The 60,948-nt window shown below is 45.6% G+C and overlaps 1 protein-coding gene across 1 annotated transcript; it reads right to left on the bottom strand.

The window, feature by feature from the left end:
• Positions 1-673: 673 nt before the first annotated feature.
• Positions 674-29,873, bottom strand: LOC134806938 (putative uncharacterized protein encoded by LINC00299). Its single transcript, XM_063789325.1, has 5 exons — positions 29,739-29,873; positions 28,120-28,258; positions 16,324-16,447; positions 3,284-3,401; positions 674-841 (listed from the first exon to the last, which is right to left on the bottom strand). The coding sequence occupies exons 2-5, from the start codon at positions 28,208-28,210 to the stop codon at positions 755-757; spliced, it is 420 nt and encodes a 139-aa protein (XP_063645395.1). The 5' UTR covers positions 28,211-28,258; positions 29,739-29,873; the 3' UTR covers positions 674-754.
• Between the last annotated feature and the right edge of the window lie 31,075 nt (positions 29,874-60,948).

Below are 60,948 nucleotides of genomic sequence, written 5' to 3'. Positions count from 1 at the left end.
AGTTTAGCTGTGTCCCCACCCAAATCTTATCTTGAATTGTAGCTGGCATAATCCCCACACATCATAGGAGGATCTTAATGGGAGGTAACTGAATCATGGGGGCGGCTCTTCTTCATGCTGTTCTCATGACAGTGAATACATCTCAAGAGATCTGATGATTGTAGAGATCTGATGATTGTATGAAGGGGAATTCCCTGCACACCCTCTCTTCCCTGCCACCATGTAAGTAAGATGTGACTTTGCTCCTCATTCGCCTTCTGCCATGATGGTGAGGCCTCCCCAGCCATGTGGAACTGTGAGTCCATTAAACCTCTTTCCTTTATAAATTACCCAGCCTAGGGCATGTCTTTATTAGCAGCATGACAACAGATTAATACAAGAAGTGTTGTCAAAGAAACCTCTTTAAGGAAGGAAGGCAGAGTTGGGCAGAGAGAGAAGACAACTCACCATAAGGTTGCAGGGGAGACCTCAGCCTTCTCCAAGCATCTCTGAAGCTGTGATGGGCCTTCAGATTTATTCCAAGCTGAGACGAGGGCCAGGCCTTCATATTCCTGTGTCAACCAGTAATTGAACATGGGCCTCCTCAAGGAGATGCCTTAACCCTGAATGAGTTCCCTACTGCTGAGGGCAATTCCCAGTGAGAGAGGTGAGCCACCCCTGACTCCTGTCTATCACAGCTGAGCAATGGATGTGTTGGCCCTGAAGAAAGATCTGGGGAAAGCATCACAGATTTGGTCGTGAACTCGCCTACAGTTCACTCCGCTTTAAATTCACTTGCTTCTTCTAGGAAGTGTGCCGCATCAGGGAACAGCTGTCCCAGGATTTTGGTTGAACTGGTTACCTGGGAAATTTACAAGGGAAGATTAGTAGAATAAATTTCAACCCCCATTGCTGCAGTTGATCTCAAGGCTATAACCAATATTCATCATTGTCCTCCTCCACCCTTGGTTGGAGATTCCCCCCATCCTCAATTCGCACCTCTGCTGGTCTACGTAGCTTGCCTGGTGAGGCAGTCCAGACCATCATCTCTGAAGGGTCTGCACCTCTAGTTATCATTCCCTTTGCAAGCTATGACATCTGCACTTGGCCACTTGTAGTTAAAACTGAGCATGGGAGCACCAAGAGACACCCCGGTGCATCCTCCGAGCAACAATCAATTCTGCCCTGGCCCTGTGCATCCTCAGCCCCACTTCCCTTGGCCAGCTGTGCCCACCAGGATGATATCTCCCTTCCTTTATGGCTGATCCTTGTCATGAAGACTCTAAGTGACAAAATGGCTGGTGTAAATTAAAGTTCGTTGGGACTTTTGCTGTGTCCTCCTGCAGAGGCATCCTTGCTCTGCAAGCCAGGATCTCTACACCCACAGAACCTCATATGTCAGAGAAAGAAAGCACACATTCCCTAAGTAGGTCACTGGGGGTGATGCTAAGTAAGGCTGCTCCTACTACTATTCTTTTCTTTGGTTCCAACCTATTTGGGACACAGCAGCATCGACATAGTATGTGCACTGTCCTGGAGGACAGTGGCCCATCCTCATAGGATATCATCTCTAATCTGGGCCCTTAACTATTTACACAAGGCTCATCCACCTCTCTGTCAAGCTGGTAGCTTCTGGGTGACGTCATATGTGATGGGGAAACTGGAACCCATGGTTATGTGCCTACTGCTGAATTTCCATTGTGATAAAATGGGTTTCTTGACCTAAAGCACTGTTAGGTGGAACCCTGTGTTGGTGGATGGTGATGCTGGCGTAGGCCCTGCAGGCAGGAAAGGTAAACTTATGCCAAGACTATCTGATGACCCAGGTCTAGAGGAGTCTCTATCCCCTGCATGGGAGAAAAGGTCCACAGAGCCAACTTGCTACCTAATAGTTGATTAGTGTCTTTAAAAGACTAATATGGGGGCTTGGTGTTGCTAGTCTCTGCTGCCAACAGATTAGACATTCAGCAGCAGCAGCATGTAGAAGAGCCACGGAGAGTGGGAGCCTGTGCTGAGGGGCTCTTGCACAGCCTCATTTCTGCAACTAGGGCATCCAATGTTCCTGCACTGGGTGAGACAATGACAGGCTCACTAATGTCCACCAGCCAAGTCGCCTATGTGGTTGTTTCTGCCCCTTCCACAGTGAGTGCTCTTTGCTGGTGATCACCATGTGATACCCAGATCTTCACACTCTGCACTCACCCTGATAGGTCCATCCACAGGCCCCTTCCCCAGACTTCCTTGTCTCTTGTGTTCCAATCTTTCTCTTTTTCTAACATCCTACTGCCCGTGAGCCTTGCCATAAATGTCACAGGGCACATATGCTTACCTCAGGCCACCTCACTTTCCCTACAAAGTGGATGACCAGAGGACCTCCCCAGATGGAAGTGCATCAGAAGATTTCCCCTCACTGCTGTCTCCCAGGGCCATCCCTGAGTGTTGCTGCCTGCAATCCATGTTAAATGCACATGCGCCAATGAATCAAGCCATCCTGGCCTGAGAGAAGGCGATCAGTGTAAGCAGATGGAGAAAGAGCAGAACAAGAGTGGTGGATGACCTGAGGGCCAAGCAAACCATTTGTGCAACTTCCTTGTTCTCTCTGGCCCTGCTCATGTTCAGTCCTAGATATCCTACTTCCCCTTCTGTTGGGCCCACCCAAGTGTATAAGCAATTGAGTCTGATAGAAACCAGCCCAGCCATGTGGTTACTCAACCTCGCATGATGAAATGCTTCATCTCTATCAGGGCTGAGAAGCACACCAGGAGCCACTTCTCAAATGATGTATTCTTTGGTGCTGATGGCATGGCCTTTCTCCAGAACGCCAGGAGTGCAGTGATTCTCCCAGGGCTTGCCATGAGCTCCACATGATGTCCCTTCCATACCTCTGTGATGTATCACACGTGCATGCAGTGCCGTCAAGTTCTGCCACACCACACCATAAATGCCACAGAGTACCATACAGTTGTCCAGGTCGTATGGCACAAATGACAAGGTTACTTTCACCATCATCACCTGGACCTACTGAGAATGCTTTTCTTTCTGGGTCCCAATCAAAGATGACAGCCTTCCACACCACCCAGAAAATGGGTTCAAAATGTGTTCACGAGGGCCAACTATGCTTCCTCCAAAAGCTAAAGAGGCACCTCAGCACTGTGCTACCTCTTTAATGGGAGGAGGTATGAAATGCAATCTCTCTTTACTTTGGAGGGACTCTCCTGTTAAGTCCCTAAAAACTCCACCAATGTGGAAGGCCTCTAAGTCTTCACAGGGCTGACCTCCCAGCCTCGCTATGCATGTGGCTTACCAAGACCTCCAATCCACTTGCCACTGCTTGCTTATCTGGTCCAATGAGCATGCCACATCGAAGTCGTGGGTAAAAGTGGTAGTCTATGGAATGTCCAGACAGGGCAGGTGACTTCAGACTAAAAAACAACAAAAGTTAGCATGCTTAAAAAATAACTGGATAATTCTAAGCTCCTCAGAGACAACTGAAATTTGCCTCATTTAAAAACTAAAGATGCACTTAAAAATATAAAATCAACAAACTGTATGATTTAGTCTCTACCATTATCAAAATATTATGATTTTATTTATTATATGAGTCTGTTTTAGAAACAAATATGCAAAATAAACCATAAATAAGAATTTTTTTAAGCAACAAAGTGAGAGAGTTCACATGGACCAGGAATGGGACCATAAAAGTATTCTTTGTTTGTTCCAGGTCAATGTGAACTGCTTCTGATCCTCCTTTGTTCAAGGATGAAAAACCACAGTTCACCAAGTCAATAGCTTCCTTAGAGAGGCCAAAGACTCCGTTTAATCTTGTCTAGCAAAAGTTCCACGCTTGGCACAGCCACTGCAGGTGGAGATATGACTTGACTCACTGTATGGATATTTACTGTCCCCCATCATGGCCCACCAGGTCTGTGTGAGGGGCAGCCTGGTGAATTAAATGAGGCTATGGCAAGGGCCACAGCCCCTGCATCCTTTAAGTCTTTGAGGGTAACACTCATGTCTGACATTCCTGCCATCAACGCAAGATGTGGTCATATCTGTGGTTTACGATCTCGTAGGGGAAGAGGCCTACCCCACTACAACATCTTTTATTCTAGGCCAAGGAGCCAACGTGCAGGTTCTGCCAACGAACCTGCCATTCACTCCTATTATACTAGAGAACCAGGGAAATGAAGAATGTGAGCTAGGCTTGAACAAAGATTCCATTTATTACCTGCCTTCCTGGTCTCCAGTCTAATAGGAGGGCTATGGTAGCATCTTCGGTCTCCAAATATCAATGTTAGCTTAATAGTCCCTAAGGCATTCGTCTTTCCCCAGTGTGCATTTGCCTAAATAAATGTCCTAGATACCTTTAGGAGAGAAGTGGGGGAATTATTGCTGAATGCACCTGCTGTAATATGGTACCATCCTTCCTGGGAAGAGCTCTGCTCCTCCTTCAGTCAACAGATTCTGGGGCTGAGAATTAGCTCCATTCAAGAAACTAGGCAAAAGATCCTGACTATTGTACCTCCTGGTAATCCACACGTGCTTTCTTGTAGAAATTAAGCATTGCCCTTGTTGGGTGCCCATCTATCTCCTTCCTAAAACAATGAGCCTATTGAGAGCTCTCTGCAGGGCAGGAACCCCCTGGGTGCCCCACTGATCTTGCCTCTCATTGTGATCATGGCCTCTGCCTTGCATCCAATGGTGAGCACACCACCTGGCCTTTGTAATCCCAGGATCCTGTCATCCCCGTTGCTACCAGGAGCCAGTTCTGTGATTTCATCATCTGTCATCAGCTCTGGCACATAGAGCACAGCCATTCCTGAGCTCAGTGACTTTGGGGCCACTCTCACCAGTGCATTCCTTTGTACATGGGAAGTCCTCCAGGCCATCTCATGAAGATAGTCAGCACCATGGATGCTAGCATGTCCACTCCAGCATGGCCACTTCTCTGAGCCATTTGGTCCCTCCTTCCACCATCTGCCTGAGTGTGGGTCACTGCTTTCTCTAGGCTTTTAAGCAACATCTGGGTTGAGTCTTAGCATTCTCTCCAGGGATCTTGACCAAGATGCTTAATCCTGTACCACCTAGAGTGCTCCCTCTCAATAAACTCAACCTTATTCGATTTTATATCTACACTCTTTGATCCAATCCCATGAATATATTCCCAGGTCCTCTGCAACATATTAGCTCGACCCCACAGCTCCTTCACCTGATATCCCCTTTTGGCCAAGCCAGCCCAGCTCATCCCCAGTCGGGCTGTGCTGAGATTTGGTTCTTGTTATTCTTCTGGTTTTGCCAACAGGAATGATGAGGGTAGATCCTGATGGGTCAAGCATTGTCTTATATGATACCTACCTCATTTGAGACCTCTGTATGATCTTCAGAAAAGGAAAGTCTTGCTTTTTTTTTTTTTTTTTTTTTTGACCGAGTCTCGCTCTGTTGCCCGGGCTGGAGTGCAATGGTGCAATCTCGGCTCACTGCAAGCTCCGCCTCCCAGGTTCAAGCAGTCTACAATCTTCTACATGACATGAGAAATAGGCCATTTCTGCAGGCCCAGGGGACTCAGGGGCATGTAAGTGTTCAGGGTTCCCAACTGTCCAGGGCTCCCACGCTAAGTGTAAGGGTCTCACCTCTTTCCCATTAGAGCCCTGTGTCTGAAGGACTGAGAACTTAACCTACTCAGGGTTCAGACTGGTCCTCCAGCCAACCTGCCTTCCAGCTGCAGATCATCGGGGTTTTCTTAAATGCTGCCAAGGAAGTGCTCTGGCTTTCACAGTTTGCCTGAAACCAGTGATGAGTCATCCTGCGCCTCTGCCTCTCTCTCTTCAACACTCAGTAGCCTCAGCCTCAGCCACCCAAGCCCACAGGCCTTCTGGTTATCATTTCATCAGCCGGCCACCTGCTTCCTCTCCAATTTTTCATTAGGGTCTGCAACTCACAACCACGTCCAGTGTCAGCTGCCTGAAAGTCTTCCTAGAAACAGAGTCTGAGATGGAAATTGCATGCAGAGTGCTGATCAGAGGGTGTTCTTGGGAGATTCTCCTGTAAAGAAGTGAGAAAGGCAGGATGCTGCAGAAGCTGAAGCTGGCTGCAACGAGACTACACTTGGAGCCACCCCCAGCCAATCCTAAGTGGCGCTCTCGAGCTGGGACGGCCCATCAGAGTTGTCCCAAGTTGAGGCAAGAGGGCCGAGCCTTTGCGTTCCTTCCTCGGTCAGTTTCAGAACCTGGGGGATATGACCTGAAACGAGGCCATTCCCTGCAGCAGGAGGGGGCATCCAGTGCGGGCTCTGCCACGGCCATCATCAACTGTCACTGCAGCTAGCGGGGAGACCTGGCCAGAGCACCCCAGTGGTCACTGCAGCCAAAAGAGGACTGCTTGTCTTTCTGCTCTCACACCCCTTACCTAGGGAAGAGCAGAGAAAGGGTTGCTTGAATGGGAGGAATAGCAAAGAGAACAAAGAAATCCCAATGAGGGGAAACCTCTCAGCGCACCAGCCTCACTGTGTGCTGAGAGGCACCCACTCCCTTCCCTGCACTCCTTAGATCTTGTTCATGGGTGGTTGTTGTTGTTGTTGTTGTTGTTGTTGTTGCTGTTTTTAATGTAAGAAACAGAATCTTGCTGTATTGACCAGGCTGGTCTCAAACTCCTGGCCTCAAGCGATCCTCCCCCCTCAGCCTCCCAAAGCACTGTGATTACAGGCGTGAGCAACTGCATCCAGTCTCATTCATCTTTTTGTACCATATTCTCTGTCCCACCACTCAAAAATATCTCAGGTGCTGTACTAGTGCCTTACACATCCTGGACCCTCAGTGCTGTCTCAAACTCCTGGCCTCAAGCAATACTCCCCACTCAGCCTCCCAAAGCACTGTGATTACAGGCATGAGCCACTGCATCCAGCCTCATTCATCTTTTTGTACCACATTCTCTGCCCCACCACTCAAAAATATCTCAGGTGCTGTGCTAGTGCCTTACACATCCTGGACCCTCAATGCATAGCATGGTAGCACCAAAAGGTGTGAAATACAGAAATGAAATCATTAAGTGAGTCATTCATACCCATCATGGTTATTTATACGGTAATTTATATGGTCAAGCTTGACCGTCTTGGAGGGCTGCTGTCATCACAAAGCAGAACAAGGCCCACCAGGACACCCTGACTTCGTGCAGTGAGCCGGCCCTCAGGCTTGCACAACAACAACCCCCAAACACTGGCATGTTCCCAGCTGAGCCAACATGCACCAGACCCACCCAAACGTGGCCACATCGGAGCCATCTAGAAACCGATTTGAACACTGCTTCTTGTGGTGAGGGACAGGAAACCAAGAGGACACAGGGGGCCGTGTCGAGGTTAACAGGGAGGGCTGCAAGCCCAGATCTCTGGTTTCTGTTCCTCTCCAGCGTTCATCCTCTCCTACTGTTGTTAAAAATCAAATGTAAGATGTAGAGAGCCAGTCCAGGCTGTCCAGAGGACAGGGCTGAGCCTCGCTCCCCACTCCATTCCCAGGGCCTAGCACAGGGCCTGGCACAGAGGCCATATCACAAGTCAAGAAGGAAATCTTTCCTTTCTGCCAACCCTGGATCTTCCCAGAGAGGAGCCCTGTGTCCTCTTGAGGGCAGGATGGGTGGTCAAGGCAGGGATGCAGTAAAAACTAAGGTCGTACACCAGCAAGCTATCGACAAGCATTTAGAAAGCTGTGTCTCAACCAAGATAGTTATTGCAGCTTTATTTGTGTTATCAATAGTCAAAAGAAAGGGGGGGGAAGACAACTTACTCTGAGCCCTAGGGTGCCTTGTCATAGGAGGTTCTGGGGGTAGGTACACAGTTACTATTTATCCCATGAATAAAAGGGTGGATGGAAATAGGCCAGGAGTTGGGGAACTTCACACAACAAAATCCAAACTGAATGATGATGAGCCAAAACACAAAAATAACACAAAAGACCCCAAATTGTTACTGTATTTAGAAATAAGATGCAAATTATTATAAAAAATTGTCAGATTGCTACAAGGCAATTTTTTGGGTGCTATAAAAGGCCTCTGGCCCAGGGACCTAACAGCCTCCTAAAACAGGATATCAGGAAAAGCAAGTGGCTAAATAGAAGAAAATAAAGGAAAAGGAACTCGTCAGTCAAACTGCATCCTGCCTAGCAGGGAATCCACACACTCAGGGAATCTCAGATCCCAGGACTTCAGACTGAGATGGACTCGGTGTCTCTGGCCAATGAGAACCAAAGTCCTTCACACATCATGCTCCCTGAGACAAGAAAACGTAGGTATGCTGTAGGGGAAGAACAAAAACAGACAAGGGCAGTGGGAGTTTTGATTAGCATAATCTTTACAAATCCTTGCTTTGGAATTCCAGCTTGGCCACCTACTACATCATTTGGGCAAGTTTCTTAACCTCCCAGAACCTCAGTGTCCTCATCTGTAAAATGACAATTATGAGAATGCTACCTGCTTCATCACAGTGGTGTAAAGACTTACTAAGATAATTCCCGTTAAGTGCTTAGCACGTTGCCCTCCAAGCAGTCTGTTACTTTTGTGATGTGTCAATGTCACCATCCACCTGCTGTGCAGTTTTGAGCAGATGATGAATGCATGTGTCCTCCAGGAGCTCCTTCTGCGACATCCCCTAGGCAGCCCGACGTGACTCAGCAACACGGTGCTAGGGCCAGATCCCTGGCTAGACACCGAGGTGTGGGGCCCTCGTCTCTGACCTGCCATTGAGCCACAGTGTGAAGCCTAAGCAAAGCCATTTCTCTAGGGACCTTGGCTTAGTTTTCTGGGAAAATACAAGTTTCATTCTAGGTGTTCTCTCAGCTATCTTCCAGGCTGTTTTGGAGCCTGTGCTTTCATACAAACACAGGCTCATGCTGGAGCAGGGATGGCCATGGACATCCTTAACTCTCCTGAGAGCCACCCACGGCCTCCCAAGTCACCTCATCGGTTGTCCTCACAGGGAGCCACCCTCTGGGAGTATTTATATCCCTCTACTTTGATTACAGCTGATTAGTAAATTTACAATGTGTTTGAATTTCACTAGACTTACATTTCACAACAGAGAGCAAGGTTTAGTCAACACTTTCATTTGCTAAGGGCAACCATCCAGGCTTAATAAGGCTTTCCCTAAACAGACACCTTCTTTACAAACTTCTAGGAAGCCAAGCGTTAAACAAAAGTCTAACTTCAGACTTTTCTCTTGATTCCTATTATGGGCATTTGCAGTTTGCTTTGCAATTGCATTACCAAGTGCACACTTGCGCACATGCCTGGAAACGTGCACACACGCACAATGGAGCAACGTCCCAGTGTGACGGTTCCTGCTGGCCAAGAACAGCACTGGGTATTTGCATGGGCAAAGACTTTAACAGCGTGAACAGGATTTTCTGAACAAGTCTGGAAATAAAATACCTACCGGCTTTCAGAGTAAATTACCAAAAAAGCAAAGGAGAAAAACAGTTCTTCCAAAAGACAGTCATCTAACCTCCTTACTCCCTGTGCACAAATTACCAGGCTTCCCAGAATCCAATCTTAGGTGAGATGAGGAACAATGGAAGGTATTTACAAGTTTAAAAAATATCAAATTTTTGCTTCTGGACTCCCATGCTATGATGTCACTACCTTGTTGCACTGGTCTGAGAAAAAGAATTATATCTCTATGGGCCTCAGTTTCCCTGTATGTGAAATGAGAGTTTCAATTAAGCACTATCTCAGATCCTTTCTGCCTTCAAAATCATGGGAAATCTCTGTAACAGATTTTTTAACCCATGAGAGGCCTTAGGGTCACTATGAGTATCTGATAAACAGGTGGGCCTTCTCTCCAGAAATATAGACAAAGGCTCATAAACACAGAGAAGTTTACACAGAATGTGAAAGAGGATTCAGAGAACCCCTGAAGCCTGTCCCGGAGGATGGGTTTAAAACTCTCAACTCTGGAGGAGATGTTGAAAGATAATTTCTCCAAAAGAGAGGGAGAAGATACAGTAGCTAGGGAAGTCTGGAAATCTGAATTTTTAATTTAGAAATAGATATTGTGGTTTTGTTGTGAGCTTTGAAAAATTGAGCCATGAGTCTGTATAATGCCTCTAAGAAAAAGATAAGATGTCAAAGCAGGTTCGTGACCATGGTCAGCTATGGAAGCGGTACACAAGGCCAGTTAGCAGTGTGGAGTCAGGTTCTGAGAGATGAGGTGGTATGGGAATGTCTGGGGCTGTGGGTAATAAGTTGAGCTTTTTCCCAGATGTTCTCTCCATGTTCCAGAGAAGGTAGAAAGCTGGCTACCGACCAAATCTGATTTTGACATTCCTGTAAGATAGTGCCAAGCACTCAGATCTCATCAGCCCCGTGTCAGAGGCAGCAAGGCACCACACCATGGTTGGATAACCCCCCATTCAATCCATTTTACTGAAAGCAGCACAAATAAACTAAGAATCAGAGCACTCAATGACTCATATCAGAGGTATGAATTGAAAGTCAACACTTGTATATAATCTAACTGAAGGAGAGTTTATAGCGCAGAATTCTCTCTGTTGGAAAGAAAAACTCCAAATGCGTGTGTGTGTATATGTGTGCACACTCACCATCTTACACAGCACTGCTCATTCTAAGAAAATGAGAAAGAAGAAAAAGCAACTCAAAACTTTTGTTTGATTTAGAAACAAAATTAAAGAATAATTGTCAAAGGTATCGCTGGAATAATGATATTAAAAGAGTGATTCATTCTGGTATATTTCCAGAAACAATGTTTACCAGGAACTCCCTACTCCCTCTGTACCCATCACTCAGCATGATATGTTTGCCCTGGCTTCAATTCTCTTTTTCAAAGGAACATTTTGGAGTGTGCAGCTACCTGTACCTCTCTGTTTAGTGATGATGCCACTCAGCGCTGTGTGTCAATTTAATACATGGGAACCTTCATCCCCTACTAGACTGTAGTAATATGTTTACAGGCCAAGGCCCTACACTCCTTGTTGGTGTAGCCCCGCAACACCTAGTGCGATGATTGGCATGTAAGTGTAGCCCCACAACACCTAGTGCGATGATTGGCACAGAGGTGATCGTAAGTGTTGGTAAATTACATTAAAAGTTCGCTCTGGGTCAGGCGCGGTGGCTCACGCCTGTAATTCCAGCACTTTGGGAGGCGAATCACCTGGGGTCAGGAGTTCGAGACCAGCCTGGCCAACATGGCAAAACCCTGTCTCTACTGAAAGTACAAAAATTAGCTGGGTGTGGTGGCAGGCACCTGTAATCTCAGCTACTCAGGAGGCTGAGGCAGGAGAATTGCTTGAACCCAGGAGGCAGCGGTTGTAGTGAGCCGAGAACTGAACGTAAGGTAGTGGCGAAAACCCTGGCTGCGAGGCAAGGCACTGAGTCCTCATTTTGCCACTCACTAGTTGCTTTAACTTCGAAACTTCTTTTAACTTCCACCAGCCTCAGCTTCCTTAATAAAATCAAGAGTTTGGATCAAGTGTGAAATCCAAGTCCAATTTGGTTTTATCTTCTATGTGGGATTGTTACCCAAGGACTCAGCTTCAGAAGTGACTCACCTGAGCTCCTGCCCATCCAAGTATTCGGAGTTTAAAGACACAGGCAACCCTTCAGTCTTACGTGCTGGCTCTGGGCCTTGGCGGTGCGTGGGTGGATGTATGGAGGCTGGCTTCCCTGTTTCCGAGTGCCTTCTGATTTACATGGAGCCTGAAACCTATTCTGGAGGCTATCTGCATTTTAAAGGCCTTTTTAAATGGTCTTGTCTGAGGATTGCATTTGAAACTTGCACTAAAGGCCCACGTTGCCTTAGAAGAACCTGCGCTTATCAAAGCTCACAGGTAGTGAAATGGCCTTTATTTGGGGAAGCCTTTAGAATCCATTACAGTCATTGGAACATAGGCTCTGGTGGGGGGCTCTGGGTGGAGAAGCAGCTCCACTTTCCTGAGACCACTTGAATGTTGCCAACAAGTGAAAAGAAAGGTAGAAAGAAGGGAGAGAAAGGAAGGGACGCAGGTGGTCAACCTCCGGAGGTCTGTTCCTCCCTCTCGACCGAGTGATCCCAAAGGATCTCCCAGAAGCCAAAGCAAGAAGCTTTGGTGGGAAATCAGGCAGCACGGTCATGGAAAGGCGGCCTGCAGACTCAGGGTGCATCTCCTGCCGACCTCAGGGCCCTGCTGTCTGGCTCTTCTGCCTCAGGGCGACTTCTCAGTTCTCTCTCCTCCTGGGCGGGGTCTTCCCTGACCCCTCCTCTACCCCCCACATACCATGCCCTTCCCTGCCACCAGGCCTGGCTCTCCTGAATGCCTGTCTTGTCTCCATTGCTGCGTTCACCTCATTGCAAGATGATGATCTATGTACATTTGCATCTCCCCTATTGGAATGAAGTTTCTTTGAGGCTAAAAGTTGGTGTCTGTATTTTCTGTACTTAGCACACAGTTGGCACACAATACGAGTTCAACAAAAGACTAACTGAATGAGTGAACAAATGAATGAGCAAAACTGGGAAGGTGGGGATGACCCAGGAATACATTTATCCAAGAAACTCTTACTGAGGGCCAACTCTGTTGCTAGACTGAGGGGACAGTGGGACTCACAGGGTGGCGGGAAGACAGGGATGTTCTCAAGCTTTGCCTCCTCTCAAGAGGCAGGCACCCTTCTAGTACTTACTGGAGTGCATTGCAATTCTGAGTTCTGTGTCTATGTCTTTGGTCCCCCAGCTAAATGACCCAGCATGGAAACAAGGCAGCAAGTGCTGATGAGGGTCACTTCTGGTCACTTCTGGTCCACCAGGACATGCTTTGGAAGGTCCTGTCCTGTAAATGATCAGCTTCCCCTGGGAAAGGGCTGAGAAGCTGACAAGACTGGTGACCCGGGAGAAGGCAGCAGTGTTCTAAAAAGGAAAGCTGTGATCTGTGTCAGGCCAGACCCTCTAGGACAGCCAACAAGATCCAGCATGCTCAGTGTGCAGAGGGAACAGGACATTGACACAGCTGCAGAGACGGCCAGAGTGTGAAGGAAGAAGCTGCAGCAGGAACCCAGGAGGTGAGGAGGCCCGGCAGGGGACTGAAGCCCCGGCCAGGGCCAGGGCAGGATGTCTGTGCCTGATCTGCTCTGTCTTGTTCCAGCCTCCTGGGACAACTTACCACGTCTGAGGTCAGGCCTATGACAGTACAGTGGGATAGAGTCTGAAGTTAGCACATCAGAGCCCTGACAATCCTTTCTTTCACCCTAACACCCAGAACACAAGTGGTCTTGAGTATTTCACGCTGTAAAGCATATGTGTCCACATATACGTAGATTTTGAAACTGGACTGCTTGTGTTCAAATTCTGGCTCTGTCGATTACTAGCTATGAGACCTTGGGCAGATTACTTAACCTCTCTGTATCTCAGTTTCCTCACATGAAAATGGGATAATCATAGTATCTACCTAACAGAATTGTCAGGATTACAAGAGGTAATATATGCAAGTCACTTTGAATAAGCCCTGGCACATAGTCAGTGCTATATATGTTGTTGCTATCACAATTGTTAATATTATTTATATATTAACATATAGTTATAGAAAGGGGGGCATATGCATTCTGGTTTTATAGTGCTGTATATTAAATGATGACAGGGAGAGGACAGTCACCTGGTTAACATGGCTATGTTAAAAGAGGGGGACTTTTACTCCATCTGAAACCAAGTGGCAGAGGGCGTGTGGTGGCAATGGGGTGGGGGTGGCTGGGTATGTCTGCATTCCCTGGATAGAAATTTATAGCGAAATGGGTGGCAATCATTTCTGGTTGTTAGATTACTTACCTGACACAGGGCTAACAACTAAGAGTTGCTGAGAAAGGCAGATGTAGTTTAGAGCAGAAGGGCACGGGATCCCACTCCTGAGTCCTGCAGTAAAGTGGCTGTGTGGCCTGGTCAAGCTGCCCACCGTGGCTGGGACTAGGGTTCCTCCTTTAAAATACAAGGGGACTTAAACTAGAAGCTGCGTGGAGAATGACTAGCACCCCAGCTCAGCACCCTGGTGGCTTCCCATGATTTACTCCTCCAACTTCTCAGCAGCTCCGAGACACAGGCAAGTGGACTGAGCAGCTTAACTTTACAGATGGCGGCAAAGGCGTGGCTCTCATGGGAGGGGGTGACCTGTCCTTGAGCTCAGATCTCTTGACCTCTGGGGTCTAAAAAATTACCAAGGCAAGCCTGGGGGAGTGGGCCCCAGAGAAGGAGGGTGCCCCACAAGTAAACTGGAGAAGTGGGGTGTCTTTCTAACCCTCTTATCAACGTTCCGAGTATTTGCCCTCAAATGGTTAACCAAAGTGACACCCAAGGCAGAAATGGGCCTGGAAAGGTCCCTGATGCACAGAGCCTGGTGTGGCGGGAGGGTGTGTGGGAGGAGGGGAGGAAGTGGCACTCTGGTGGCTTTGTGCAATTATTTTCCAAGACTAACAGGATGCTGTTTTCTTCAAACAAATCTGATGTCCTTGTGCCCTATTGCCCTTGATTTAGATCAGTTTCAAAGACAACTTCCCCCAAGGTGATCCGGGCACGTGATGCTCCTTTTAAATTGTCCTTCAGAATGCCTTTGAAGTATTGGTCCTTGCTAGTGGGTACATTTTCCTTGGCCCAGCTAACTATCAGGTCGTTTTCAAAGTAGTTTCTTTCAAAAGTAGCCCCTTTGAAGTAGTTTCTCAGTAGACATTTCGGCATCAAACTGTACAGACATTTATGTAAAACATCACATCAGCCACCAGGCTGCTTCAGAGGCCAAAAGCAGCTCAGGGTTTATCATGATCTAAGTGTCCTAGCCAGTAAGTGAGAGAGGGCTCCCAAAAAGGCAGAACAGAGACAAAGGTCGAAAAGCAAAGCCATCTCACTCCCTCGGTCACTTGCCCACTCATTTCAAAGAGGCATAAGGAGCCCCAAATCCGCACTACCTCTATTCTAGAGATGAATAAGGCACAGTTCCTGCCATCAAGAACTCTGCAGAAGGAAAGGAAAGGCTGACACCAGCCACAGTGATGAGAGGGAAGTGCAGGACAGGTTAGGAGGCTCTGGAGGGCAGAGAGGCTATTGGCTGAGGCTAGAGGAGGCTTCTGGGATGGATCCTGGAAGGATAAATGGGGTTCCTCCATGTGCTCTATCTCTAGAATGCAGTGGCTTATCCAGAGGTGTGCTCAGTTGAAAAAAATAAAACTTGATTTTCAATGTTTGCCAATTTCCTTGTTGTAAACACTTCCACCTAAGAATAGCAAATTTTAAGTTACCAATGGAGACCAATGTGACTTCACTGAATGCAGAGTTGGGAAGAGACAGGCAGTGGCCACCGTGATATAGTATGTCACCCTACAGACGGGAGGGGCATAGAATACCTTCAGGAAAATAGATCATAGCAAAATCATTAGGAAGTGATGAATTTGAGTATTTATCACCTTTGTTTTTGCTACCATTTGTTTTGTTGTAAATTTTTAAAATTTAATGTTTAATAATGGCTGTGTTTAATAACCAGCTTCCCAGATTCCTCAAAGTGTAATAATCAGCTCTCACAAACTGACACGAGCCAGCTCTCACACTCCGGGCTATTTCTTCACTCACCTCTACAGCTGTGGTTTGAGCTACCATCGCATCTGCAGGAATGCGACTCTATCCTTCTGCTCGGTCTCCCTGCCTCAAAAGCAGTGGCTACTCCTCCCATTGTACCCTGCTTCCAACCCATTCTCCACAGGGTAGCTGTGGGAATCTTTCTAAAAGGCAAATGTGACCCCGCCATTCCCCTGATTGAACCCTGTGATGGTTCTCTGTGATTTTTCATTCTCCCCGTGGTGTGGACCCCTGCCCATGCCCTGAGTCCTCCCAGCCCCACCTCCTGCTCTCTACATTCACAGGACCCCAGGACTCCCCTGCCCCAGATGTCTGGAAGCCCCTTCTCTCATTCTTTATGAGAGGCAAGCTCCTGCCTGTCCTTTCAGATCTTCACTTAGATTTGACTTCCCCTGGGAGATATTCGTTGGCCCCTGAGATCAGAGGTGGTGCCTCCTCTGTGTGCTGGTGGGGTCCTGGGCTCTAGCCACAGAAGCACCTGTCAGCTACATGTTGGTGAGATGGTTTTATGGCACCTGGCTCAGTGCGGGTCCTGATGCAGACAGTCCAAGTGTGACCCCTGGCTCTGCCATTCACTGGCTTTGTGTCCTCTGAAAAGCCACGTCACACCCCTAAGCCTCTTTCTTTCCCTGTAGAATGAGGACAGCAGCAGCCTCTCCCTCCTCCCTCGGAGGGTTATTTTGAGCCTTGAATGATTTCATGTGGATTGAGCGCCTTGAACATGGGTGTATTGTCAGTGTTAAATACGAGTTAACTAATACCTGTTTTGTCTCCTGTGTTTGCCCCATGCCTGATCCCCATGCCGGTGGAGGCTCTTTCCATCTTTTGTCTGTGGTCTCCATAAATGCAGCCAGTGTTGAACACCCAGTAGAGGCTCAGGCACTGCTGAAATGGAAAATTCAGAGAATGAGTGGCCCATGGAAGGCAGAAGACGTGGGCCCGCCTGCTGAGGGAGAGCAGGTGAGGAGGCCAGAAACCTATTCATCACAGTTTTGGAGGTTGGAAGTCCAAAGTCAAAGTCCAGCAGGTTTGGTTTCTGGTGACGGCCACCGGCTAGCTATGTCTCCACATGGCCAGAAATGTGCACCTAAACTGAGAGGCAGGGAGCTCTCTGCTATCTCTTCTTGTAAAGACACAAATCTGATTAAGTCAAGGCCCCACCCTTATGACTCATTTAACCTTAATTACTTCCTTAGAGGCCCCATCTCCAAATACAGCCACACAGGCGGTTAGGGCTTTAGCATAGGAATTGCAGAGACACAGACAGTCAGTCCATAGCAATCCTCTTGCCCTAGACCCCCTGGCTCTGTATACAGAGAGAACAACACTGTCCTCCCCACATTCTCTGGTGTGAAGAGGTGAAAGGGAAAATCATTTCATCAGCACTCCACCTAAGCCAGCTGCTCTAGCCACGGCTGCTAATGACCAGCTAAGCGTGTCCATTGCTTCTGGAGCCTGAGAATTTGGTTTTTTTTTTTTTTTTAACAGGGGACCTTATTAGCTGCTAACTGCTGAGATGAGAAATTGTGGTCAGACCATTCAGGTGCTCAGCCTTTCAGCTGAAGTCCCCTCCCAGGGGCCTGCCTCTGCCTCTGCATACTCAGAATTTTCCAGCCAGTTTAGTTTCTGTCAAGTAATTATTTACAAATTAGATTCCCAGGGAATACATGATAAGAGAATGTAAGCATGGCACCCTTAAATCACAACAAACTATTGCTCAATAAAAGACAAACCATTAACCCAATAGCCAATGTTAGAAAACTCAGGGACCTGCCACAGTACCAGCCCACAACTGAGGCATTTATCACCACTTAGTCTTCCTGAGTACAGCTGAGAATTTATACAGGGACAGTGACAGATAGATGCTCTCTAGTCTAGGGCATCAGTACACAATACTTTTTTTCAAATCATTTTCTCAATTCAAAATACCTGAGCACTCTATAAAATATGGGAATTATTTATCTGTGGTTTCATTAAAGCTATCATAATTGCTTGTTTTAAAGCATGTACTATTGCTAGGAATAGGTTATGTATTATGACATATCCTGCAAAATATCTTCAAATAGCCAGTCCCTCTGCCTCCCTAGAACATGGCATATGTTATTCAATGTTACGGATGTTCAACTGGAAAGACTACATTTACCACCCTCTCTCCGGCTGGATGTGGCCATCTGAGCTCTGGCAAAGGCTGTGCAAGATAAATGTATATGTGGGGGTGAAATGGCAAGGCGGGGGGGCTTTCAGAAAGGCTGCCTCATGAAAGCAGAAGGGAAGGGAGTGGCACTCTTTTCCCTCTTCCTCTTTTCTGCTCTCTGAAATATGGATGTGATATCTAGAACACCCACAAATATCTTGACCATGAGATAACCTTGAGATATAAGCAAGCCATGAGCTAAGATAGTTGAAGAATAAGACAGGAGGGGCCTGAGTGGGGGTGACCATGCCACGGTCACCCAGCCATCCACAGCTTGCACAGAGAGAGTGAACTAGCCTTTGTGTCATCAGAGCCTCTGCTCGTGAGGTGTTCTGTGATGTGCACCCGCACCTGATCCTCAGTGCTGCCATGCCCATGTCACTCTAGGGTCCATAGCGGCACATTCATCTGAAACCCGGAGCTCATTCACAGACAGTGCATTTGTGATTCTTTCACTGATTCACTCACAAATTATTTGCTGAAGCTCTGTTTGCTAAGCTTCCAAAAGCCAATTCTGTCCCCTAACGTTTCCAATCTAGTTCAGACATAAAATCAGCCATTATGTGGTTAAGAGATAAGGCAAGACGCCTCAAGCAGGACGACTCTCCTGTGCTGGAATTGTACCAGGGTCAAAATATTGGAATTGGATACGGCTAGTCTTTTTCTTTTTGAAGGTCTTCAGGATAGAAATTTGGGAGAGAGGTGGCCAACAGGGCAATGCGTGTGCGTGTGTGTGTGTGCATACATGTGCTCTTGTGCATGTGAGGATGTTGGAAGATGGAGAAGGAAAGATAGAGAAACAGAAGAAAAGCATGTGACGCTGCAGATAAATGCAACCAAATTAACATTTCCTCCCAAAGTACCATGATTCTTAACATTTACATCTAAGCACTAACTTATCTGCACTTAAGGGTTGTGAAAACTCTAGCCACCATAGCAAAAAATTTAGTATAATAGCTCAACTCCATATAATTTTATTATTTCCAATAAAAACAAAATGTTAAGTATATAACTAAATAGAATTGAGTTTTTATGTTTATGTAAGACTCTTCACATCATTAGACTCACCCATCTATAAACTGCATTTTCTACCATGGCCCCAAGTATAAAAAGGATGATATGATTACCGTAATCTCAAGACATCTACACAATCCTGGGAAAAACCCAAACAACTATGAATCTCCCAGTGGGGGAAAGGTCATTTTGATATTTCTCTGATGTTACTTATTACTAAACTCACAAATTTCAAATTATAGTCATATTATTTGAAATTATAAATATGATATGCCTAGAATAAGCCCCACTAACATGTGAGCACAGCTCGGAGGTAGAATCAGCCACATCATGTACTTTACACTGAAATTCCACTCTTTTTCAAGAGTGTGTTAATGGCCTCTGCCTGCAAGTGTGGGCCCATGTGCTTTTTTCCAAAAACCAAAATGACAATAATTAAACCAGGCAGCTGCTGCCCCTAGCAATATGACAACCTCTCCCTGCTCCCTGGAATTTGCTGGAATCACCCTACTTGAGCTCATCCCATTCGAATTAGCTGCTCCCTCCCTGTGCCCTGGCAATCTGGGTGAGTTTCCCATCTATTAGCTGAATTATTCAGATGTTTTCCCACAATGGCCCTAGCAGTCCTCATATAACTAGTTTCTAAATCAACAGTGAATTACATTATTGACAATCTGAGCAGATTAATTAAGAAATCTGTCAGGAATGACGCGATGAGAGCTGGCTCCTGTTCAAGGCAGATCCGCAGTCTTCAAGACAGAAGCACGCTTGATGTGGCTTCAGAAGTGAGGGGTGAGGAACAGCAGCAGACCCAGGCACAGGCCACACCCACTGGGCTTAGCAGGACAGCCAGCATGGGAAGGCTGGGCTGGAGGTAGTAAGTCTCACACTCACACAGCTTCACAGGGCTGCTGGCTGGCTTGCATCAACTAAAGTGTAGGGCTGAAAAAAACATTCTGTGAACCCTCAAGCACTTTTTCAATGTGAGCTATGTATTGTTATTCCCATGCACAGATCCTGGGTGACAGAAACCATCATAGCTATGTCAGAAGAGGCTACTTTGCTTTTAAGCTTTTAAATGCCTGTTTTGGGGGGCTCTCAGGCCCCCCCAAAAGCCAAACATCCTAGAAAATCCATTTTGGTGCCCAGCAACAAGAAAGCAACTTCTGTTCTATATACATCTATTCCTTCATGCATTAGTCCATTTTCACACTGCTATAAAGAAATGCCTGAGAGTGGGTAATTTATAAACAAAAGAGGTTTCATTAATTCACAGTTCCACTTGGCTGGGGAGACCTCAGGAAACTTACCATCATGGCAGAAGGGGGAGCAAGGCAAGTCTTACATGGCAGCAGGCAAGAGAGGGAATGAGCAGGGGAAACTGCCACTTTAAAACCATCAGATCTTGTGAGAACTCCCTCACTACAAGAACAGCACAGAGGAAACTGCCCACATGATTCAATCACCTCCCACCAGGCCCCTCCCTTGACATGTGGGGATTACAATTCCGGATGAGATTTGGGTGGGGACACAGAGCCAAACCATATCACTTCATAATAAAATCATAGTTGCTTTCTCCAGAGAATCTTGCAATCGAAACCCAACATAAATGCAAATAAATAAATAAGAATTAAAAATCAGAATATCACAGAGTTCTGTTTGATCTAATTGATTTAATTTGAGGATTTTTTTTGAGACCCTACTAGATCCATCAGCAATAATTTTGCAAATTTTCAGTGGGTAACACAAAAGTTGTAAATTCCGAAGTCCTAGGTTCAAGTTTGAATGAAGCCCTCAGGAACTGGGTAGCCTTGGACCTGCCACTCCCAAAGCTGAGTGTTTCCACCTGCAAAGAAAAGATTCCTGCCTCCCACGCGGCTGTGAGGATCAGGTAGAAAAATGTGTTTGAAAGAGGGAATGGCTGATGTGTTATCCAACACACAACTTAAATATCTCATTTCATTTAATATTTACAACAACCTGCAATAAATGCATTATCTCTGTTTTAAGAATAAGAACATGGAGGCTTAGGGAAGGTGAGTACATTTTTCAATATCAGAGGGTTGCTAGTAGCAGAAGCTGGCCCTGCGCCCCAGGCATCAGGCTCCCACATGAGGTTAGGGGTGTCCTGGGGAACTTGGGTTGTAGCTGAGCTCCAGAGGGTGAGTCAAGGTTTTCAGAAGAGAGGGAACATGGTGACGGCAGGAATGCTGGGAAGGAGGGTGCCCTGGGCATCCTGTAAAGGAGCCACTGTAGGACCGGGGTGCTGTGTGGGTGCATGGTGTGTCTGAGAACCAGCAAGTGGTATAATGAAGCCAAGTGGTGCCAAAGGAGCCAGGCAGAAGGTGAAAGAGAGGCCGTGACAATTATCCTAATAGCAACAACCACAGCAGCAACCTGACTGACACTAACGAGAATGAGCTGGGGGTCTGATGGCATTCAGGGTGTTACACACATGCTAATTAACCCAGTGCTCCTTTCACCACGTGATCAATGAAGACAGTGAGGCCAAGAGGGGTGACGTCACTGGACATTGGCTATGAAGAGGACTTTGAGAGCCCGAAGGACAAGAGGAAATGTGTGGCCCGAACAACAAGAGACCATCATGAGAAGGGCAGATGGCTGCATGAGCAGTGAGCTTCCCATCACTGAAGCTTTCACGCAGGAGTTAGAACATTTTCCTGGAATGTTGTAAAGCAGTTCTGACATCTTATCTCTTCTACCTCCAGATTCTGTAAGGCTCAGAATTGGGATCAGTCTCCTGACCTGGTGTTCTTAAGAGTTCTCATTGTGCACACCCAGTCACCTAACAGAACCTAGGGCAAAGAAGAGTGGAGTTTACTGATACCAAAAATGGGAATAAATTAAAAGGAATATCTTCCTAGATCAGAGATGAGACTGTTCAATCCATGATGATATGCAGTTGGGACACAGTCAGGAATGAAAAGAAGCTACAGAAATGCAAGTCAGGAAGAGAGACCTTGACCAGAAGGAATGAATGCAGATAAGACTGTCTCCAAAGACTCAGAGCAGGCCAGGCACGGTAGCTCAAGCCTGTAATCCCAGCACTTTGAGAGGCTGAAGTGGGTGGATCACTTGAGCCCAGGAGTTCGAGACCAGCCTGGGCAACATGGTGAAACCCTTTTTCTACCAAAAATATAATAATTAGCCAGGCACGGCAGTGCATACCTGTAGTCCCAGCTAGTCAGGAGACTGAGGAGGGAGGATCACTTGAGCCCAAGAGGTAGAGGTTATCGTGAGCCATGATCTGCCACTGCAATCCAGCCCAGGCAACAGAGCAAGACTCTGTCTCAAAAAAAAAAAGACTCAGGGCTGCCTGCTGGACCTGCTTGGACCTGCAGGGTGGGTGCTGATTTAGGACAAGAATAGTATCAATTCAAGGTGCATTCTAGAAGCTACTAGTCTACAACAGCCTCACATATCATCACTCACTGCTGTTTGCTTGGAAATCTGCAGTCTTCAGTTCCACTACTCAACTGAAGCACGCAGAGCTCTGGGGGTTTCTCTCAGGGACAGGCTTGGGGCATCAAGCATCCTTTTCAAGCATTCCCCTTCCCCTCAACCTCAGCCAGAGCAAAAGTCTCTGATTAATTTATCATATTTGGTTTATCTTTGAGACTGTGTTGAATAAAAGGGTTTGGCTGCTTCTGTAGACTAAAAACGCTCTCCAAAAACATTAAAGACTGTTTTTAACCTACTCTGTAAAACACCTAATTCTATGCACTATGCTGAAATATTTTTGGGGGTGGCAATGAAGATTTTCACAAAAGAGTGTCCTGATTTTCCCAGAATTCTTAGATTCTAAAATTCTGCATTTTCTGACATTCTGATTTCCTACTGCCAATCAAAGACTGACAGTCCACACCTGCCTCTTCGCCCCAGGTTTTCTGTGGTAGAAACTTCCTTTCCTTAATGAGCTGGAAGAGTTTTTGAAAACATTAGAAAGGAGGAGACAATATTAAAATGACAAAGCCTGTGAGTAGAAAAAATTCAAGACCAGAGAATAGAAGAAAGGCTGCTTTAGTTACTGAGAGATTCTCCATGAGGTAGCCAGCCAGAGGGACATAGAGTGGTGGAGATAGCCACGTTCATCACATGAAAAGCCAAACCCCTCCATGAACCTGCCCAAGCATATACCTGTCTCCAGGCTTACATAGTGGAGACTGAATCATTCCTTAAGTTGCTAAAATCTACCTTTAAAGGTTCCTGAAAGATGTTGCAATCATTCTGGAAAATAGATCTATGTGTCATTCAAAATGAGCTCATCAACATGATGCATAAATTGGGCACCAATACAAAGTTTAATATTTCAGAGTAAATGGTGAATCTTTAGGAATTCATCTATTTAGAAACTAACAACTGACTAGGAGGATACATTATTTCTTTTGATGGGCTTTTCACCTCTATTACCTCATCTAATCCTTCAACAATTCTCAGTGTAGCTGCTATTATCCCCATTTTATAGATACAAGAACTAGGGCTCTGCAACCTCACATGAGCTACTTGCCCAAGCTACTGGTACTTGAGCCCAGGTCCTCTGATTAAGCATCTTGCATTCTTGCTCCTACACTGAAGGCTTTCAAACAGTGGCCCACAGAGACCCCAAACTAACAACAGCAGTAATAATAATGATCCTAACAGCCATGATAGTAGTTCACATGTATTGAGTACTTAATATGGACCAGCCAGTCTGTTGAGTGTTTTAGACACCTTATCTTTTTAACTTTCTCTGGAATCCCATGAATAATTCCATCACTTGACCAAGGTCACACAGATAACATGGGGCGAAGCTGAGCTAAAACCCAGGAGGCATCAGGTTGACCCACCAGCACCTCTCCTTCCATGGGATACATCAGGGACCATTTCTGTGGGTGGGAAAATGAGAGGTGGGCACAGTGGCAGATCTTGGGGCTCCCAATTATTCCTCAAACGGACCAGCTCTTCTTTCTGTCTTGGGATTCCATGAAGGCAGTGATAGAGCAGAGGGTCACAGTAGGGCTTCAAGGTGACCTTTAGCCCTACCTTCTCTGGACTTACACAATCTCCTACCCAATCACCACAAATGAACACATCCACAAATTAGAAACAAGATTCTTGCTATGCAAACACAGGTGCAAGGCAAGTCCCCAACCAAAGGACTCATCTTCACACCCAGGTACCACTTGAGATTTCATTTAATGAAAGAGTTCTGTGGCAAGCATAAATAATTTACTTAAAGTTTCCAAATGGCTGCAGTGGCAGCCAAGCAATGGTATTTCTACTATTCCAAGAGGGGGTGATTCAGACTCTTGCTTCTCAAAGAAATAGCCCACAGACTGGCAGTGTCAACCCCACCGGCCAGTTAGTTAGAAACTCACAACCCAGTAGGTTCCACCCAAACCGATGAGTCAGAACCTGTATTTTAATAAGATCTCCATGAGATTTGCATGGAGATGAAAATTCGCAAGATAGGGCTCTAAAAGACCACCAAGTAAGGTGATTTGAAAAATGGGACAAGATTCTAAAATTTCCAAGTGATTTCCAGCACTGACTTGGGATCTCTCTTCTCCATTATCCATTTGATGAAGGCTGTGCCTTCAGAAATCCCTCAGCATTGGTCTATTTGTCCTCATTAACACTGCATAGTTCATCACAGACTTATCCTGGTACAGCGCTTGCCCCTGGGAGTGGAGCAGAGGCCAATTATGGTAGCCTCACACAGAAGCATATGACTTTCTTTTAATCCTCGAGTGGGGAAGTGAAGTCATCTTTGGAGGTCTGAAGCTGCCAAAGATGAGAAACTTCTTTTATAATAAAACCCAGAGGGAATTACACCTTGTTTACTTTAAAAGTTTTAAACAGAACACATGTGCACTTACATTCGGAGTCCATGGAAAGGCTTAATCATATTTTACATGAAGAAAGACCTACTCACAGTACCCTGGGCAAGTTACATAGACTTTCTGAGCCTCAAGTCTTTTCATCCATAAAATAGAAATAATAATAGTATCGACTTCACAGCATTGATTGAATATGTGCAAAGTGCCCAGAACACACGATAAGTATGTATATGGGGCACATGCACACACACACACACACACACACACAGAGAAAAGAGTTAAAAGTTAGTGTGTTATTTCTGCACAGTTAAATTCCAGAAGTAGGGCGGTTATTATTTTCTTCCTTACACTATTCTATATTTTCAAATTTTCTACAATGACTACTTGTTATTTTAATAATCAGAAAAGATAATCATTTTTAATGAGGATGATATGTCACTAGAAATGGCTAACGGAAAGCCATGACTTCTGGAAGGCTGGTGGTGGAGAAGCTGTGGAGCATAATGAGAAAAGCACAGAATTACCACATCATGACCTTGCCACTTCGGGGCCATTATACCTTGACCAAGTCGCTTTGCCTCTCCAGACCTCATTTCATCATTGGCAAAATGGAATCACAACATCTTCTCTGTAACTCCACTGCATTTCTAAAAAGGTCAAATCTGATCATGTATATAATGTGCTTTCTGTAATATAAAAGGCCTCCCTGTTATTATTTCTGTATTATTATTATTATTATTATCATTTATGGACAGAAAACATTAACACTCAAGAAAAAATGTATTCACATTTTTTACTTTATATGAAAATGTTGACATAGATTATATCCATTCTTTTAGGAATATTACATTGGAGATGAAAATAACATGGGCCCCTCCTTGGAGATGAAAATAACATGGGCCCCTTCTAATACGGTTGAGTTTTACTGATATTCATTTATCTATTAAGACAGGTTGAACTGCTTTAAAATACAATTGATTAAACAAAAAACTTAACCAGTGATGTGGAGAGTAAGAAAACACCCTCCTCATATCATTCTTCCCAGTTTTAAGATGAAAAACTACAGACTGTTGAGTCCAGACTGGATGGGGGCTCCTTCACTAGGAATACAACATACTGTTGAGAATTATTTTCCCCTGGGCAGTTTTCCTTGGTCCTGACACTTTCTTCTTCAATCCTTGGTCCTGACACTTTCTTCTTCAATCTGTCCATCTAAAATATATTTACCCTTAGCAAGTTCAATCCTTTTCAGAAAAAACTACAAATGGTCATGTCAAATAATCACAAATTTATTTATTCTAAATATTATTACCACATAAACCTGCAATGTAAAATACTTTCTAACCTCGCACTCCACATTAAATCAAAACATATTGTGCAGACCCTTCTTAATTTATGACCAAGAAAATGCAGCTAGAAAGATGGAATCTTCTCATTTCAGATGATTCTGTAAATGAAAACGAGAGGTTTGTCATTAAGTGGTATTGATGATACCCACAGTGTTCATATGTTTGTCAATTTCATTAACCTCTCAAATTAGGTATTCATAATGTGTTAATGACAGTGTAACACATCATTACATTATTCAATGTAATTTCATGGATATTATGTATAGTTTGTAATGTTAGAATCTCTTGTCTTTACAGCTGTTAGAAAACATTATACTTTCCAAGATGATTAGGGACATGTGAATACCAAATGGCAGAATCCACAGCTCAAACAATGGTCCCTGCTTGGCCTTGAATTCTGATCAGGGTATGACTAGACAGTTTCCACTGACAAAGGACTAAGCTCCCTTTAACGTGTTATACAAGAACTAAAGAATCACAAAGCTGACAGACAGCTTGAGAATTTGTCAATTAAATTTCTTCCCTTCAGGCTAGTAGTGATACATTGAATTATTATCTATCAAACAGTCCCTCCCTCTCTCATTGGAATAGAACACACTTTGCTGCCCCACTGACTATTGAGGGGATTGGCCAGTGTCTTGTTTTGGCCAAGGAAATGTAAGCAAACCTGATAGGAGCAAAGGTTTTAAATGTGCTGTCATGGCTGGTTTGTCCTCTTGCACTCCTGTAATCCAGCATGAGAAGAACATGACCCAGAGAGCCCCTTCCCCTTTAGTGTGGGCCCCAGAATAAGCCCCCTGGAGCAACCCTGAGCCTGAACAGAGCTTGGAACAAAGCCTGCCCAAGCCCAATAAGATTAGCAGAACCTCAGCCAAACCACAGACACACGGCTAGCTAAGAAACACAAATATTCATTACAAGACACTGAGAATCCAAACTTTTTTGTTACACAGCATTCTCGGGGCAATAGTAGACTCATACAATGGCAGAACTCTTTAACTGTTCCGTTAAACTGACAACTGTTGCAATAGGATCATGGAATCTTCTGAGCTTTGATTTCAGAAGACAGCATTTTTGTCTCTTTCATTAAAATCTTGGCACTTATACAAAATGATATTGGGTATATCACTTAACTTTTTGTGTGTACTTCAGTTTTTTAATTCATTCATTTGATAAGTCAGTCACTCACATACATTTTTTAAAGTTATTGTCATGTTCGTTCATGTTTATTATGCTAACCACTACAAACAAAACAGGGAATAAAATTGACATGTGTTTTTTGTTTTGTTTTGTTTTTTAACTACAGGTACCCACATTCTATAAAATGGGTATAACTCCCAGTCTGTTAACCTCATGAGGTAAGTGGAAGAGATTATAAAAGAGAGAATGCAGTAAGATCATCTTTGTGAAAGTACTATAAGAGTTGAAAGCCATGAGCAAATTTAAGGGAATTTTATCTTGAATTTTTACGATTTTTATTGTTTGAAATCTATCCCAAATTTTAAAAGATCCATGATCCCGCTTATGATAAGTCTGTGCCAACTCTGAAACAGCTATTCTTATCTTCAGCTGCAGGAAAATGGAAATCTTCATTTGTTTCATCAAATATTGTATGTGTTTGATATTAGCCAAGTTCTGAACCCAGCATAAGAAAACTAGGAATCCCTTACTTCATCTCTAAGGCTATTCGAGAAAAGATGAATGAATTCTTCCCTTCCAATTTTTTCAGATTTATTTATATTTTTCGAATTTGTGTGTGAATTGATGCTAATTCCTTCACTTTGGCGATTGTTTAGTAACAAGGTTTAAAATGGATGCATTTGAATGGCAGGATTTAGGTAAGTGGGTGTCAGTGAAGTGAGAGACAGCCCAAGGATCATAGACAAGTCGACTCCTAGAGCAGAAAGACACTCAAAGCATCACCCAATCAAACCCCCACCTGCATATGCGAAAGCTCAAACCCAGTGGCTGCAGGACCACACTTCGGAAGAGCAAGAATGACACTGGCAGCTCTCTACCACAGTCCCATGTCCTCACTTTAGTTAAACTTTACAGAGAGTGAAACAATCAGCTAAGAAAAAAAACCAACAGGCAAGTATCTTTCATCTGCGATGCTCAGTTCTGGGTTGGGAGACGGGTAGTAGAGATGTATATACTTACCCAGAAAGCATTTCCAGTCTCTAGGTGATCCGATCAGCTCAGCCAGGCAGCCTCCTTCAAAGTCATCACGTGCTTTTTCTCTTTGAACCATCGAACCCAGCAGTCAGTTAAGGGCCCCTGCAAGGCGCTTATCTTGTTTCTGGCTGTTGGGGTAATGATGTGTCACTGACAGTTGCCCACATTTGCTCCTTCGCTCTCCCTTCTATGTAAACATACAGATGCAGTTCGCATCCGTGGAGCACCCTCTATCCTCTCACTATCCAGTGGCTTTGTTTTCACTCTCTCCTGGCCCACCAGCTGTATGTTAAAATAAAAGTAAGCAACTTGAAACAGCCCTCTCTACTTCTTTGCATGTATTTTACTTCTGATCTTTATAACTCTTTGAGGTATCCATTATTATCCTCCTTTTACAGATGAGGAAATCAAAGCTCAGAAACTAGCTTGCCTAGGGTCCCATGGTTAATAAATATCTCAACCAAAATTCACATCCAGATCTGCCTTCAGAACATTTCCCCTTAGCCCAAAGGCACACTTCTTAACAACGGAAGGAGCTCCGCAGCCACATGGCTTTTTCTGCAGATGAATCCAGCTGGTCCTACTTCTAAAACCCACAAATATCAAATGAAGCGGGAAAATGAAAACTGGGAATTTCATTTATATTTCACTCAGCTCTATAGTGTTACCTACGCTGATAAAGCCCTTCTACATTTCCTCTAAAAAGGAAATCAAAAGGTTCTTTGTAATACCTGAAACTCACCCAAGATCTTGTCATCCTGCCTCACAGCACTTAAAGCCCCATTCGCATCTGCTGGAAAGTATCTCTTGGTTACCACAGTTTAGAAAGAGGCATTAATCTCACTAAGCTACTGGAGGGGTGAGTTAGACAAGCAACCCAGTAAGGTTTAAAAATATATATAAAGCACAAGATGTTCTTATATCTGCCAGTGACAGCATGTTCCTTGAGACTCAGAGAAGAGGCAAGGGAGACAGCATGGGGAGACCATGGCCAAGCTCAACCTAGAAGAGAATTAGGGGTGAGCACTTAGTTAATGACTGCAAAGTGCTTTGAAAATGAAAGTGTATCTTAATCCCAACACCTGCCTGGTAAACCGTGGTTTTTCCCGTCTTGTCACCCCAGAGTAGTGGATGGAGTCAGCCAATGCTCTCCCAAAAAAGCCAACAGTGCTTGTCACCACCTTACATGGTCCTCATGCCTCACCCAAGATGACAACATATTCAAAGTGGAGAAAGAAGTCCTTTTTTGCATCAACTTAAAAATAATAATAACAGTTCTGCTTCCACTGCGTAAGGCCACAGCAATCTTTCTCTCGTGGGGAGTGAATGATGGAGCTCAACTCCGTATCCATAGAAGAGGTTAATTTGACCCACTTAAGGCTGCCTTTCTCATGGCTGCTCACATTTACCAGGGACTGTCTAAACACACTGTCCTGCTCTCAGAGGAGAGAGGCATTCTGTGTCATCGGGGGATGTCTAACAGACACAGCTGACCCAACTGTCCCCAGTGCAGGACTTCAGCTGCCCTCCTGACTTGGGAAGTGGCTGCGGCATTGCAGGCAATGGTGACAACCAGGTGCCCTAGAGTCCTGGGCTCGGTGGACTTGCCTCTCAGAGTCAGGCTGTTCTTTTCACACCTTCAAGTGAAGCCAAACTCTGTTTGTCAGCTTTACAGCACTGTTGTACCCATCGAGAGAAGCCTGCTTGCTGGCAGCCCCTGCCTGGAGCTTGCCTCTTTGCTTGCTTTGCCCCCAAACCCCTCCTTTGGTGGAAGCCCTCTACTGTGGCCCAACATCTGGTCTTTCTCTTCATACTTCAAAGTCAGCTCTGGAAGCTCCATGGTGAAAAGATGGGGCTGGTGTTCCTGGGAGAAAGGGAAGAATGAAAACCTGTTTCAGCGTCATGGAGTGGAAGGAATATAGGTTTCTGCATCAGGCAAACCTGCGTACAGCTTCCAACTCAAGTCATTCACCATCCAGGGGACCTTAAGCCTCAGTCTCCTCACTGTTAAATGCCAAAGAGTCAAGTGAAAAAGCTTGGGCAAAGTTATGGGCACATGGAAGTTAACAAATGGTAACAATTATTAACTATTTCAAGAGAAATTAAGTCAAGGAGGGTAGACTTCCACTGAGTAGCTCCAAGTGATAACTGACGTTTATCACACACTTACTGTGTGTTTGGCTATCTTCTCTCATTTACTCTTATTTCATTTACTCTGCTCGACAATCCCATGACACAAACACTGTCAATGTCTGCATTTTCCAGAAGACGACTGTAAAGCCCAGAAGGATTAAGTAGCTTCCCCAAGGTCACACAGTAAGTACTGGGATTGAAACACAGACAATCATCCAACAGAGGCCATTCTCCCGAGGACCAGGACATATCCACCCCCTCCACGGAAGCTGGTGAGGCTCAGGGTTTCCATTTGAGGATCTATCATTCCATGGCTCCCTGTTGTTGCTTTTCACCAGGGAAGTCAGAGTAGAAGAAAAGTTGACAAATGTTTATGAATGCTGGGAAAAATTAAAAAGTGCCAGAGCAAGAACAGAGTGGAGAATTGTCTGCAGAATGAGAAAACCCAGGTGGCTGCAGCTACCTGCAGACTTGACTTAGCCCAGATTCCCCACCAAGCAGAAACTGAGGCTGACTTAGATGCTAACGTTTTATTGAAAGATCCAATCCCTGGGCAGAAACAATGAGAGGAAAGGGAAGGATTGAAAGCAAGCACAAGGTGGGTGTGTAAACACGTGGTCGTTGCTTCCCAAGCCACCAAGAGATTTAAGGGTCCCTGGGCCACGTGGGGCCCCTGGAAACAGGCTGCACAGAGACCTGCCCTAGAGCCTGCCCAGGAGGCCAAGGGAGGAAGTGGTCTGCCAGCTCCCTCATCTCCCACCTCCTGTTAGTCACACTCACCCCACAGGCAGTGACACCCATACTTCCCAGGGGGTCATCTAGCTTCTCCAGGTAGCTACAGGGGACACAGATCCCCCTCTGAGGCATTTCACCCTGGCCTTGGAGGGGCAGGGGTCAGGGGCCCCCCAAGTCTAGTGCAGCCTCAGCCACCAGAGTATGAGAGTGGCCATGTGGAGTCTGTCGTCACCTCCAGGGGATCGCGGATGCAGGAGGGTAGCAGCTACCTGGGTGCTTCACAAGTAAGAACCCAAGGCTCCTGGAGACAAGTGAGGCCCAGAGAACTCGAGGACCCAAGAGGGGCCTTAAAATTGTGCCTAAACAGGACCTGGAGTCCCTCTGAGAAGTCATGGGCCAGGCACAGGAGGCCTTGCCAAGCTGCAGTCCTGGGCTAACTCACAAGTCTAGGGGCTTGGAGGGGCTCCGTCCAAGAATACCAGAGCTTCCTGGGCACCCAAAGCCGTAGAGTCAGGCCAGCTAGGGCAGCACACATGGCTGTCCCCACTCTTAAGACTGATAGACCAGAGCCCAGGCCGCCCCCAGAGCCAGGCAGGAACCATTCTGACCACTGGCCTGGGGAAGGCCACTCTTCCCAAGGGCTGGTGTCAGGAAGAGGCTCCTGGACTCGGAATGAGAAGTTGCCAATTCATGACCCGCCCGGCCTCCTACGAGCTGCACACCTTTGGATGAGGCCTCGAACCTCTTCTCTGCAAGAGCAATCCTAGCCGAGCCCTGCCAGCCTCTGGAACCTCTGTCTCCTCACCTGTAAAATGGGGTAAGGGTCCAGGCTGGTCCAACTCCTGGGGCTACTGTGAGGATTACAGGGCTTTGCCGATGAAAACCCTACTGCCCTGCCCTGCCCTGCCCTGCCCTGCCCTGCAGGCCTGTCCTGCATGCCCCTGCTCATCCACGGGGCCCATGGGCCTGAGGTCAGGGCGAGGCGTGGCCACCCTAGCTCAGTGTCAGCCCAACCCTTCCTATCAGAGGGAAGCAGAAATTGCCCTGTGCAGCCTGCTTCCTGCCCCATGACGAGGGGCTTCCCCTTAAGATGATTTTGTTTGTCACAGCCCATAAGGGGAAGGGTATTCCCTGAACCAGCACGGCCCTTTGATGGGACCAGGGGGCCCCTGTCCTGGGTCCAGCACTCCTATCATGAAGAGAGGGACAGGAGAGTCGATGGGGGAGGGCACGAGCCTTCCCAGGGAGACCTGATCCCATCCACGCCTTGTACCCAAGCCCCCAGAATTCCTAGCCTAAATGTCTCCAAACCTACTTCCAGGGCCCAAGTCTGATCCCCTGGACATCCCAGAGCCTGGGGAGGCCCAAGGCCCACCCCTGTGGGTGGAGCACCCTGGCAGGGAAGAGTGAAGTCCAGGGAGGGAGGAGAGGAGATGTGAGAGGGGGAAGGGAGGCCGAGGGCAGCAGAGGCTGGAAGCAGCTTCCTCCAAGGCCTTCTGCTGGCCTGAAGTCTCAAGGAGTCTGAATTCCAAATTCGAACCTAGCCATCAAGGTCAAGGTAGTAGGAGAGAAACCATTTTACTCAACAATGTATAAGCAAAATGTGTCATTTTTTAAATATGAAGATCTTTACCATGTGGGCCCCATTCAAACTCTTGCTCTGGGGACCTGCCCATGTTCAGGAGCTATGTCATTTTACTCAGCCTCCTTCCAGCACCTTCCACCCTCTGCTGCCCCAAATCTCAAAGCCTCAGGTGCAGTATTCTTCTAAAACCTGGATACTCCCTTCTGGTCCACAGGGCATCTGTTCTAAGGCATCCCCCTTGCCTTGATCATGAAGGGAATGTCCTTTGAAAAGGCTGCCGTCCAAAATATTCCCTGCTGTCCATTCATTCACTCATTCATTCCTTTATTCAACAAATGCTTGAGTATCTCCTTCTGTGCCAGGCCACACTCTGGAGATAGTGCAATGAACAACACTGGCAGAAGCCCCTGCCCTCATGAGCTTCTATCCTGGTGGACAAAGACACACAGCAAGCCGGTGAGCACGTGAGATGAACAGAGTATCAGGAAGGGCCACCAGCACCCCGTGCCTGCACACCCACTGTGACTGCCCATGGCTGGGGGCCTGGCCCACTGTACTTCACATGGTGGACAATGAGGCCCTGTGAGGCTCCTTGTGGCCCCTAACTCCTAAGTGACCGGGCTGGGATTCCCACTCAGATGATGCTGAGGTCAAAGATCTCAAAGGCTTTCCACCGCCAGGTCCCTCCTGAGTCAGGACTAGCATTAATTATAATAACAGTATCAATTAGCTCCTCTTGGCTCCAAAATATAATGGCTGCTTCCTCTGGTACAATATTAGGAGCAGACACCAGATGAAAAAGCAAACGGATTGAACACCACCCACAGAGATAAACTGGCCTCGTGATCAACGATGGTGGATTTTTTTTTCAACACAGATAAACAGGAAAGGAGTTTTGGTTTTGAAAATCAACCGATTTCCTTGCTGTAGCCGTATCTAGGTTGGGTATCGAAGAAAACAAAAATAATTCTGGGCACAGAAGGAAGATGGAATATTTCTGCACTCAACACTGGGCCAGTTTGGCTCATTCCCAGACATAAAGAATTCTGGTGTCCCTTTTTAAATAAAAATAAATAAAGCAGTTCAACCCAGATGGGGGTGCCAGCAGATGTGACAGAACCATGGAGAGTGGGTGGGTGGTGTGCAGCACTTGGCCATTGCTGACAGCAGCCCTGTTGTGAAGTACACAGCTGGGAGGACGGCACAGGTGCGCTCACATGGCCGGCATTCCCACAGGCCCGCCCACTGCCTTGATTGCGGGCCACGGCTGATGGCTGACCGCAGAAGCCTCCCAAAAGAGGAGGCAGGTGTGGGAGGGCGGCTGCTGCCAGGCCAACTCCCCTGCAAGGGTCAGTCCCTGCTCTCTCTGCAAGGTCCCCTGCCCCCAGCAGCCCTGGCTCCCCTTCAATCCAAGGCTCAGCTCCTGGACCTGAGGCCACAGGCTCTGCTTCCTGGCTGCCTCCTGCTGCCTGAAAGCCTCACAAGCAACTTAATTAGATTAAAAAATACCAAAGGCTACTTAACAATAACTGAGCGTGTATTTTCAAACAGCTAGAAGAGAGGATTTTGAATGTTCCCAACACACGGAAATGACAGATGTTTGAGGTGATGGATATGTTAATGACGCTGAATTGATCATTACCCCTTGGATCCATGTATCAAAATATCACTGTGTACCCCATAAATAGGTACAATTATTACATGTCGATTAAAAAAAAATACCAACGGCAGGACTAGGATAGGACAGGCTTCATGGGGGATTTCAGGAAGTTCCATGTTCAAATTTTGGCTTGGGTGAGTCAACCCCTGAGCATCAAGTTACTTATGGGAGCTGAGAAGAATCTCAATCGTGCATGTAAATATCTCGGCATAGCAGTAAGTAGTAGTAGTTCTTTATGATAATTTTAGCAGCGATACTGGGGAGGTTTCTGGAACAAGTTAAAGAAATTTAATAAAGGTGAAAACCTCTTTCACAATGTTAAAAGAAGTTTGTCTCGCTCCGCAGTAATCCCACCTACACACAAAAGAGACCTTTTCCTGGCTTTTCATGTTCTTTATGTTTGAGGGGTATAGAATTATTTTTCCAAGCACCTTTTGTTCTGTCAAACGGATAAAGAATTGATAGATACATAGAAAGTATTGGCATTCTTGGGGTTATTTCTAATGGTAAATGTCATAATTTCATTAAATGAGACAAATATTTAAAAGACAACAAGTCGACAGCGTTGGATGCCTTTGGTGTGGTTCATTTTGCGTGACAGGTGACAACCCCTTTTCTTCTTTCAAATGCAATGTTTCTAAAGCCAGATAGAGCCGGGGGCCTTTAGTGCTCCTGAAATTGTGTATGTGTACTCCTTTTTCTACAAGAGTGTCCATAGCTCTTACTGGCATCTCAAAAAGCCTCCAAGCTACCTATGGGGATCACCCTCTCTGGCACCAAACGGGAATTAAACACCTGTTTGCTGAAGACCAACTAGACATCATCAGTTTTCCCCTTTCAGGACCCACCAGTGAGCACCAGGCATCTTCCTGTTCCCTGTTTCCAATTCTCCCTTTTGGGACCCACCAGTGAGTACCAGGTATGTTCCTGTACCCCCGTTTTCAGTTCTCCCTTCGCTTTCTCTGTCTGCTTACTTCACATACTCAGGTGCATCTTACAGGGATCCTTTTTCTGAAAATAAACACTTGGACATAGCATAGTGCAAGGAGGCAGGGGAGTGTGGTGCCAGGAAAATGGAAGCAGCATAGTGAGCCTGCAGGTCATGGGGCAGTGGGGACAGTGGGGCAGCATCCTCCCCACTGCCCCCACCTCCAAGCCCTGCTCGCTAAGGGGCCCACCCCCAGCCACCTCGGTGCTGTAAGAGCACTTCCACTGGGGCCAGAAGAGAGGCCAGTTGTGCTTTTTATGAACTTGATCATTGAGTTATCCTGGTCATCTACTGCAGGCTGTGGGGGCCGGACATGGGAGATTCAACAACGGGGAAGCTCTGCAGCCTCCGCTCCACTGAGCAAGGCCAGGCCCAGGATCCTTCTAGTTCTCCCAGGAGACCTTTGAGCACCTGGTTCCCAGTGGCTTGACTCAAACAAGGTGATACTTACACGGCTGAGAAAAAAAAGAGCTGCTAGTTGGGTAACTGAACTTATGCACATGCTAGAGTTTGACTTCAGTTCTGTAATGCACCTTGCTTTCTCCCCAACCAGGGGGTGGCCTTGGGAGTACCCACCAAAGGACCCAGGCAGGGACCATCTCCAGGCAGTGACCAGTGCCACCACCAGCAGCCATGAGACTGTGAACATGTTTATTTGTTCATTTGTTTATCTGATTCCTTTAGAGCCAGCTACTCTGGGTTTCTGAGAAGCCTCACTCTGCCGCTGTACTACCAGCTGTGTAGCCAGACCTAAATTACAGCCTCTGCTGACCTTGATTTCCTCATCTATAAAAGTGAGGAGAGTTCTGCATTCCTCAGAGGTTTGTTGTGAGGATGGAATGAAATAATTAAGTAAAGCACATAACACCACACCTGGCAGGTAACAGGTATTCAATAAATACTATGAGTTGGATGGCACGCTGGCCCCAGCATTGGGGTAGAGAACGTTCAGACATTGTTAGCTGCCACTTGACCAAGGTTCACAGATTCAGAATAAGTGAGTGAGTGCTGAAATAAACAAAAGGAGTGGGGTGGGTGCTAGAGGAGCCGTCACAAGCACTGTAAGCGACAGTGCAAAGCTGGCTTGCTTATGGCAATACAGTTGTCATAAATGCCCCAGACAGCTGGGGCTCTGGCTGGGAGACAGGCGGGCCGCTATGTGGCCCTGGAATCCGGGTAGCCCATAAATGATGCATCAAGAGCAGAGCTGGCCACAAACCATGGCGATGCAGGCCACGGGAACATCTGTGCAAACAGAGAGGCCTCTGAGCAAAGGCAGCCCCAGCTGTGCAGGCCTGCCTCTGCAACCCCACACTCCCCGCCCCTGCACACCCTCGCCCCCACACCCCCACACACCCCACCCCACCCCTGCAGGTGACCACTCACCCTAACTGTCCAATGGTGCAACCTCGAGCAAGTCCACCCCCTGGTCCCCAGCTTTGGTTTACACAGCAAATGACATTTATTGCAACCTTTAGATATATCAAATGTTTTAAAGAAAATAGGCACAAGGGTTCCCCATGGCAGTACATGCTCTTTTCTCTACTATTAGGTGGGAGGATGGAAAGGAAAATCTTACCTCTGACTCCGAACACGGAGCCCTGTAGGAACGGCCCCCATTTAGTGACCCTAGCAAGTCCCCGGTACCCAACTCAGGCCTGGCACACAGGGCCCCAGGCGAGGCTCTGGAGCAAGTGTTCTCACAGAGCCAGTGACCGTGGAGCCTGTGACCGTGCAGAGGGTGACAAACACTGGTGGGAGAAGTTGGGAATCGCCCTGTCCCACATTCTCGTTCCCTGGGAACCTTCCATCTTCTTGTCTCCACCCAATCTGTCTGGATGGAACTCTAATTTTTTCAGCAATTTTCATCTCAGAAGTGAGCAGGGAAGGACTCCAGTATATGTGAGAGAGAAGGATCCTGAAAACAAGTCAATATCCTGGCCATGGACACCCAGTGAATGTTTAACCCTGCAGGACAGGTGCACTGGTACTTGGTGACCCAGCAGGCGATCGGGATCTGCTGGTGATCTTGGTCCTCTGGGTGATCCGTGGTCCTCTGGGTGCTCTGATCTGCCAGGGGATCCTCCAGGGCACTTTAGGGCTATAATCATGAGCTTCAGAGGGACACAGTAGAATGGAATCTTGCTCCACCACTGCAACAGCCGCCCGACCCTACCCAAGCCCTTTCACCCCTGGAGCCTGGGTGTTCTCATTTGTAAAATGGGGGAGACTGATCTCTATCTCACAGGGTTGCAACCAGCATTAAATGAATTATTGTTAGTGAAGTGCTCATCGACGATAGACTGGATAAACAAAATGTGGTACATCTATACCATGGAATACTATGCAGCCATAAAAAGGAATGAGAAAGAAAAGGGACATGGATGGAGCTGGAAGCCATTATCCTCAGCAAACTAACACAGGAACAGAAAACCAAACACCGCATGTTCTCACTTATAAGTGGACATTGAACAATGAGATCACATGGACACAGGGAGGGGAACAACACACGCTGGGGCCTGTCGGCGGGTTGGGTGGGGGGAGGGAGAGCATTAGGAAAAATAGCTAAGGCATGCTGAGCTTAATACCTAGGTGATGGGTTGACAGGTGCAGCAAACCACCATGGCACACATTTTCCTATGTAACAAACCTGCACATCCTGCACATGTATCCCAGAACTTAAAATTAAAATTTAAATGTATTTTTTTTTAAAGTATCTTAGCAGGACTGCCACAGCAGAGGGCTCTGTGGTTTGCTATCTTTTCAATACTAGTTTTAAATTAAAATAAAATTAAATGTTTCTAAGACCATAAGTGCAAACTGCAGAGACCCTTATTGCAACTATTAGTACTATTATTATTATTTTCATGGGGAAAGGAGAGGGAGGGGTAAATTATAATAATATAAATGATATGTTTATCAGACAAGACTCCTACCTGAGAAAGGATATTAAGAAAAGTAAAAACTAGCCCAAAGAACATATCTGTCTCTGCGCTCATTTCTTTTACACAGAGACTTCAGAGAAAATGTTTTCATTCATCAAATGGTCAAACAAATGTTAAAGCCCTGAAAATTATTTGGAAAATCCAGTGTAAATTAACACAAGATGAGATTTCCCATGGGTTAATCCAATGGGAAGTTTCATTTGGTCCTGAATTTCCTCACAAAATTATTTAAAATGCTCTTTTGTTCCTATTCTCCTTCGCTACCAATTTAAAGGAAAGAAAAGTGGGTCATGCATTCAACAGAGGAATGAACCAGGCCGCAAAACAAGCCGAGGGTGAAAAGGGAAGTTTTCTGACAGCATATGTGGCCTCCAACACTCAGTGGTGAGAAGTGCAGAAAACTCAGTCTAAGGGGCAATTATATTTTAGAGTCAAGAATGGGAACACTGTTTCAAAGAGGAACAGAATTTAGAAAAGCAGTTAACTGTCTAAGACTGCCGAACCCAAACTCTGTCCAGAGCCCTGGCCACAAGCAGAGCTGCCGGCAGCCGGGCTTGAGGCAGTTATCTGCCGGGAGTGTGGTCAGCGGTCAGAGTCCAGGGCTGCAGGCTCACGGCTCTGCACACGGGGATGCTAACCCTAAGGCCACGGCCAGGAAGGAACCCCAGGGACACTTGACCTGCCCACGATGAGAAAAGCAGAAACAGCAGCTGCTGTCCTGCATGTCACCAGCATCACCACTTCAACTGCTGTGCAGAAACACCTGCCCAGAAACACCAAGAGCTTGTCCACCAGCGCTGTGCATAGCAAGCTGTCCTGTAGAGTGGGCCAGCAACCATTCTCCTAACACACAGAGCGCAACGTACACATCCAGCCATCCAGATCAACTCGTAGTCAGTTTCTCAAAGGCAGGAACAATGGGTTATCCCTTGCTCTATGTTATCCCTCCCAAAACATAGTCAAATAATTTGCATAAAGTAGACGCTCAGTTAGAGTTGATGAAATAACTTAATAAATGATGAGAGGAAAGAATCCTCATTCCACAGATCCAGTTCAGCTTAAACCTGATCCAATAGATGAGCAGTTCTCAAACTTTTTGATCTCAGGATTCCTTTGCACTCCTAACAATTGAGAATTCCAAAGAGTTTTCGTTTATGAGGGTTATCAATATTTATTGCATAAATAATTAAAACAGCCCACACATCAAGTCACTAGGAATTGAGAGCAAAATGTTCAATGTTCAACCAAGCTTCCCGTAGGTAAAATATGTGCAGAATGAAGCTGTATGGCAGTCACCAGGAGGTGCAGAGGAAACCTGGAATGAGCCGTGGAGTACAGACCAGCCACAGGCGCCAGGTGAAGGGTCTAGACGCATGCCTGCAAACAAATCAGTACCCTGTCAAAACTAATTGTGATCACTTTTGAGAGCTGAGCAGTTCCAGCATAGGGAGTGGCACTGTGCTCGGCATTTTTACATACGTCACCTTGAATGATTCTCCTAACACTGCAAGGATCCATACTACCTCCGTTTATCAGAAGCTGTAAAGAAGAGTCGATGAGATTCACTTAGCTAACATCAAACAGCTCCTAGAGGCTGGAGAGGGATTCCAGTGGGGCCATTCATATTTCCAAAATCCTTGCTGTCTCCATGGATCAAGCTGTTTTCCTAAAATCGATCATTTCTTTATTTCGGGTCCCCAGATCCCTGCCACCGTCCATCTGTCCAGAAATCTCTGGACCCAAAATAGACAACAGCCTCTATGGCCGAGCACATCCTCCAACTGCAGGGAACCTGTGTGAAGCTCTCCTAAAGACTCCCCCGGATTCCACTTTGACAGCAGCACCAAGACAGGCCCCGGGACTTCTGGAGCTCAGCAAGTGTCCAGAGGGAGAAATCTGCCAGGCTCCTTATGCTGCAGACACTTCCATGGGCCCTAATAATTCCCCTGGAGACCTGCCCTTGACTTCAAGGAAAGACACCACTCTCTACTGTGGGACTCCCCCACCGCCACAGACTCTACGCACCCAAGAACGCCAGCCACCCGACTTCCTGGGGATGGCAGTGGCAGGATGGTGGCTGCTGTTTATAGGGCCTATGGAAGGTGTCCAATATTAATTTCTAACACTCTCTTTAGAATATGAGAACACTTAACACATTTTGTTTTCAACTATGGGTCTTAGTTGCACAAGAAAAGCTTCATGCATCATCTTACTACAAATGAAACCAGAACATACCCGTAGATGGACTTGTTAACAATGCTGGTAAAAGTGTGGTTAGGAGAGGTTGCTGCACCTTCTCAGAGAAATGAGCTTTGGCTTTGGGTTTTATTGCAACTCTCACCTTTACTGCAACTGTAACTGAGTCTCGTTACAAATCCTGCGCATTTACTCTTCCCAAGGGCCTTGTGTGTGACGGATACTCAAATATTTTTTGATGTTTGTAAAGCAACCCCATGTTCTTTGACAGATGGATTTTAAGCATGTGATTAGAGGTCATAGCTGCAAAACCAGCTGGCGCCAGAGGTCCTTCCTCCTCCATCTGAAGCAGCAATTCCTCAGAGAGTCCATGGAGTTTGGGAGAAATGGACAAGAAAGAGTTGAAGGAAAGGGGATCCCCACAATGTCAGCTACACCAGCCAAATAAACAGAGCCCATGGGAGGGGTGACAGATGTTGCTGTCAAAACACATCATCATGAGCATTGTGACACTAAGCTGACAGTGTGTCTAGTAATAAGATTGACATATGAGGTTCAAGTCATACAATCTGGGAGGTTTCGTTGTAAAATGATCAAAATACATGCAATTTCTGCCAGGACCTCATCTCTCCATATATTGTTGGAAGGCATCTGATTCCAACTATCCTGGCCACTCCTAATGGGTTTTTCTTCAAGCAAATTTTATGGGCTTCAGGCTCCAAGAAGCATGATATCCACTTTGTAAGTCCTTCCTAATTGGCTATCCACATTCCTACACACTGCACCCTATCTCCCAGGGGCATGTGGTGGCTGTGGAAGGCCTGCTTTTTCATGATATCTGTTCAGCTGAGCATTCTCTTTGAGGACTAGGATCCAATTTCAGTCTGGACTGTTCATGGCATTATAACAACCATAATACCTAACAATCATGATGTGCTTACTGCATGCCACGCTCTGTTTTAAGAACATTACATGTGTTACTTCACTTAACCCTCCAACAATCATATGACACGTGCAGATTAGGAAACTGAGGCACAAAGCTGGATAGACTACAGTGACCAGTGACAGGGTGAATCATTGAGACAGTGAAAAAAACAGAGATGAGGACTCGACGCACCTGCTTTCTACTCCAAATTTCTATGGGTGATCTTTTATGTTTTCCCTCTCTGCTGACTAGTAGATGATAAATAACTCTGTATTTGCAAGAAGAATCTCTCAGGTGTCCATGCACAGTTCACTTTCACTCTGTGAGTCTAACTGCAAGACTTCTTTAGGGAACATCACCCAACAGCATAGACCTCATAGTGATGCAAAACAAATAAGTCACATTTGTGATAACCAAAAATTGCTTTGTGTAGTAAAGCGTGACTTTAATAAGCTTTAAATGGTACAATTGCATAATTTACAATGGATATACTCTAATAGCACCATTTCTATAGCTCACACCCTGGCAAAAATTTTAAAGCCTAATTTCCATTGGAAAAATAATTTTCTCTTTTGCAAGTGGTCTCTAAATGAGAAAAGGCATTTGTATCAATTACTCGACACAGGAGACATAGTGTTAATCTACAAAATGAATTTTAGAAGGGAAAGGGATGGGAAGAGAGAGAGAAAATAATTTTAAGTAAATTGCATGCCGGACCTGCCAAAAGAGTATCTGGGTCCCAGCAAGAAGAGAACCTAGTTACTCCAAGGCATCTCACACCTCATGCTCTCTTTCCACTGCCTCTTGTTCAACTTCACCTAACACCTAGTCCCACTGTACTCATGTACATTATTTACCTATTGAGGCAAAGCCTACAATAGTGGAAATGGACACAGAAGTGTTGCTTAGAAAAAGGAACATCATTTGAACAGCTGAAGACTGCGTGTTATTTATCAGGATATTCAACCAAGCCAAAGGAAAAAGCAGCCACCATGCACAGGGAGTTACAGCCCTGCTTGGCCCAGCTGTGACACAAATGGAGTGACAAAGTGAGCTGGGAGAAGAGAGCAAAAACATCCTCCCAGGTTCTCCTGGACAGAAAGCGGGACCTCTCCATCCCCTCTACAAGCAGAATTCGTGTGCTTTTCAAGCTCATTTCAAAACAATGGAATCCTTGAAATCAAATCCCAAACAGCCTGGAAAAAGAAGATACTGACAGTTATGAGAACCAGAAATGGTTATTTCTAGGTAGGTTCTGATTTTTTTAGTTACTTGTTTTCATCTGTTCTGCACTATACCATGCATATTACACATCTTACTGGAAAAAAATGCATTGATTCTGAGGCCACACATCAATAAATCAATTTCTGCTAGACAAGACGTAGACAAATGAGTGTTGCAGAATGGGAGGAGCAGATACCAAAAAGGGCTCGTGACCTAGCCCCACTCCCTCCTCCACAAATTCTGTTACTTTCACCCTCTCACGAAAGCCCTTTGAGCCTTGTTTTCATATTTCAAAACAGCATTATTATCTGTCTGTGTCAAGCCTGATTTTTCTGCCTGAAATTGTACCAACTGAGTTCATGGTGCAAAAGGATTCTGCATTTTGTAAACCTGTCTTTAAAAGCCTCCCTTGCAGAAAAGGTACCTGTCAGAGCCTCCTGTGGTTAGCTGGGGCCTTTTGACTGTTTGAGCAAATAGAATGGGTAGAAATGGGCCAGGCGCAGTGGCTCACACCTGCAATCCCAGCACTCTGGGAGGTCGAGGCGGGCGGGTGGATCACCTGAGGTCAGGCATTTAAGACCAGCCTGACCAACGTGGTGAAACCCTGTCTCTACTAAATATACAAAAATTAGCCAGGTGTGGTGGCACATGCTTGTAATCCCAGTTACTTAGGAGGCTGAAGAAGGAGAATGAATCCCTTGAACCTGGGAGGCGGAGGTTGCAGTGAGCCAAGATTGTGCCATTGCACTCCAGCCTGGGAGTGAGACTCCATCTCAAAAAAAAAATGGGTAGAAATGCATTCTGCATGTGAGAAAGACATGAATTTTTAGGGGCCAGAGGATGGATTGAATTATGGCCCCACCCCCATAAATCTTTGCCGTTTGTGGAAATGGGGGCTGAAGGACTCTCTTTGTTTGTTTGGGCTGCTGGAACAGAATCCCAGAGACTGAGCAATTAATGAAAAACAGAAATGCATTCCTCACTTCTGGGGCCTGGGAAGTCGAAGATCAAGGTGCCAGCATATGGTAAGGGCCTTCTTCCTGTGTCCTCACATGGCAGAAGGCAGAGGGTGAGAGAAAACAAACTCCCCACATCAAGCCCCCTTGTAAAGGGACCTGATCCCACCATCTACGAGAGAGCAACCTCATGGCCTAGTCACCTCTCAAAGGTCCCACCTCCTAATACCATCACATGAGCAGCACCTGAATTTTGGAGGCGGCACACTCAAACCATAACAAGGATCAACACAGTGAAGGCACCAGAGATGAAGACGGGATAGGGGAGAAAGCACCAAAAGAAAGTGGAGCTCACAGACTGAAGCCAGCACTTATGAAGAAGTCTGAGTTTTGAGGCAACCCAGGGAAAAGTGGAGTAGATGATTATCCACAGTGGGAATAAGGAAGAGGTGGTGAAAATGGGCACTAGGCTAGAAATGCCTTCCTGCCATCAACAGCCTAAACTGGGGCTGGAACACGACCTCGAAGTCCTGCTGTTCACAGACAAACCCTCCCAGGCAGTAATAGCCCATTGGCAAAGCATCTTCCTTTCCCTATCAGAAAGCAGCCCCCACAGGGAATGGGGATAGGGGAAATGATGGGAGAGCCAGAAGTCTTCATCACATCCTAAAATGCCAGGGCACGAAACCTTTCACCAAATTCTCAAAAAGATCCGTCATTCTATACTACTCAGCCATAATATGGAGCAAAATAATGGCCTTGGCAGCAACTTGGATGGAGCTGGAAGCCATTATTCTAAGTGAAGCAACTCAGGAATGGAAAACCAAATATCGTATGTTCTCACTTATAAGTGGGAGCTAAGCTATGAGGATGCAAAGGCATAAGAATGATATAATGGATTTTGGGGACTCAGGGGAAGGGTGGGAGAGGGATGAGGGATAAAAAACTACTTATCGGGTATAGTGTACACTGCCCAGAAATTACCACTAAAAAACTTATCCCTGTAACCAAAAACCACCTGAACCCAAAAAACTACTGAATTTTAAAAAATAATAACTACATGTGAAAAAAAAATCTATCCTAATAATTCTCAAATAAGATTCCCTGCACCCAGCATATCATTGATTCTCACAGAATTCCCCTAACCAGCTGGATTTATCCAAATATATTGATGGTTATGCAAACACCTACCTAGCAACAGTCCTGGGTTGAATTGTCTGGAGCCTAGAAGGAGATGGAATCTCCAAGATTCATACCTGAGAATGGACACCATTCCTGGACAGGCTGGGGAAGGCCTAAGCTGTAAGGAGTTGCATAAGCATGGGTAGGCACAGTGGTGATGTGGTCAGGAACTCATTGTAGGGACAGAGAGACAGTCCAGTCTGCTGGTCACAGCACATGGTAAATGGTCAGTGAGGGCACCATCTCTATGTGTGACAGACCCCAGGAAGGGAGCTCTGCAGAGCATCTGTCAGCAGGTTGCAGGATTTCTGTGACCACACCTGGAGTGGGAGGCGCACATCAACACCAGGCAAGATCAACAGAGGAGATGGTGCTGGGAGACCTGGGATGCTGGTAGATTACAAAGGCAAGGACTTAAGGACAGAAATTGGCAATAAAAAAAAAAAATCAAGGACTAGGATTGGGACTTAGCAACAAGGCAGAATTCCAGAAAGGCAAACTGAGCAGCCCTACTGTAAACTCAGCTCCAGAACGTGGAGACCCAGAAAACCTAGCTCATGGGCCTCTGCCCACAGTCAGGCAGGCCCTGGGGACAGGGAACAGACAATTGGGCCAGCAGGGAGAAAAAGGTGGTTCCTGGTTCTGAGAAGTAAGAGATTTCAGGGTCATGGAAATAAGCCCAGGCCTGAGAGACAAAACCAACAGCTTTAGGTTATTTTTTTATATATACTAAAATAACAGTAATGTTGTTTAGAAAATAATCAGATAATAAACAAAAACACAAAAAAGAAAGCTAACCCATATTGATTCTCCTAAGTGATATCCATCATTAACACCCTGATATATAAACTTTCAGATTTTTCCTATACACACACGCACACACACACACATATATACACACATATACATTTGTGGGTTTTACATATATCAATATGCAAATTTTATCCAAAAAATGTATTTATATGAACTGGCTGTTTCATGACCAGCTTTTTAAACTTAGCAATATATAATGCATATTTTCCCATTTCCATAAATATAGATCAATATTCATTATTTTGCATAACTGATATAGTATTTATTTTATACATGTAGCATAATGTGCTTTACAAATCCCCCAATGCTAAACATTTCTTTCCACCTTTTTGAATTCATAAATGGTGCTGCAGGAAACACCGTGTATGTTATTTTCTCAGTCTAAGTTTGCGAAAGTGAAATCATCAGATCTAAGCCCATTTTTAGTTGTTACGTATTGCCAAACTGACTCCATGTAGCAGCTTGCACACTCATGAATATTTATGTGAGAGGTCCAGGATCCTGTCACCACCATCTTTAACACCTCAAGGGCATTTATCACTTGGAATGTCACTTGTTTAGGTCATTCAGAAGGGGTCTCAAGTCACTCGTAGCTCCCTTCCCCCCAGGTAAGATCTCAATATGACACTTGCAACTCACCAGAGCACAGACCCCAAGAACCGTGTAAATCATACCTTCTTGGGAAAATGTATGTGTCTTTATTCATTTTTACTTCCATATTAAAATCTTTTCTTGGAAATTTTTAGTATTCTATTTGAATATGGCTTCTGTTTCTCACAATTCAGATCAATGGGCCACCAAACAAATCTAATAACATAACAAAAAATTGTCTTACAAGAAACATTTAATATCACCCTCATTATTTGATTCCATTTATGCAGTATTAATAGTCCTAGCCTTGTGCAAGCAGAGGCACTGAGTCATGGTATGAGAAGCCACGTGCTACACTGCATTTGGACTGGAGCTGCTGTGCACGTTGCATGTGGACTGAGCCGTCCAACACATAAGCGCAATTATGGGGGAGGGTGCACATAGCTTCTTCTTACAGCAATACCTAACTGGAATTTTAGAGAAGAGAAGATACTTGGGGGAGAAAGACAGACTACAGTCTATTTAGACTTTCAAAAAAGATATTTCACAAAGTCTCAGAGATTGTGTGTTAGTAATAGAAATGTTTTTGTCGCAAATGTGACATTGGGTAAGAACTGGGAAAGACAGGCATAGACGAATACAGACTGAACGAGGAATCACACCAGGAAGTCTTTGAGTTCTCTTAGTCCATGGAGGGATCTGGTCTGCAGGAAGCTTTCCCAAAGCTGAAGAGAAGAGAAAGGGGAGGGGAGAGGAGGGAGGGGAGGGAAAAAAGGAAAGAAAAAGCATAAAAGGAAAGGAAAGAGGAAAGGGAAGGGAGGGAAGAGGAGGGGAGGGAAGAGGAGGGAAGAGGGGAGGGAAGGGGAGAGGAGGGGAGGGAAGGGGAGAGGAGGGGAGGGAAGGGGAGAGGAGGGGAGGGAAGGGGAGAGGAGGGGAGGGAAGGGGAGAGGAGGGGAGGGAAGGGGAGAGGAGGGGAGGGAAGGGGAGAGGAGGGGAGGGAAGGGGAGAGGAGGGGAGGGAAGGGGAGAGGAGGGGAGGGAAGGGGAGAGGAGGGGAGGGAAGGGGAGAGGAGGGAAGAGGAGGGGAGGGAAGGGGAGAGGAGGGGAGGGAAGGGGACAGGAAGGGAGGGAAGGGGAGAGGAGGGGAGGGAAGGGGAGAGGAGGGAAGGAAAAAAGAAAGAAAAAAGGAAAGAAAGGAGGGAGCAAGCAAGATGCATCTAAGATAATACATTCAGGAGAAATAATCTAAGCCAGGATTTCATAGGGGCCAGCGACATAATAATAGATAGATATTCTGGGGAAAGACAGTTCTTTGGATAAATAATTGAAAGAAACACCTCATTTTCAATATCTCCCTCTCTTTCTAGAATATTCCCAATGCACATTATCATTTTTAAAGCCTATAAGAAGTCCTTTGATTAGGAAAATCATCTTTAATTGTGTTTATCCCACAATTATTTAAAAACCCATTTATAAATGAGTACCTAGTATGGTCTTACAGAATACCAATGTTTCATGAACCATAAGTTAATCTGAATTGCACATATGCAACCATGGCTGCCAGAATTCTTGTTTATAACCAGTGGTATGATAGTAAACTGGTTCACCATTAAAAAAGAAAGAAAAAAAAAAAAAACCTGATTTGAAGTGTTTGCCATTTCCCATGGTGTAAATACTCCTACTGTGGCTGATTTGAAGGAGGGCTGTTTAACAACAAAGGAAGGTTTTAAGGAATGGTGTAGACTATTTCTCAAAAGCCCAGAGTGCCCTGCTGTCCTGTACAGCAAGCCAAACTATTAAACAAAACCATAAATGTAAGCAAAAAGCATTTCTCAGCCTTTACAGAGTTGATGATCCATAGTTCGTATGAAAAAAGATGAGACTAAATCTTTGTGAAATGGTAAATGGATTAATTTCCCCATGATATACTTCATTCTTTTCTGGTGAATATGTCTACATAAAGAGATTAGAGAACTAGAAGAAAAGCAACAAAAATAATAAAGATTACAGGAGCTTCTTTGTGAAAGTAGAGTCTGGAACAGTGAAAACTGAGACTGAACTGATTGAGGCCTGCAAAGACACTAAATGGTACATGAAAAGGGAGAACATTTTTTAAAATACCATTTGTTGATCAATTCTGTGGGTCCAGTGGTGATTATACAAACAGAGCCTTCAGGGAAGGCATCTTCTGGCTGTGGGATGTTTTTAGGCATAAGTAGGAGTTTTTCAGATACACAGAGGAGAGGAGAGCATTTGAGGCACAGAGAACCCACGAATACCCCAAAAGTCTGAAAGAATCTGGTACTCATTTATTTCAAAATAAATTTAAAAATACACCCCCACATTAAATTAATGATATAACATATTGAACTGATAGCCTTGAGTCAGCCACCTTGGGCTGAGCAAAAACCAAAGTTGTGCCACCAAACCCCTCTGATGGTAGAGACCACGAAAGGTGGTCATCACATAGAGACGCTATAGTTCTGCCCCAAATTTAAATCACCCTCACTGTCCAGCCCTGAGGAGGGAACACAGCATCTCTGGGCAGGGAAGATCTGTTCATTGCCCAGCCCTCCTCGTCCTTCACCATCAGTGTCAGGTAGGCTGATGATGAGCAGATGGAAGCCAAACTTCCCATTGACATGGTGTGCATTTGAAAGCAAGCATGCCTTGGCTGTTCCCCAAAAGACCTACTGGGAAGGATTGTTTTTGTCATGCTGTTGTCATGTTGTTAAATTGCTAGGCCTGAGAAACTTCTACTCTTCATAACGAGGACTTTAAAAATCAACTTTCCTGATACTGGATATGCTTTCTTTCAGCCCTTACTTGCCAGTTTCAAACTCTGGAGTCCTGAACTCAGAGAAACAGAACTGCTAAAAACATATTACATGGCCCTCTCAGTCAGTTCCAGGCTGCTATGACAAAATACCTTGGACTAGGTAATTTATAAGTCATAGACAGTTATTGCTCACAGTTCTGGAGGCTGGGAAGTCCAAGATCAAGGTGACGACAGGTGTGGTCCTGGTGAGGGCTGCTCTCTGCCTCACTGAGGCACTTCTTGCTACGTCCTCACATGGGCAGAAGGGCAGGAGGGCAAGAAGGGACATGTCTCTAAGGACATTAACCCTTCAGGAGGGTGGAGCCCTCCTATTCAATCACTGCCCCAAAGGTCCCACCTCTTAATACCATTGCATTGGAGATTATGTTTCAACATGAATTTTAAAGGGACATAAACACTCAAACCATAGTAATATTTTTCCCTAACACATGATGTAATTTGGGAGCAATCAAAGAGTTTACCATTCCTATGGAAGGTACAAAAAGAAATCTGGACTTCCCCCATTTTTAATCAGGAATGGGAGGTCTAAGTTATCAGGAGCTGCCCAATGAGATTGACACAGTTTCACGGGTCACATGGCACTCAGCTGCACGGAGCCTCCAGGGACCCAGACACTAAGTACACAAGATGTTCATGCACCACAATTAGGATTAAATGAGCATATGGCAGAAGAAATCTGCTTGCAGGAGAAAAAAATGAAAACTAATATTGCAGGGAAAATGGCACAAATTAGGCAGAGAGTCATTCGTGGGTCTGTGAACAGAAGAGTACCAACCTGCGGAACCACTGCTAGGGAGCAGGGCATGGTGGGAAAGTTCCTGGAATAAGGCTGCATGCAGAAGTGCAGATCACGCTTGGTTCCTGCCTGCAAATTAAAAATCCAGCTGTCCTGCTCCCTGGTGATACGTGTGTCTCTGGCAATGATTTAGCAAGCAACGTGGCTTGCTTTGAAGAAGCCATCCTTTAACTATGATTGAAAGATAACTTCCTAGAGAAGGAATGAGCAGCCAGTTTAATTTCTCACCTTAACTTATATTCAGTTGCTCTGGCTTCAGAGAGGACTTCCCTGAATACTCCTCACAAGTTGACACATGAGTCAAGCAGCCAGACAGGACATGGGTACTCCCTAATCAGGAGGCGGAATAGTTGTGCAAATAAGCCCTCACATCTTAAAGTCAGGCTTAAAGGCTTTATAAAAGGCACCCTTTCTTAAGTCATTTTGTAGCAATCAAATTGGCCAGAAATGTGTTCCTAGCCCCCATTACTGGGAAACTTTGGCCCCTGGTTGGGCTGTCAGGGGAGCTCTAGGCTTGGACATTTGTACATAGTCATCCTGGCTCTTGTTAAGGGGACCTAGGTATTAAATCTGACACTCTTCTGTTCCAGTTTTCTTACACAAAGAAAATCAATTTTGTGGTGCCGTTGCCAGTTCAAGTTCTTTACAATCATCAAGTTCTTGACAAAGTCATATCATTAACCATGAGGAAGGTGGAACTCAGTGCAAACTCGATATTATTGCCTGAAACACACTTCTAGAAACTACTTTCCAAAGGTGTCCCCCCGCCAGTTAACCACACCTCCCAATACTTATGCCCTTCTGTAGCCCTTCCCACATTCTGGCTGGCTGGTATAGCCAATAAAATATGATGGAAGCAATGCTGCTTGACTTCTGAGGCAGGGTGCAAGTTTCTGCATTTGTCTCCTGAAAGACTTATTTTGGAGAAAGCCAGCCACTATGCAAGAAGCCTAAATATCCTGATCCTGCCATGCTATGAGGAAGCCCAAGCTACCATGTGGAGGAGCAGTATGGAGAGAGGCCCAGGCAACCGCAGTTGTTCCAGCCATCTTAGTTGGGTGCCAATCATATAAGAGAAAAAGTCATCTGGGACCCCAGTCCAGACAGACTTTCAGATGAATTCTAATTATAGTCACCATCTGACTGTAAGCACATGAGACTCCATGTCAGAACTGCCCAGCTGAGCTCAGCTGAGCCACAGAGCTGTAAGACACACAATACATTGTTGTTTTATATGACTAAGTCATATAGCATACAGCAATAGACAGAAGGACCAATGTTCCCCTCATATTTCACATCCAAGGTTTGAACACTGTCTTGGAGTCAAGAGGCAAAGGCATTTGCTCACTGAACAGAGACTGTTCATTCAGAATGAAGCAGAGTATAGCAGGAGGTAGAAGTGTCATACCATGAAGGGTAGCGGATTGCAGGAACTGGTACCATCTGGGCCGCCATCATTGCCTGAGGGACTAGACAAAACTCTTCCACAACTGCAGCTCTCACACACCCTCCTAAGTTTGCACAAGGGTTCACTATTGCCCAGGGAGCTTTCCTCTGAATGTCTGTCTGAAAACTTCGTACTCACCATGTAAGTTGTGACCTCAATGCTTATTCCTCCAAGAAGCCTTCCTGCCCTTTTCAGGCGGCCTTTCCCCTGACTCACATCTGACTTTCTACCAAGCATCTTATAGCCCGATTGGTTGCCTGCCACCATCGTAAGGGTGCCTGGCTGCATCTTTAGCTCCTGTGCAGCAGGGCCCCTGAGGGCAGGGACAGTACCTGTATTAGCCTCCTAGGCTGCAGTCAGAGAGAATCACAGACAGGAGCTTCAACCCCAGAAATTTATTTTTTCACAATTCTGGAGCCCAGAAGTGGAAATCAAGGTATGAGTAGGGTTGGATCCTTGTGAGGCTGTGAGGGAAGAGCCCTTCCAGGCTCTCTCCTGGCCACGGATATGGCTTTCTCCCTGTCTCTTCATACCATCATCTCCCGCTATGTGTGTCTCTGTCCAAATTGTCTTTTCTTAAAAGGACATTGGGCATATTGAATTAGGGCCCATCTTGGACCTCAATTTTAACTGAATTGCCTCTGTAAAGACCTTGTTTTAAAACACAGTCAAATTCTGAGATATTAGGCCTTGGGATTCAAACATATGGATTTACTTGGGGTGGAGAGCAGTTCAGACCACAGCAGAGACTTGTTCTTCCCTGTGATCCCACCTCTTAGCCCTCAGAAGGAACCAACCCTGCTCACACCTCGATTTCTACCCTGGTCTCCAGAACTGTGAGAAAATCAATGTCTGTGGTTGAATCTGTCAGGCTGTGGTTCTGACAGCAGCCTGGGAGACTAATACTGGTACCATCCCTGCCCTCAAGGCCCCCACTGTACAGGAACTAAGGATGCAGGCAGGACCCATAAGACAGCGGCAGGCACTCTTTAACTATAAGAAGCTCGGTAGAAAGTCAGAAGGAGGTCTTGGCAAATAGATGCTCTAGGAGGGAAGAGGAGTAGGGAGGGAAGGCCACAAGGGAGAGACAGGAGATGGAGGGTGGGAGAGAGAAAAAAGGAAAGAGGGGTGCGGACTCAGTGTGGCTCAGCAGGAACGAAACCACCCAGTCAGAGTTTGCTGCAACTTTGAAAAGGCAGCTCCTAGAGTTCTCCATATGTAATCTGAAAGAATAAGAAACAAACAAGATAATAACAGTATAGAGAAAGGAATGTTGGCAAGACATGAAAAGTGGTTTGGAGAGGAGCGTGAGTAGAAGAGCAGAGAGGAGGCAGGGAAGAGATGCTAAGAATGGGAACTGAAAGCTGCTGTCCCCAGCACACTGAGTGCAGGAATCACATAAAATGCCACCAGGGAAAGAGATGAAATCTAATCCTCCCACCTTGACTACCAGACTAGAAAGCATTAGGATAATAAATGCACAAGAGAAAATAGAAAGAAAATAAGTGGACGGGGCTCTGACTCAAAATAACAGAATTTCCTGTGAGCACCAAAATGGAAACATATCTATACAAACCTTCACAATTATATACACAGGAATATATGTAATCAGAGCACAAACACATCGTGATATTCATAGCTTTGCCGCATTTAATTTAAAATATCAAGGCCAGGCATGGTGATTCACACCTGTAATCCCAGCACTTTGGGAGGCCAAGGCGGGAGGATCACTTGAGCTTAGGAGTTTGAGACCAGCCTGGACAATATCGTAAGACCCCAGTCTCTACAAAACATACAAAAATTAGCCAGATGTGGTGTTGCACACCTGTAGTCCCACTACTCAGGAGGCTGAAGTGGGAGGATCACTTGAGCCCAGGAGGTTGAGGCTGCAGGGAGCTGTGATCAGGCCAGTGCATTCCAGCATGGGCAACAGAGTGAGACCCTGGCTCAAATAACAAGAAGAATAATAATATCAAGAGATATTCTTAAATCACTTTGCCTATTAGTAAAGAATGTAAATATTTAGACATGTGATGAACAAGATGGGGAAAACCCAGCTTCACCTCTGACTTTAATTCTATGAGAGAAAAACATTTATTTTACATCTAACAATCATGACCTAAATAGATGTTTTATAAACATAGCACCAAGTAAATATCTTGATCCCTACACCACCTTCTTCCTGAAATTATTTAGGTTGTTAAAGAAAATGGTTAGGAAAGGCCGGGTGCGGTGGCACACGCCTGTAATCCCAGCACTTTGGGAGGCCGAGGCGGGCGGATCACGAGGTCAGGAGATCGAGACCATCCTGGCTATCACGGTGAAACCCCGTCTCTACTAAAAATACAAAAAATGAGCCGGGAGTGCTGGCGGGCGCCTGTAGTCCCAGCTACTCGGGAGGCTGAGGCAGGAGAATGGCGTGAACCCGGGAGGCAGAGCTTGCAGTGAGCTGAGTTTGCACCACCGCACTCCAGCCTGGGCGACAGAGCGAGACTCCGTCTCAAAAAAAAAAAAAAAAAGGTTAGGAAAATATTCTACATGAGACATACAATCTCCTACCACTTTGCAAAGGGCACGAGCACACCCACCGACATGCAACATGCACGCAGCTGTTTGCAAGTTGGTCTGCAACAGGAGCCATGGCTTCTTTATAAACAATACATTGTTTAACGAAACCCCCTAGTCCACTTAGAAAAGATCGTTTTAAACCCAGCAGTAGCCAATATAGAGAGCGTCTGGAAGTTTTCAACACTAACTTGCAAATAGACTCACTATTTTCTGAAAACAACACTCCTCCGGTTATCCCGGCGCTGGAGAATCAGGCACAGGATGGGACACAGCACGTGGATAAAATGTTCTCCCGATTAAATGTAGGCCAGAAGTCAGGGGAGGTGGGGAGTGGGGAGGAGATAGCGATGTGCTTAGAAATTCCCGGCTTCTCATTATTAAAGTGCTCTCGGCTCACCTGCTACGTCCAAATCAAACTGGCGGGATTGGCGTCAGCACCTGCAAATCGGTATTGTCTGAGCGGTGGGCAGCTGCAACCCCCTGAGCGTCTTCTCTTGTCAGGGATGAATCAATCATCTCGAAAGATGTCAGCATCTGCCCAAACCATTTTATATTAGAATAAATGGCAGATGGTGGTGTTTTTATATTTAATCAGTTCCACCAAATGCAGTTTCATCTCTTATAAAACGAAACCATCTGCAGCATGTAGGTGCACAGATCTTGCTACATGCCCACCATTGAGCCCTTTCCCTGAAAGGTAGAGCTAGACATGCGAACATTGGCTGACATTAGGCACAATAAGCCCAGAAATCCTTTAAAATAAAGCCCCATGTTTTTAATAAATACTTGCACGTAATCATACTAAATATTTCTGATTGATGTGCCTTCCATATGCAGTTTGAAACAGAGGTTTTCCTTTCACGCCCAGCATAGGTTTCAAACATTTCTGGAAGTCTCTCATTCTAAAATGCCTGAAAATATTCTCATAACAGAAAGGGTCATTTTTTTTTTTTTTTTTGCCTGTGAATCTTCTTTATAAGCATTTTATCTTTACTTTGACATGAATTCTTTCAGAGCAGGTTGGCTATGGCTGCCACAGTAGTCAACTTCACACACACAGACACACACACACACGCCCACAACAACATATAAAATATCATTAACACTTACATTTGTGTATCACCATTTGGGTGGGTTCTGACCAGATGTAAAAAAAAAAAAAAAAAAAAAAAAAAAAAAAGACCTACTTATTTCAAAATGCTGGCAGATGGAACCCCTACGTTTTGGCCACAGAAAGCAGCAAGCAATCTTACCACCAACAGGACTTTCTATGCTTTATTTCTCCTAGAAGTGGAAGCCAGGGTCAGCATAACGGGGTCCCGAGAGGGAGCTCTGTTCTCACCGCGAGTGCTGGCTGGGACCCCTCTCCCCAGGATGCGGAAGGCTACAAGGCTGGGTGATCCGCTGTATTTGATCCTGCTGGGAATGGAGGAAGCAGCGTGCTTTTCCCATCAGACTCGTATAGTCAGCAGGTGAGACGCCATTCAACCTGACGACGTCCTTTTATTATTGTTTTGAATTTTGACCAGCTTCAGCTTCTCAGAGCCCAAATTCCTGAGCTTGGCCTCCAGAGCTCTTTCGACCTGGCCCCAGCCTGCTTCACTCTCCAGCTCTGCTTCCTGAACTGCCCATCACAGACATGATCAATACATCTTATTTTATAAAATAGATGTCCCCCAAATTCCCCCAAATGAATCCTCATCGATCTGAGCCTCAACATCTGTTTCCTATAAATAGGTGTCCCGGAACCTGCCACGTGCAGTCTACTTGTTGAAGAAACAGTCTCTTACCCATTCACAGATGTTCACACAGAAATTAGGACATAAACTCTCTTAGAATATAATGCTAGAAAAGATAGCTATAACAGCGCCTACCCGAGCAGAGAAATCTTTATTGCCCCTGAAAAACTGATTTGCTTTCAAATGTCAGATTGTTTCTCTCTTTGCCCTGGCTGCCAGGAACCTCAGAGTTGAATGTGATGTCAAATCCTACTTACTATTACCACCCTCATGTTTCACCCTCTGCTTCCTGCTTTATTCCCCAAAGTTTCTATTTTATCTTTGTTAAATGTAGCGAGTTCTCATTACTGCTATCCTTTGGGTTGGTTGATGTTCCATTTGTAGGTATATTATAAGGGCATGTGTGACTGAGTATTTCAAGATATAAAAAAGCCTCAGATGCTTTTGAAAATAGAATCATATAATAAAATTCAAAGTTTTAGATCTAATTTCTTTTAACCTGGGTATGTGTTTTATGAGAGTGGGGATGGGAGAAATTAAATTCATTTTCTTTTGATAGTGGCAGTGAGAGGGCCCTGATATGATTTGCGTGTTTGTCCCCTCTAAATCTCATGTTGAAATGTGACCCCCAATGTTGCAGGTAGGGCCTGGTGGGAAGTGATTGGATCATGGGGTGGATCCCTTATGAATGGCTTCGCACCATCCCCTTGGTGATGAGTGAGTTCTCGCTTAGTTCACACGAGATCTGGTTGTTTAAAAGAGTGTGTCACTTCCACCCCCGCCCTCGTCTCTTGCTCCCATTCTCACCATGTGGTGTGTCTGCTCCCACTTCACCTTTTGCCATGATTGGAAGCTTCCTGAGGCCTTATCAGAAGCAGATGCTGGCACCATGCTCCCTGTACACCCTGTAGAACCATGAGTCAATTAAACCTCTTTTCTTTGTAAGTTACCTAAATGCCTCCAGTATTTCTTTAAAGCAATGCAAGAGCAGCCTCACACAGGCCGTCTTTAGGCATCGGGAGTCTGTCCTGACTCCTGGGCATGAGCCCTGCAGCTCAGCAGGTGATCTTCTGCACACATTGAAGGGACGAGAAGGCAGCCAGGGATCAAACAAGCTGTGAGGGAAGAAATGTGGAACAGGGAGATAAAACTCCTTTCTACTGGGAAAACAGTTTTGTTCAAACTAAATAGGGAAGAAAAGAAGGAAAGGAGAATGTTTGGGTTGGGAGGAACTGGTAACTGTTTAACTGATTGGATGGCAAACAGGTCTTTGAATTCACAGTGACTGCGCTTTCTCCCTGGTGGACTCCATTGCGACTTCTGCCCAGCATCCCTGCTTTCCACCTTCATCCAGTGAAAATCAGCCAGAGAATCTCATCGCCTTGACCACAGTCAAATGAGTACACCTGTGCCCAGGACAGACCATCGGAATCCTTCCTTGGAATCTGATGTAAGGATACTTGGAGGAAAGAGCTAATTTTTCTCTAAGTGGCCTCCCCTGGGGTGGGAGGCTGCTGCCATGTCTCTCTGCCTAAAGGAAGCAGATTTGTAGGCCGACATAAAGAAGCTCAAGCTCACAGAACCTGAGTTTCTGTCACTTGCATCTGAACGAATTCTGACTCACATAGTCTCATTTTACAAGTCAGGGGAGAGAAGCCCAGACAGGCAAAGGAACTTCTTGTGGCCACGTAGCAAGGGGTCTGGGGGTCCCAACCTTGCTCAGGGCCATCCTAGCTACACCCTGCCACTCATTTCCCCTGTGTGGGCTCGAGGTAACCAATGCCCTATGTTCAGAGTGCACTCCCAGGAAGAGGAAAGACCGCAGTCTTCAATGAGTTCCCTCTCAGTCCCCTTCATCCTTGTTCTTTCCCCTCCCTTATCCTAAATTCACAGGGAAGAAAAAAAAACTACAGGACTATGCATTCTCTCTGAAAATCTACCAAAATTGGGAACTCAGCCATTCCCCTGAGCCCTGCTCCCGGCTGGTACCGGTTAAGACGCTTCCATTTTTTTCAATAAGGAAGAACTCGCGTGGTGAGATTCCACATGTGTTTGAACAACAATTCATGTTTGTCTCAGCCTCCCTCTTGCTGAAAACCCCCAACTGCTTTGCAAAAATGATACTTGCCATTCTCTCCATGGAGAAGAGGAAAACAGAAGGAAGCAGAGGTGTTTCTCCCAGGTCCTCTATCACAGCTACACAGAGAAGCGGCGTCTTGATTCACACCATGTCGGAGGCAGCCTTGGGATCAACCCCTGACCTAAGCCCCATTTAGTGACCGTGCCAGGGGGGTGAGTTACTTCCTGTCCTGAGCCTCCTTTTTTTTTCACCCATAAAATGGAGAGAATAGGAATGTGATTCAGTGAAATCCTGTATTCAGAGCACCTGACACAGGTCTTGGAACACGGCAGGTCCTGCGTTAATGTTAATTTCCTCCTCCTTCCTGTCTCTGCTGATGAGGAAAGGAGTGTTTCCTGTGATACACCACTCTACCTGCTCCCAAGTAAGCCACACAGAATTATCATATCTTCTCATACATAAATATACATCAGATGAATGGTGTAACATTATTAGCATAATGAATATTCTAATTATGGCTCTAACATTAAAGCTGGCACCAAACATTAATCTCTAGGGAATACCAATTGCCAAGGTTGTAATTACCAACCTGTGATGGTGGGGGGGGGGGGTTACAGAAGGGATTGAACTTGTGAAATCAATGAGCCATTACATTTTTCAAAACACAGGAGGAAATCTATTACAATAGAGCATTCACACACACACACACACACACAACACACACACACCACCATCCTGCCACTCTCATATCATTTCTTTTTATATCACGTTACTGAAATGACAGAACAGGTGAGTACCACAAATTTAACTGGTACCTCTGACAGAAGATTTACAAAGGCTAGGAGCTGGCTAGGAAACTTCCCCATATTTCCCTAACAACAGCCCTAGGCAGGTTTTTAACAGAATAGTCCCATTTCTCACTTGGGAATCTGAGGTATACAGAGGTTAAGTAATAATAATTGTAACCAAAACAAAAAGTAACACTTTTAAGTGTTTTTTATCAGCAACATTTCCAGAGTGATTTACACAAATTATAGTTATCATCACCCCTGTTGTATTCCATGATACAAACACTTAGCAAAAGTCATTTGGCTAAACTTTGGTGGTGCCAGCGTGAAACCAAGGTTGTCTGGAAATGCTGAGAAACCATTCCCAATGTCCAAGCTCACACAGGTCCATAGTCAGGAAGCTGTGATTCAAACCCAACTCTGGAATATGGCAAAGTCTACACTCTACACAATCATTTCTGGCATTCAGCAATTAATGTGACACGATTTCTTATGGGTTTCTGGAAAATAAAAGAAAATATAGGTTCAACTGGTTGCCTAACTGAACTGGAGTGCTGATCACAGAATTTCTGGTAAGCCAGGGCAAAGTCCATCCTAGGCATTTTCAGGAACCAGACTTGAGTCAACAACTCAGATGGGAACAAATGAGGTCACAGCTTATAGTTTTAGAAGACAAGAATATAGGCAGAAGAATGTGCAGATGAGGCTAGGGTGCTAACACTGGGGAATGCATACACGTCTCAGCCATCTCATCAGGAACATAGGCCTGGCTTTGTCTGGAGTTCAGGGTTTAAAGCCCAGCTTGTCCACATCCTTATTTGTTTTCTAACGCACCTGAGCCCGCTCTTGGCCTCAGGCATCCAGGGGCAACTGAGGTCCAGAAGCCTAAGCCTTGAGTGGATATTGTACCTGCTCAGTGAAAGAAAGTGTGTGGGCCTCCATCCGCAGGCACCACAGGCGCCACGTGCTGGGCCAAGTCCGTGTCCCTCTGTGTGTTCAGCACTGGAGACCACGTGGGGCAGAGCATCCACGAGCCGGTGCTTGGACCTCCTCTGGGGTTTCAGGTGAGAGCCTTCACAGCCACAGAAGCCACGATCGTTTTTCTCTCTACACACTATGCCTTTGCTTTCCCCAAATCCCAATCAATCTTTCCATCAATGTGCCCATTCACTCAGGCACTCATGTGTTCATTATTCAGTGCGCATCCTTGATAGGTGGAGACGCTGACCCCGCCCCAGCTCTGGGAGTGAGCGTGCTAGCCCGGCGTCCTCTGGGGTTTGATGAGGGCCAGGCATGATTAAAGTCCATTGGAATTAAACCTGGATATTTGCTGCTGGGGGTTACATGGGAGCAGCCTGAAAACAAAGTCTCAGAGGAAGCCGAAGCCATGCGATGCAGAGAACAAATGGGTCCGATGACGCCAGCCAACCCAGCTCTCCGCTCCCGACTCCCTGGCACATTTCAGTAGGCAAAGCCAATAAAGCCCTTTCTCCATCCTTTTTTTTTTTTTTTTTTTTTACTTTAAATCTGCTTGAATCAGGTTTCTTGTCATTGCTTCTGGAAGAATCCTGACTTATAAATTAGCCTTCAAGGGCCAGCTCATGGCCCGCTTCCTCCGTAGAACTCTTCACTCGGTGAAAGGAGAAAGCAGCCCCTGCCTGGCTCTATTGTGGATTGAGAGCCATGCTACTGTGTGCTTTCCCCTAATGCCTTCTCAATCAAATGCTGAGCTCCTGAACCAGGCAGGCCTCTCATTTTAGATTCTGGGATGCCACAGGACCTCAGAGTGCTGAGTAATAAATGCTCGGTAAACAGGACTTCCTGCTTGTTTACTGTCTAGCACACGTTTGCCCGCTCTGCTTTCATTCAACAGAATTTTTCCCAAAGAAAATCCCTATCTGTCCCCTCACCATCTTTCAAAGGGAATATTCCACAAACTAGCCCTATTCATGCGTTCAATCAGTGGATATTTCCTTTAGCGCTTAGTATGTGCCGGACCTTGGTGCTGGGTACAGGTGGCGCAGGTGTCAGCATGTCCTCGTGGCCTAGTTGGCAAACAAGTGGCCCTCAGTGTGAGAAAGGTCATGGCAAAGGATGAAGATGCTATAAGAACCCGCAGGAGGAAGCACCACCTCTAACTTTGATATGATCTGCCATGTGGCTGCTGATGCAGAACTGGAGACGGGATCTGGATGTACAGACAGGTGGGGATGATAGGAGGCAGAAAGAACTGATAACTTCAGGAAAAATTAGCATGCTGTTTGTATAAGGGAACATATATTGAAATCCATCTGTCATGGTCTCCAAGAAGATTCTGCAATATAAAATCAGTATAAAACTACAAGAAAAAATAAGCACTCACATGACATCATAAATAAATAGGTTTGGCAAATACTCACTGAATTGGCAATTTGTTACCAGAGGCCACAAACTCATGGCTCCCTTCAAATTTTAATTTAAAAACTTACAAATGCAGAGGAAAACATGTGCATTGTATTTCCAGAGGAATACAGCCCTGTGACCCCAGAACCTTATATTCTCAGTTTCCCAGGGAACCAAATCAAAGGAATCCATCTTGATATGCCTCCTCTCTCTGAAATCTTATAGCAAATTCATTCATTGACT

This window comes from Pan troglodytes, chromosome 12, assembly GCF_028858775.2.
Source record: "Pan troglodytes isolate AG18354 chromosome 12, NHGRI_mPanTro3-v2.0_pri, whole genome shotgun sequence".
Lineage (NCBI taxonomy): Eukaryota > Metazoa > Chordata > Mammalia > Primates > Hominidae > Pan > Pan troglodytes.
Note: the sequence above shows the minus strand (reverse complement) of the source record. Positions and strands in the feature narration are given on the sequence as shown.

What these genes read in the sequence shown, in the direction of transcription:
- LOC134806938 (XM_063789325.1), bottom strand. Translation starts at nt 28,210, where the DNA reads ATGGTTCAAAGAGAAAAAGCACGTGATGACTTTGAAGGAGGCTGCCTG. An exon ending in AGACTGGAAATGCTTTCTGG is followed by an intron (nt 16,448 to 28,119) that starts GTAAGTATATAC and finishes TTTCCATTTCAG; the next exon opens with CAGTGCCTGAGCCTCTACTG. An exon ending in AAACACAGGAGACAAAACAG is followed by an intron (nt 3,402 to 16,323) that starts GTATTAGTTAAC and finishes GTTGTTTTTTAG; the next exon opens with TCTGAAGTCACCTGCCCTGT.